Source organism: Hemicordylus capensis, chromosome 11 (genome assembly GCF_027244095.1).
Source record: "Hemicordylus capensis ecotype Gifberg chromosome 11, rHemCap1.1.pri, whole genome shotgun sequence".
Lineage (NCBI taxonomy): Eukaryota > Metazoa > Chordata > Lepidosauria > Squamata > Cordylidae > Hemicordylus > Hemicordylus capensis.
The window spans coordinates 15,439,416-15,501,488 of NC_069667.1; the positions used below are offsets into that span (position 1 = coordinate 15,439,416).

At 49.8% G+C, this 62,073-nt stretch overlaps 2 protein-coding genes across 2 annotated transcripts; both read right to left on the bottom strand.

The window, feature by feature from the left end:
- Positions 1-36,466: 36,466 nt before the first annotated feature.
- Positions 36,467-52,739, bottom strand: LOC128335560 (uncharacterized; the record flags this gene model as incomplete). Its single annotated transcript, XM_053274069.1, has 10 exons — positions 36,467-38,216; positions 39,389-39,511; positions 40,437-40,526; positions 41,653-41,765; positions 41,883-42,031; positions 42,839-42,938; positions 44,182-45,870; positions 46,508-46,621; positions 47,680-47,719; positions 52,731-52,739. Coding segments are annotated over 10 exons (2,631 nt in total), but the record flags the coding sequence as incomplete, so codon positions are not given.
- A 2,822-nt stretch (positions 52,740-55,561) lies between these two features.
- Positions 55,562-61,688, bottom strand: LOC128335291 (uncharacterized). Its single transcript, XM_053273300.1, has 5 exons — positions 61,531-61,688; positions 59,502-59,660; positions 57,201-57,329; positions 56,799-56,936; positions 55,562-55,894 (listed from the first exon to the last, which is right to left on the bottom strand). The coding sequence occupies exons 1-5, from the start codon at positions 61,531-61,533 to the stop codon at positions 55,811-55,813; spliced, it is 513 nt and encodes a 170-aa protein (XP_053129275.1). The 5' UTR covers positions 61,534-61,688; the 3' UTR covers positions 55,562-55,810.
- Positions 61,689-62,073: the final 385 nt, after the last annotated feature.

Consider the following 62,073-nt stretch of genomic DNA (forward strand, 5'->3'; position numbering starts at 1 on the left):
CTTCACTCACATGGCTTGTGCTTTGCTTGCTCCTTGACTTTTATCTCTTGATCGTTCTGCAGCTTAATCCCCACCATCTCATGAGGAGGAACCAAATCTAGTTTGTAGTCCGCTGTGGACAAGGTGTCTTAAAATGTGGAGCTTTTTGGCAACGTCTCACCAATATTGTCAAGGCATTTATTCTGCATGTTGTCTTTAGAAGTAACTGATGATTATGGTATTGAATGATATAGGTAGGGGTGTGTGTCTGTGTGTCTCTGTCTGTGTAATTGTGTTAATTCAGATCAGCACCCACTCTTGCTCAAAAGGGTTGTGTGTAACCTTTGGGAAGAGAAGCATCTGGGCACAACATTGTTAGCCACTGCCGAAGAGCAGTTGGTCCATCAAATTCCTAGCTCACTGCTACTGGTATTGGATTGCTAATATATATTTTTATATATATACAAATGCAGATGCAGTTCAGAGTGTTTAAATCTTTTGGAGCCAGTCATTGATACAATGGTAAATATGGACTTTTCCAGATGGTGATTTATAGCTGCTTCATTATGGTTATGGTTGTGGGGTATTCAGCCAGCAAACAGCCCTTGCAGTGGGGGGAAAGTTTCCCCTAATTCGATGAGTGAAATAACAAAAGAGTTGTACTTTTAAACTGTCCTGAAAATGGCAGTGTGGAATATTGTAGGAGTTAGAAGCCATTGTGTGGGAAACTAAGTGTGTGTTAGAGGTGTGGCTGTGTACTGGGGTTGCCTTTCAGTAGGTCGGCCCCTCACTTCTGTATCTGGGAGTACCTCTGCAGTCCTCTTTCCTCTGACATGCAGTCCGCTTCTGGTCACTAACTAGCTTGCTGCTGTTTGTTGGTGTTGCCCCTTAGATTTGCCTTTTTTTCACTCTTTCACTTTTTAAAAATAATTTTTACGTTGTATGCATGCTGACCTGAATTTGCACAAGCCTGCAGACCCATCTGCCATAACATCTGTGATGTGGATTTTTTGCTGGGGTGGACTGAGGGTTGTTGTATTTGTGGCAAACACAGTTCAGTTGCTGGGCATTTCTTCTACAGCTGTAAGATCTCTGGGTTGTTTTCTTGGGGTACAGATCTGGGGGACTGACTGTGCTTCCTGGGTGGCAGGTGGGATCCAAGGCACTTTGCTGGGTTTCACACTTGCTTCTAATCTTTTTAAACTATTATTTTTTAGGCGTGTTTGTGCCCATTCACCATTCTGCCTGCCCAGGAAAGCACATGGAGGCAGTAAAAACTCAGTTTTGGAGGGTTTGAGAGCAGCAGTTCTCCAAGGCCTCAGGCAGGGAAGGGACCCAGGAAGTAAGCCTGGGTCCTTCGGTATGCCAAGCGGATGCTGAGCTACAGGTCCCTAGGAAGTCCCTTTGAATGAGAGACACACCTGAGTTTTGGGAAGTCTCCTCCCCTGACCTGCTTGGTCAATGACTGAGCCTTGCTGTCTCCTGAAATGACCTGGTTTCTCCAGCCACTGCCATGTTCTTTCTTGCCCAGAGAAGGCATGACAGGCTGCTGTGTTTTCTCGCTCCCTCTCCAAGAAGCCTCTGTGGGTGCTCATGGGGATGTTTTGCATGCTTCCCTTTTGTCCAGTAGCCAGTCCTAAAGAAGGTTCAGCAGTTGTCGATTTGGTTAATAACTGAGTCTCGCTCCGCCTTGCTCAGTGGTTTTCCCAGCCAGCCTGACCTTTCCTGCCCAGAGAAGTCTTGACATCTCTTAATTTTAGCCTTTTGTGGTCTAAGGAAAAGTCTGGCACCAAAGAAAAGCCCCCTGTGTGCACCGGACGGTGAGGCTGGTGGCCCATGGGTGGAAACTTGGGGTTTTACAACTTTGTCCCTGTGATCCAAAGCCCAGAACTGGAGACTGGAAAATCCCAGCTGGACAAAAGAGGAAGGGCAACAATGTGTAAAGAGCACATGATGAGCCCACGCAAAGGAAGGAAGGACCATTTTGGAAACTGACCAGAGCCAAATGCTGAGGATGACCAATTTGAGGGGCAAATTGCTAATGTCCCAAACAGAGGCCCCCTTTGCTTTTCCTATGAATGTAGCTTGCATCCTTTTAGAGTCGTTAGTCCAGGCTCACGGGAGATTTGCTTAATTTTCGTTCATGAACAGATTTCTACCTAATAAACATCATCAGACCACCTCAAAAGACAGCTAACAATGAAAAAATTTAACCCATTTTAAAACAGTATTAAAACAGCCACAAGAAACTAATTTGAAACAGCTCGAAGGAAATGTACAGGAGCGGCCCATAAACTTGATCCAAGCCAAAGGCCCCCACTGAAGAGCCAGCTGGGGGCCTTGCAGGCATGCCTGCAGGGGGCAGCCTACTCTCCGTGCTGCCGTCAATGCCCGTATCTTCTGTCCCCATCTGCCAAACTCCAGGCAGCAGTTGTTGAACTGAGTGCCTGCCCGAGCCGGCTGTAAAGGAGAGAGCAAGCCCGTCAGTATTCTGCTTGTGGGCCATGGAGGGCCTTACATTAAGACCAGCACTTTGAAGTGAAATTAACCCAGATTGTCTGTTTAACTGAAGAGTGTGTTTTCTAAGCATTTTGGCTGGATCGTCCAGCTGAGGAATTCTGATGTGCTCAAGTTCATAGGAACGCTGGAACACAGGAAGCTGCCACATACTGAGACAGACCATTGGTCTATCTAGCTCAGTATTGTCTTCACAGACTGGCAGTGGCTTCTCCAAGGTTGCAGGCAGGAGCAGAGGCGTAACTAGGGAAAACGGTGCCCGGGGCAAGCATTGAAATGGCGCCCCCCGCGCCCCCAACATACTACATTATACTTAGGTTTTTCCTCACAAGCGCCCGCCGCCGCCGCCAAGCCAGGCCACTGACTGGCTGCCAGGTGCCAGCAAAGCAATGGGGGGGGGGCGGGCGGCGCGGAAGGGACCGCTCGTGGGGGAGGGGGCGCCGACGCGCTCCCTTGACTGCTGCAGCACTGCTGCACTGAGCAGGAAACATTTGTATTAACAAAAAATTAAAAAAAATTGTCATGGCCGCGCCCCCCATGTGACCAAAAAAGATGGTGCCCGGGGCACGTGCCCCCCCTGCCCCCCCTATAGTTACGCCTCTGGGCAGGAGTCTCTCTCAGCCCTATCTTGGAGATGCTGCCAGGGAGGGAACTTGGAACCTAGATGCTCTTCTCAGAACAGCTCCATCCCGAGGGGAATATCTTACAGTGCCCACATGTGGTCTCCCATTCAAATGCAACCAGGGTGGACCCTGCTTAGCTAAGGGGCCAAGTCATGCTTGCTGCCACAAGACCAGCTCTCCTCTCTATATGAAGCTGCCTTCTGCTGAGTCAGGCCTTCCGCCCTTCTCACTCAGGACTGTTTACACTGACTGGCAGCAGCTCTCCAGCGTTTCAGATGGGTCTTTCCCGGCCCTCCCTGGAGATGCTCCCAGAGACTGAGCTTGGCACCTTCTGCATGCAAAGCTGAGGCTGGAGGCCCATCTCAGGGAACTCCCTTGTCCTTCTTACACAGCTGATCGAAGTTAAACTTCCAGCCACAGAAACTCCCAGTTATGAATAATCAAACTGGAGTTCAAGTGCTCTGTTTCTTCTCTGTGAAGAGCACATTTCTTTAAAAAAAATGAAATTCTCCCCCTTATCTTCTTATTTCTAGACTTACTTTGTCAATTCTCCCTTTAGATCAGGAATTTTTAAAGGGGAACTCAAGGTTCTATAATAGTATGCAAGTGTAACTTGTGTACATAGCATGTGCCACTACAACACACACCTGCACATTTCCCTTGTCTATGCACACCTGCGTTTTCGCCTGGAGTCACGTGCCATGACATTTAGAAGCCTACATAAAGGAGGGGGGGGAATCTGCAGAATTGGAAATTGGACAGCACTATTGCAGAAAGTGGTTCAATTCATTGGGGAGGACTGCAGGCTGACCATTTGTCAGGTAGAGCTGTGAGGATAAATGGCCAGCCTGCAGGCAGTGCGGCTCTGAAGTGGAGGAGTCTGAGCTGCCTCCTTTGCCGCCCCCCCACCCGCTGGGCTTGTTAGGGTGAGCCGCTATTGCTGGACTTCTCACTTTACTTTCCTCCTTATCCGCAGGGGTGTATCTAGGGTGGGGCAGGCAGGGCACGTGCCCCGGGCGCCACCTGAAGGGGGGCGCCATTCTTAAAAATTATGTTTTTAAAAAAAAATGGCTGCCAAAAATAAAATGGCCACCGTGCATGCTCACATGGCCTCTGTGAGGCCCTAGGTCATGCCAGGCCTTGCAGAGGCCATTTGAGCATGTGCGGTGGCCATTTTGTTTTCAGAGGCCATTTTTTAAAAAAAAAATATTTTTAAAAACAGCCACCACACATGCTCAAATGGTCCCTGCGAGACATTAGAGGCCAGCGGGGGGAGGGGGAACCTTTGCAGACCCCCTACACATGGCCTTTAGGAAGCCCCCACCAGGGGCTACAGGTAATTCATTCATATATATATATATATGAACTGCACCCTTTGTGTCTGGCTGCACATTTTAACAAAGCTTTGCTTTTGATCCACCCATTCCAGCCCCTCTTTGAGCCCCACAGCCATCGCCCCCCACCCTGACGTCTGCCCTCCTCTGCTCTCTTGCAGCCGGAACAACTGCAGACCATGGCAGGCAGTGACGGATTCCCAGCTGTCTTCTACAGCGAGCCTTCCGTCCTGGGGCTCCTGGCAAATGTCGTCAGCGCCTTCCTTGTGTGCTTGCAGAACTTCTTCTCCTCTCACAACAACGTCCAGCCTGTGGGGGTGGAAAACATCCTTGCCGGTGAGTACAGGTTCAGCCTCCCCTCTCCCCAGCACTGGTTAAGCTGGCCACCAGTCTGCAGTGCTATGGGCTTTCCCATTACACCATGGAAAGGTGCTAGAACTTGCAGGCCGGCTCAGCCTTGCCACCCCCAGCTGATTTTGGACTACAAGTCCCATAATCCCCAGCCACAGTGGCCAATAGCCAGGGGTTATGGGAGTTGTAGGCCAACATCTGCAAGAGGGCCAAAATTGAGCAGCTTTATGCTAAAGCAACAGGAAAAAAACGATTCCTATGTAGTATACATACTATTCACAAGTCCTTGCCCTTGCACTTCTCAGACCTCTCCAGGGTGTACTGGTGCTACCAGGTCATTTAATGGCACGGACAGTGAAGGGGTGCCACTCCAAGCCCTGGAAATGAGGGGAGGCCACCCGGGGGGCTTGGAAGCATGATCTGGAAGCATAAGATGCAGAAGCAAAGCAAGCCTGATCAGTGCTTGGACCTGTGTGCACCATCTTGAGAGGAAGGGGACAGACAAGCTGGTGGCAACTGCAGACGAACCTGTTGTTGGACTACAACTCCCATCATCCCCCAAAGGCCACTGTGACTGGGGATGATGGGCGCTGTAGTCCAACAACATCTGGGGACCCAAGTCTGAACCCACTGCACCAAGAGCATAGCTTTCTAACTCCCGCCAAGATTGCTATGGCTGTTTTTGCCTGATCTCAGGCCAGGGGAGATGGGAGCCCAAAAAGGCAGGGAGTGCATTTCCAAAGGAAATCCATCACTCAGTTCCTGCCCATCTGATGCAGCCGCCTCAGCATCCCAGAGCAGTACCTCCTAGTCTCACCTTCTAGGTACTCGAATTCTTTTTTGCACAGAGCTTGCTTGTTTGCCTGTTTGAACCGGGAGGGGTTCATTCTGTCCGGTGTTCATTGCTCCTCTCTGCTTGGCCTGTAGGAGTCCACATCATCCTGATCGGAGGCTTGTCCCAGTTCTTGGCCGGGGTGCTCACCTTCCGGAAGTACGACCACTTAGGCGGCACAGCCTTCCTGGCTTTTGCAGGGCTATGGAGCAGTTTCGGGGCCACACGCATCATTTCAGGGGCCTATCTCCCCACAGGAAATGCAACCCTCTGCCCCAGGAATGCCTCTTCCCTCTTGCCCTGGGAGCCTGCCTGCCCCTCCATCAGTGAGGGAGCCGTGGCAGGCTTGGTGGCCTACATTTCCATTTCCTTCCTCCTGTCTTTCTGTTCCGCCACCGTGAACTACATCATGCCTTTCGTCTTCGGCACCATCACACTGGCGTTGGTGTTTGAGGCAGTGGGGTTTTTTGCCTTGACTTTGGTGGCGGCGGGGGTCTTTGAGTTGCTCATTGTCATTTCTGGGCTCTACGGTGCCATGGCGCTGCTTCTCAAGGGCATCACCCAAAGGTACATCCTTCCTGGCTTTGGGAACCCTCTCTTCAACGTCCTCCTGCTGGGCTCAGCCAGCTCCAGTTCTCCCAAAGACACTGGGGAAGAGAAGAAGAAGAACACCAAGTATGCTGAGCCCATGGCCCTCAGCCACCTGTGCGACTCGGTTTCTGCCTTCATCTTCGCTTTCTACTGTTTTGGTTACCCGGGGAACTTCTACATAGGAGCCGTCTGGGTGAGCATCAACTCCATCAGCCAAATGTTGTCGAGCTATTACGGCTACCTGCGAGGTGACGCCTACCACACCACCAGAACAGGCGTCCACTGTCTTTACTGGCTGGTGATGTCTTGGGAAGAATTCACCCTGACAGTGTTCATCCGCTCGGAGGATGTGCAGCCAAGCCGGGCAGGGATGGTCGGGAGCTGGTTCTTCGTGGCTACCGCTTGTGTCCTGCTCTTGATATCCCTCAATAGGGATGTTCTGGAAGTGGTGCACAATGCTCTCTTCATCCTTCTGACCGTCTCCACCATCCAGCAGATTCCAGCTAGAGGGGCCGACATCTTCTTTGGGGTCACCTGCAGCCTCTACACCATCACCTCTCTCTATGCCACCTTCACCAGCCTGGTTAACTCGGTCGCTGAAAAGGCTTTGATTCCTGTAGGGGTTCAAGTCATGTCCAGCCCAAAGCTCCAGAAAGCACTGGCGAGGCTCCAAAGGTGCCTGCCAAAGTCCAAGGAACCCCGGGAACTGCCCGACTCAGAGGTCCCCAGTGCCTTGTTTTATATCTGCAATGGCCTGGCTGCATTCTCTGCGCTCCAGGGGACTCCAAGTGACCCTGTCAGGAAGCACCTCTACATCCCCATGGTCTTGATCCCAGGAGCCATATTCCAGCTGTACGTGAGCAGGATCCAGGTACAAGGAGGGAGGAGGTTTGGCTCAGTCCTGCCCTTCTGCTATGCAGCTGTGTGGGCAACATGGACGTGGCTCCGTTTTGCAGGTAATAAAAACCTTTCCTCTCTCTAAGCCTTGTTCACCTTTATTGTGCCGGATATTATGGGGAATTGCTGGGTGGGACAGTCCTGTGTCAATAGGCGACCTTGAATGGGGCAGACCCCCACGTGCCTCACCACCTGCCCACTTGAAGCACAGATGACAGCCGAGGAGGGTCTGCATGTGAACTCTGTGACATATTCCCCCTTTGGGGATGGGGGTCTGCTCTGGGAATAGCATCTGCAGCATGTAGAAGATCCCAGGTTCCCTCCCTGGCAGCATCTCCAAGATAGGGCTGAGAGAGATTCCTGCAGGCAACCTTGAAGAAGCTGCTGCCAGTCTGTGTAGACAATCCTGAGCCAGATGGGCCAATGGTCTGACTCAGTATGAGGCAGCTTCCTCTCTTCCTAGGTTCTGTGCAGGTCCCCCCAAAGCAAAACCAGACTTCAAATTCAAACCCTGCTACTATTATTGCACAAGGCAGGCTGGCTGTGGCTGGCCCATTTATTTATTTATTTATTTATTTAGTTTACATGTTATGTAAACTCTTCCTCCAAAGAGCCCAGAGCGGTGTACTACATACTTGAGTTTCTCTTTCACAACAACCCTGTGAAGTAGGTTAGGCTGAGAGAGAAGTGACTGGCCCAGAGTCACCCAGCAAGTATCATGGCTGAGTGGGGATTTGAACTTGGGTCTCCCCGCTCCTAGTCCAGCACTCTAACCACTACACCATGCTGGCTCTTCTGATATCCGGATGGGTCATTCCTTGTTCCAAGGGTTTGGGACACGAGTTTAGGAAAACAAACGCTTGCCTAGGTCAGCACTGAAAACTAGCTTCCACTTTCCTCCTAGGAGAGGTTTGGAGCTTGGATCCGGTTGGCAGAGCTTCAAGGAGGTTTCTGGCTGAGAGGCAGTTTGGGAGTTGTGAGAGGGCTCTGGCGATGCTTCTGGGCTAGCACTGCCTGCCAGTGTGCTTGCTTCTGCACCACCGTCATGACCTGCCCAATCTGTATTATTAGGAATGAATTATTTCCAAGAGAGCATAAGTGGTCCAGGGTTCTCTTCTCCAGAGCAAACCCACCCTGGGTTAAGCAGGAGCTCTTAACCTGGGGCCCATGGAAAAGGAAATATATAAAAGGTCGTTCCTCATAAACATTATTTATAAGCAAATATGGTAGGTCCTTTTTCCTGAATTGCAGTTATAAAATTCTAAATTGGGGTGTGGGGGGGGTAATAAAACATTGTGTGTAATACTTGAGAATCTGGTTGGTTTGTACGTGCAAAGGATTTAGGCAAAGGCTGCTCTGGATTCCAGGAGTGGCATTACAATTGAAAGGGGGGGCACAAATGTCCCTAGGCCCCTGAGGGAGGGGATCTGCAGGCAGGGGCTTCCCTCTTGGTCCTACTCCAGTGTAGCAGGAGTTCCACCTCCTCTGCTCCCCTCTTCATGACCTGCTCTCTTAATGAAGACCAGCTTCCAACGCTTGCCTCTGCTGCTGCTTGTTTCAGGGAACATCCTCAACATTGACCCCAGGAGCGACGGTGGTTTCACGGCAGGAGCTGTAGCCTTTTTGGTCATCAATGCATTTCTGATGGTGTTAGGTAAGCCCCCACCGTGTGACGTGTGAAATTGCCATCACAGCTCTTCATTCATTCATTCATTCGATTTCTACAGTATACCACCCTTCCAAAAATGGCTCAGGGCAGTTTACACAGAGAAATAACAAAGCAATAAGATGGATCCCTGTCCCCAAAGGGCTCACAATCTAAAAGGTTCTGTGCTGGGGGTGGATAGAGCCAGTTACTCTCCCCCTGCTAAATAAAGAGAATCACCACATTAAAAGGTGCCTCTTTGCCAAGTTAGCAGTCTGTGTTTTCAAGAGGAGAGGTCTGGGCCAACAAAGCAGGTCACCAGCTCATGCACAGAGGGCAGGAGATGGGTTAACACCATTGCCATCCTAGGGCAAGATGAAGGTGAACTCATGAGGCTGCCTCACACTGAGTGATCCACCTGAGCAGTCTCATAATACTCACTCAATGAAACCGATGAGCAGTAGATTCAGGGCAGACAAGGGTTTCTTCACCCAGCACCAAATTAATCTGTGGAACTCACTGCCACAAGGTGATCAGGCACATTTGTGGAGGAGGATCAGTCTATCAGTGGGTATTAGTCCTGATAGCTAGATGGGAAACTCCATGTTCAATGGGCTGTCTGTCTCTGGACACCAGTTGGTAGAAAGCAAGCCACAGTGTGGGAGGGCTCCTGCCTTCATGCTCAGCTTGTGGGCTTTCCATCTGGTTGGCCACTGTGGGATGAAGAAGCAGATGAGCCTCCTTTGCTTTGATCCAGCAAGGTTACTCTTGTGTGTAATCTAACCCAGAGACATCGACTCCAATAGGCTTCTGCTCTCCATAGGCTTAGGCAGAGAGCTCTTTCTGAACCTTGGTACTGGAGAGCTTTGGGGGGGGGCGATCTGGGCCTCCATGCGTGCAGATCCATGTGCTGCACCTGTGAACTACAAGCCCTCCCCCAAACCTCCCCAGTAGCTGTGCAACATCACAGGTCAAGGAAATTGCCTGGTCTCTCCCCCAAGCACCTTTTCACGACACCAAGGAGACCCTGCCCCAAGAAATGCCCATTTTTGTGGATCGAGATTACAGGATATCTTGATGAGTGAATCTGTCTAGAGTGGAAACTTCCAGCTAGGTTATGGGGTGGAGGATTATGGGGATCTGGGGCACCACCAGAACGTCTTCCTAGGCCCTTCCGCAGGAAGTGCAGGATTTAGGCACAAGCTAAGCAAGCTACAGCTTAGGCCCTCACATTAGGAGGGGCCCATTAAGACAAAAAATTGACTGAATGTCAAGTTCTGCCTAATTCCATTTAAAGGTATTTCTAATGCAAATAGACTTCTTTCAAGATACCTGTTTTTCTTAGCTCATCAGATTTCCCTTGCATCTCTGCCAAATACAAATAAAGTGATGATATCTATTATTATTATTATTATTACCTATTTCTGTGGTCCTTTTTGTTAGAAGAATAATTTTTGTGTGTGTGATATTCTGCGGACGCTTAGGATTGCTTCAGTCATGGCCTGCCCTTCTCCGGCAGCAACTTCAAGAGCCCTCTTTCTCTCCCCTTCTTCACAGCTGCCTCCTTGAACGTGGTGCTTCTCTGCTTGACTCTGGTGATGGAGGTGCTGCTGGTCTGCTTTCTCCTCTTCACAACCGAAAGCCTTCCGGTGCCTCTTGAAAGTAAGTCCTGGAGGAATCAACTAATGAGCAAAGACACAAAACAGCCGCTCCCAAGCAAGGGCGTTGCTGATAAGGAGGGCAAATGTCCTTGCTGGGCCCCAGAGGGAGGGCTGCCCCACTGGCTGGGCAATAGCCTACTTTCCCCCTTCCTGACTGCCCCAGAGGGCCGGGGTCTATCTTTGCTACTTGTCCCAGGGCCCAGCCAGTGGGTCCTACTTTGCTGTGTCCTCCTTGCTGCTCTTGAGACCTCACTTCTCCAATGTGGCGACTGTCTCTTCCTCTTTATAGTTGTGATGCTGACCATCTTCAGTCTCATTTGCCTCTATGGAGCAACAGCCTCCCTTGCAAATTCGATATTTGGCAAAGAGCTCATCCTGATAGGACCCCCTCTCTTCAGGGTAAGAGCGACGCACCCCAACCTGCTTCTCCTTGGTGTGATTCCTTTCAGTCTTAAGCAAGGACTCACCATCTATCAAATCCAAATGACCCCAGAGGTTTGGGCTTGGGGTACCTAGAGAGAGAATTCCCTGAGTTGTGGCAATTCTGCTTTCCTGAAGTTATTGGGTGCCTGGTGTCTCAGTACACCCCAGTTCTGCAATAACCTCTTTCCTGTTGATGTTCAGGTAGAGACAGCTGGCAATAAATCCACCCCACCTCCACCTTGCATCTGCCCTGATTCCCATCAGACCAGCGGCCTGCGCTCCATTGCGGACAAGCTGGATGCTGGTAGGGTGTGTGGCGTTCCCACAGACACGGTTTATGCTCTGGCTGCCTCCTGCAAACACCCAGAAGCCATTGAGAAGATCTACAGCATCAAGGTAGGGATGAAGAACAGTAGCAACACCCACTTTAAAGGCACTGGATGTCCAGCTAATGAGAACTTGTATGCATGTGTTAAATATTACAATTAATTGCGGGGGGGGGTGTTAATTGCAGGGTTCTCTTTCCCCCAAATGCTCTAGCATTTGTTGCTGTTACAGTCCCAGATATCCCTGTTGCCATGATGGCTAGAAGCTTGTATTTTTAAGTGGAGGAGAGCATTATTGGGTATCTAACAGCTGTATGTGGGGCTGCTGTGATATGTGCTGTGACGGTGGTGTTAAATGTGGCGTTTTCCCCACTGTCCCCAAAGCCCCATGGCTCCAAGTTCTGTGGGGCTACTCTGCATTCACAAAACCTATTCCAGAGGAGGACCTCTGCCGTTGAAGGAGACATTTATGGTCAAATGAAATGAGCCTGAAAAATCAAACAAGGATCTGAAAGGGCTGGAACATGGTGTAGCTGGGAACATTTGGCACTTTCATATGTGAATTGCTGAGCCAGGATCCAAGAACTTGTCCAGACTTCAGGAAGAATTCAAAACAGGATCCGTCATGGTCCAGTTTCAGCACTTTGGGTGCTTTCAGACCTTCTGTTTATTTGCCCTTGACCACCCTCCATTAAACACTTTCCTGACTGGGGGAAAAATAAGTTGGAGGCTTCCTGAGCAGGCATCCTAAACCAGGGAGGCAACAAAGGCTCCCTCTCTCTCACTTCCTCCCCAGTGCCAAGTCCAAGAGGTCACAATCAATGGGAAGGGATGAGTGGAGAGGTGCATTCCTTGACGGCGGGGTGGGGGGGTCATCACTCAGCAGTTCTTCAAGCACCACCCAAGACCTGAGCTGACCCAGGAATGATTCTGACCCTAAGAAGAGCCCAGCTGGATCGGGCCAAGGTCCATCCAGTCCAGCATCCTGCCTCACATAGTGGCCAACCAGGTGCACCTGGGCAGTCTGCAAGTGGGGAAAGCAGGGAGGAGGCAACTGCCCGCCTCCCTCGGTGCTCTCTAGCACCTGGTGTTCCAAGACATGCCTCCCCCCTTCTGATTCTGATGGAAGTATACTGGTACCAAGGCTATTCGCTGTTGATAGCCCTGTCTTCCATGAATGCATCCAGAGGTGCACCTAAGTAATTTTGGAGCCTGGACCTAAAGGCCTTTGGAGGTCCCCCCTCCCCTGCAAATTAAGCATCATCATGCTTGGCCAGGCAACCATGCCACCCCGTGACAAACTAAAGCAGATTTGGGGTTGCCCAGGAGCTGTGGAGGGCTTGGACTTCGGCCCCACAGTCCAGGGGTAAGAGCACCTCTGAATGTATCTAATCCCCGGTCGGGAATCCCTGGTTCAGCGTATATGTGAAGTTTGGGTTTTTATCCCCAGTGTGCACCACTTTACACCTACGTTGAATTGCATTTGCCATTTTAAAGTCCAGCACTCAGGTAGACCCATTTAGAGCTCTTCATTTTTTGTTTTTTACCACCCTGAATAATTTGGTGTCATCAGCAAACTTGGCCACCTCACTGCTCACCCCTAGCTCCAGGCCATTTCTGAACAAGTTAGAAAGCACAGCTCCCAACACAGCTCCTTGGCTGGGGGAGCCCACTTGGGCGTCTCCTTCTCTGCCATTGCTTGATGAGGACTAACTTGGCGACCAGGGGCCCTGCAAGGCCATCGGGCCCCTTCATCCATGCTAATGTACTTCCCCTTGCTTGTCCCTTCCCAGAATGACGAGTGTCACCTCTTGGTCCCCACAGGACAGACCTCAGGAGAAGCCCATCTGCATCTTCATCTCTAACGTTGACCAGCTCCGGGCTGCCGCACCGCCCTTCAGCCCTTTGCTCTGGGAGTTTATGGAGAACGTTTACCCCGGAGGCATTGGCTGCATTGTCAAGAAAGGAGAGTGGCTGAAGCAGTTAGGTTGGTAGGCTGGGCACTGGGCATTGTGCCTTCTGCCCTCTGTTTTGCAACCTGTGTGCTGCCTTTGAGGGCTCATTCAGGCCCTCAAAGCAACCGATCAACTTTAAGAAAATAAGAACAAAAGAACAGTCCTGCTGGATCAGGCCCAAGGCCCATCTAGTCAGCATCCTATTTCCCACAGTGACCCACCAGATGCCCCTGAAAAGCCCACAGGCAAGAGGTGAAGGCATTCCCTCTCTCCTACTGCTACTCCCCTGCAACTGGTATTCAGAGGCAACTTGCCTCTGAGGCTAGAAGTGGCCTATAGCCCTCAGACTAGTAGCCATTGATAGATCTGTCATAGGAACATAGGAAGCTGCCATATACCGAGTCAGACCATTGGTCTATCTAACTCAGTATTGTCTACACAGACTGGCAGCGGCTTCTCCAAGGTTGCAGGCAGGAATCTCTCTCAGCCCTGTCTTGGAGAGGCTGCCAGGGAGGGAACTTAGGACCTTTAGAGGCATGCACAACGTCTTTGATTCATTCCTCAGCATCTCCAGTTAAAAGGATTCCATATATCACAGCTAGGAATGTCCTCTGCCTGAGACACTGGAGAGTCTCAATGGGCCAGAGTAAACAATCATGGGCTAGCCCAGGAGTTCCCAAGCTTGGGTGTGTCCCCCGCACCACCAGATGCTATTAGACTATGACTCCCACGATCCTCACAGCATCAATCTCCAAGAAAGCAATGAAGCCCCTGGTACAAAATTTTCTTTCCATCTTTGAAGTGAAGCAGGTCAGACACTGGAGCAGGCAAGCATCTGGCTGGATGGTAGCCCACAGGCTGTCCTCCTTGAAGAAAGTGCATAGCACAGATATGACAGCAGCACGTCTGTGACCACAGCAATGATGCATAAAATGATATCCATCCAGTTGATAGGAACATAGGAAGCTGCCTTATACTGAGTCAGACCATTGGTCCATCTAGCTCAGTATCGTCTACACAGATTGGCAGAGGCTTCTCTAAGGTTGCAGGCAGGAGTCTCTTCCAGCCCTGTCTTGGAGAAGCTGCCAGGGAAGGAGCTTGGGACCTTCTGATGCTCTTCCCAGAGCAGCCCCATCCCCTAAGGGGAATATCTTACAGTGCTCACATGTTGCCTCCCATTCAAATGCAAACCAGGGCAGATCCTGCTTAGCAAATGGGACAAAGCATGCTTGCTGCCCCAAGACCAGTTCTCCATGTGGAATGGTTGTCATTCATATCTTTTCCAGGGATTGGAGCTGGATACGACCGAGTGGGGACAAAAGACAGCATCATGATCCGAGTCCCAGACCACACTGTCACTGTCCATCTTATAGACATGACCGGTCCCTTGGCCATCACGTCTGCTAATCCCAGCGGAGAAACAGACAGTACCCACCACGACATGGTTGTCTCGTGAGTTTCTCCCAAAGAATGCTATATATGCACATTTGTGCCGGTGGGGGAGGGGTTGCTTAGTTGTGCTTTTGCACAAAAGTAGGGGTCGGTAGGCACTTACTCTCCTGTTGACACTCAGGCGCCTTGGCCACAAGCTGGAGGGAGTTCTCTGCGATGGGGAGTCTAATGAGGTGGTCGCATCCACGGTGGTCAACTGCACAAAGATAGATGAAGGTGAGCCCTGTATTCAAATTTTACCATGCAGGTGCTGCATTAGCAGAGCAGCATTTCTAGAGGTGCTTGACACTTGCCTCTTGGGATTGCCTGAAGTGTCTGGTCTTGTAAGCCCACTGACTTGTTCTGCACCAGCCTCTCACCTGTTTCCCCCACAAAGCCTCTGAATTGCTCTGTGGATTGTGGGACCGCTCTGTCTTGACCACTGAAATGAGGCTACATGGTGAAGTTGGAAGGCACAGAAACAAAAGCAGAGGAGAACTCAAAAGTGCAGCAAAGACCAGTGGTGCCCTGTGGACTGGACTTCTGGGCGGAGGTCCAGTCCCCTGTACGCCTGGGGAGGGAGGCCTCCAGTGCTAAGTGTCCTGCTAATTTAAGCGTCAGGATTTCCCATGCAAAATGTGGTATCTCTCTGCAAGTCAGTGGGAAGTATCTTATTCAGAATCTCTTCTAAAAATACACACACACACACAAAGAGTTTCCAAGTTTCCCTGAGCATGTTTTGGTGTAAACAATAGTGCATTGCAGCTTATCTGGTTTCAGTGGGGGCGGGGGGGGCGGGGATGGGTCCAAAAGGCCTTTAGGTCCAGGATCCAAAATTACCTAGGTGCACTTCTAGTGAAGACCCCTCATTGTGACTGTGATCCAGTTCTTTCCAAGAAAAACCAACATCATATTGTGTTCCACCTCAACTCCAATGCACCTTTTGAGGTCTATCCCTTTGTTCCTCTATGATGAAGATACAAAATGAATTTGGTAAATTGGCAGGTTTGCGTTGTTGCCCCCTAGAAGACCTGAAATAGATCTCACAAGTCTTTGGGGCGGGAGAAGCTAATGAGTTGCTGTTACTTTGGTCTCTTGAAAGACCTTGGAAAGGGAAAGACCTTGGAAAGGAAACCCTCACTTGTGTTTCCAGCCTCTTTGGCTATCATGACCCCTTTTCCATCCTCTCCACTCCAACCTGGGGATCCAGCGTTCACCCCCTTTCTCTTGCTTTCTCTCCTAGGTGGCATCACCATCCTGAGAGAAGGGTGTGTCCCTGCAGCCAAGGTGATGCAGATATTTGAGAAGGTGAAGAACCAAAGCAGGGCATGAGCCCAAGAAGGACAGTTCTAGTCCAAGAAGTCCTCCCCACTCCAATTCATGATCTCAGGGGCCAAGTCTGATTCTGAAGGTGGCTCCACATCTGACATCTTCTGGCTCTTTGGCTGAAGTGTGCATTCCCAGGATTTTCCTTCCTGGGTGACTTTGGGTCGGTTTGGGTGTCTATTGCTGATCAGGCCATCTTCAACAGCTATGTTTATTCACCCATGGGTGCAGCAAAAGAGATCCCAAGCCCTTGGTAAAATAAACTATCTCCTTGGCCAAGGCTTTAAAAGAGGAGAGATCGGTCACTGGCTATTAGCCATAATGACTAGGTAGAACCTCCAAGTTCAAAGGCAGTGTCCCTCTGAATGCCAGTTACTAAGGGGGAACAAACAGCAGGGGGAGGCTGTTCCTTTCATGCCATCATAAAACTCGTGGGAGGAGTCCACCCCCACTTACTCAGGAGCAGAGAAAAGAAAAGTAACAGAGCATGCCATGTGCTCAGGAAATGCTACTGAACCCTAGAAACAAGAATGAACTCTGGTGCCCAGAGTTCTTCCTTTCTCTGCCCTGTTCTCATTGGTTCAGCCTCCCCTGGGTCTTTATAAATAAAAGCAGGCAGATGCTGCTAGCATCAGCAGACTGATTTGTGGAACTCCTGAATGCAGAGGTGCACCTAGGTAATTTTGGAGCCTGGATCTAAAGGTGTTTGGAGGCCCCCCTCCCCTGCAAATTAAACATCATCGTGCTCATCTGGATGACCACACCACCTGGGACAGACTAAAGAGGATTTGTGGGGCCCCAGGGGTTGTGGAGATCCTGGACTTTGGCCTGGAAGTCCAGGGGGAAGAGCGCCTCTGCCTGAATGTGGCTCCTGGGAAGAGTTTTCTCTCTGAGCCTGCTAGCATTTCCCTCTGACCTGAATCTGCCCCTCTATCCTTTCCTTGTTCCTAGAAATCTCGAATGGAAATCCATCTTCTTCCCCATGTTTTCTTCCTATATATATGTTTGTAATATATGTTACTTTGGAGTGCTTGCCAAAACACAGGCACATTCTGCCTGCAGGATCAGGCCATAAAGCTGTATAATACAATGTTTCATACAATAAATGTGTGCTTTCCATCATGCCCCAGGATGTCTTGGTCGCTTTCTTGGTGTGTATATTAGACCTTAGTTTCTGTACATAGTTGTTACAGTCTGTACAAAGCAACTGCAGTCTTCTATTAAGATGGTGATAAACACAATAAAGGAGGCTTATGTATCATTATCTGAACAATGATACAATTAACCATTTCCCCTGCAAGTTAATTAGACAAATATGATGATGATGATGATGATGATGATGATGACGACATTTATATCCTGCTCTTCCTCCACGGAGCCCAGAGTACTACATACTTGAGTTTCTCCTCGCAACAACCCTGTGAAGTAAGTTAGGCTGAGAAAGAAGTGACTGGCCCAGAGTCACCCAGCAAGTCTCATGGCTGAATGGGGATTTGAACTCGGGTCTCCCCGATCCTAGTCCAGCACTACACTATTATTTCATGTACTCCTGTAGTGGCAAATGCCCAATGCTCAGCAGGGAATAGTGAATATTCTAATTTCTTAAAACAGCTAATGGGGCCATCGTGCAGCAGCTTGCATACAGAAGGTCCCAGGTTCAATTCCTGGCAGCATCTCCAGGTAGGGCTGGGAGAGACTCCTGCCTGAAACCTTGGAGAAGTTGCTGCCAGCCAGTGTAGGCAATACTGAGCTAGAAGGATGAATCGTTCGACCTGTTTAGAAACATTGGCAGTTTCCTATGTTTCTAAACAAGGCTTGAAACAAGTTTCAATTTGTCATGCAAATATCTTCCAAGTGCAGCTCATGCCAGAATCATGATCTCCCTTCCCCGACCCATTCTCTTTTTTGTTTTCCATCCCAACTCCAAGATCCACTTGAACTTTCACCGCTCTTCCTGAGTGGCAAAGGTTCCAGACAGTAAACGCAAAAGGGCAGGAGCTCAGGCTGTGTGTCTGCTGATTTGTAGAGAGGAATTGCTCCATGCCTGGCTAATGTGCCAGCTTCCTTGGGCAAACAGGGCTGCCGGGAAACAGAAAGGCTCAATGCAGTTCTGTGGCACTGCCTGCAGCTCAGGTGGGGTGGTCTCCTCCACTCCCAGCACCTGCTCAGGCTTACGCAGCTCTGAGGAATAGTCCTGTGTTGTTGAAGAGCTCTTGCTTTCCTCTGGCGCTTGGTCCAGCTTCAGTCCTGTGTTCTTGAGCCAAAACATGGACGTCTGTCTCCGGAGTCTGGGAGGAGAGCCGGTCTTATGGTAGCAAGCACGAATTGCCCTCTTAGCGACACAGGGTTCGCCCTGGTTTGCGTTTGAATGGAGAGACTACATGTGTGAGCATTGTCTGGGATGGGACAACTCTGGGAAGAGCAAGAAGGTTCCAAGTTCCCTCCCTGGCAGCATCTCCAAGATAGGGGTGGAAGAGACTTCTGCTGGCAACCTTGGAGAAGCCACTGCCGGTCTGTGTAAACTAGAGGGACCACTAGTCTGACTCCGTAGAAGGCAGCTATCTGTGTTGTTCCTGCGTAACCAGGCATTTTCCTATACCCATTCCAATAAGCAGCATTACTGCTTTCTCTACAGCATTAGAAGGTTGGCAGTTCGACACCTGCCATGTCTGACCTTCACCTGGAGGTTTTACAGACAGGGCTTTCTGCCTGAATCCACTCCTGATTAGAGTGTGCCAGTCCGCATATTCGCTGGATTTAACCCAAACTCCCTGCAGGCTGTCAGGGACCAGGACAGACAGGGCTCTGCTTTTCCCCCGAAAGCAGACTGCGAGTTCTGGCTTAGCCCGAGGTATGTCCGACTTAAAATAATCTTCTATTTCCAGCAGCATTTGGAAAAAAACCCTCGATGTTTCTGCTAAGCTCCGATGCTTGTCTTTGATGTGCGTAGGGGGGCAGCCGAGGAGGGCTAAGTGAATGCTCCACCTAATCCCCTGGATTAAACTGTCTCGAATCTGCTGCGGAGTAGATCCGCCCCTCGGATAACACACAGCATAAAGCCCTGTCTGTAAAACCTCGGGGGAAACATTTTAAGCCCACGTTTCTACCTAGCAATGTAGATATAGAAGCAGTAGTGACCCATCCTGAGCCGGTGGGTTGCTCCTCTCTCACCCTCCACCTGAGAGCCAGCCTGCTGCCTCATCAGGCACAAATGGCCAGCCTTCAGGCAATGCAGTTCTTGAGCAGAGCAGGGGAAAGAGAAGAGCAACGCTGGTGGAGCCAGTGTGGTGTAGTGGTTAGAGTGCTGGGCTAGGACTGGGGAGACCCGAGTTCAAATCCCCATTCAGCCATGATACTAGCTGGGTGACTCTGGGCCAGTCACTTCTCTCTCAGCCTAACCTACTTCACAGGGTTGTTGTGAGAAGAAACTCAAGTATGTAGTACACCGCTCTGGAACATAGGAACATAAGAAACTGCCATATACTGAGTCAGACCATTGGTCTACCTAGCTCAGTATTGTCTTCACAGACTGACAGCAGCTTCTCCAAGGTTGCAGGCAGGAATCTCTCTCAGCCCTATCTTGGAGATGCTGCCAGGGAGGGAACTTGGAACCTTCTTCTCTTCCAAGATGGCTCCATTCCCTAAACGGAATATCTTTCAGTGCTCACATATGTAGTCTCCCATTCATTTGCAACCAGGGCAGACCCTGCTTAGCTAAGGGGACAAGTCATGCTGGCTACCACAAGACCAGCTCTCCTCTCCTCTCCTCTGGGCTCTTTGGAGAAAGAGTGGGATATGAAATGTAAATAATAATAATAATAATAACCCCAATTGCCAAGAAGTGGAGGCAGCTATATCTTCTTTGGCAATGCCTCCCCCGGCCCCAGCTCACTAAGACAAGTTGCTACTGGCTAGATGGCCAGAAGCAGTCTGCATGCCACAGGAAAGGGAACTGCAGAGGTGTGTCCAGCTGTGGGACATGCCCTGAAGAGTTGTTACGAAAACAACTCAGAGATGTGGCGGCTATTTAGAAACATATGAACATAGGAAGCTGCCATATACTGAGTCAGATCATACTGTAGGTCCATCTTGCTCAGTATTGCCTACACAGACTGGCAGGGAAGAAACTTGGAACCTAGATTCTCTTCCCAGGGTGGCTCCATCCCCTGAGGGGAATATCTTATAGTGCTCACACATCAAGTCTCCCATTCATATGCAACCAGGGTGGACCCTACTTAGCTAAGGGGCCAAGTCATGCTTGCTACCACAAGACCAGCTCTCTTCCCATTTGTTCAACTGAAGTGGGTTTGCTGGCTTGTGCAAAGGTCTATTTGTTCAAATATGCCATATATATATGGAAACCAAGCTGGCATGCCTGGGAAACCCCCAGTGTGAAGGCTGGGGCGCCCCATGAAAACAGCTCCCGCTTCCTTCAAAATGTGCTGAGTATTTTCTAGTTTGCCAGCACACCAGAAGCCACATGGAGCTGGAGGTACTACTGCAAGAGTACAGATATTCTAAATAATTGCAAATAAATTAAATACAATTATTATTGTTACTGGCATTAAATCATATGTTTGAGTGATTCAGAGCTGGCTCACATATGCATACAAAGTGTTATTGGGTGGTGGGGATGAAGGAGTGATGTGTAGGCAATTCAGGCTTGGGCCTATTTATTTATTTGGGGTGAGGGAAGAGGAAGGCAGGGAAATGAACCTCGCAGTTTGACAATAAGAAAGCCGCCTGTGTGGATGGCACAAAGTTGTAGGGGCGGGGAGTAGAAAGAGAGGCAGTCCATCCATGTGGACAGCCCCTAGTGAGCCCAGCTTGTGTTTATCCTACTTTCTCCCACAATCAACTTTCCCATCAGCGTGGTGTAGTGGTTAGAGTGCTGGACTAGGACTCTCGAGACCCGAGTTCAAATCCCCATTCAGCCATGAGACTTGCTGGGTGACTCTGGGCCAGTCGCTGCTCTCTCAGCCTATCCTACTTCACAGGGTTGTTGTGAGGAGAAACCTAAGTATGTAGTACACCGCCCTGGGCTCCTTGGAGGAAGAGCAGAATGTAAAATGTAATAATAATAATAATCTAGAAAATCTCAAAAGAGCCCAAATTTTTAAAAAATGCATCCTCATAAAGATTCATAATTTTATTTATGTATTTAAATACATCTGTAAGTGGCCTACTGCAAACGTCTCAAGGCAGTTAACGAGCACATGAAACGAGCCAATTTTTTAAAACCAAGACGAAAAACATATACAGAATTCATGTTTTTTTTTAAAAAAAACAGGCAAAGCAAAAGCCTGGCTGAACAAGTGAGTCTTGTTTCCTAAAAGCCATCAGGGATGGAGCAGCTCTAATTGCAACAGGAAGTGTGTTCCACAGCCTTGGGGCAAGGATTAACACAAAGCATGAAAACAGACGCATGCCAGGGAGCTTTGTGTGGACACTTCCTCAAGGGCTTTAATGTAATACCTGTGTGTGTGTTCTGTTAACCCAGTACAAAAACAGGTTCTCCCCACACACATATCCATCAGAGCAGATCCCCCTCTTATGAACTCCTGCTGCAACAAAAGGCTCTTCTTGTTTTGCAAGAATTCTGGTGTAGAAAAGCAATTTGATACCATTCACTGCCATCTTGCCTAAATGGTGGTGGTGACCTTGGGATTAAGGTCGCCATCTCCCCCAGATTGCCAGGTATTTAGCGGATTTTAAGCATGTTGCCCAGTGCCCAGTTAGCCCATTCGCTTGACTCCTGATTCACAGGTTGCTCTTTCTTTCTTTCTTTCTTTCTTTCTTTCTTTCTTTCTTTCTTTCTTTCTTTCTTTCTTTCTTTCTAAAGCTAAGCTCTAGCCCTTGTAGAAGCAGCAGTAAGGAGAAGAACATGCAGTCACTATTCTGTTAAACCACGGAACTCAGAGAAGCTGTTCTCACATGCAGGCAAAACCGGGCTGAGGAAGCCAAGCCCAGTTATGCCTGCATGTGAGAACTGCCAGGAGCAGCGCAGCTCCCACTAACGCTGCGGTGGCAATGCATGTTAGCAAGCATGCCCTCAGCCCGAGCTAAATGATCGTGTGTCAGTGCCACACAGCTTTGCATGGCACTGACACAGCATCCTCCTCCTGACCAGTGCCAGGGGAATCCTCATCACGCACCACATTCTTGCATTATAGGAGTTCCAGGGGCCAGGGCAACACATCTCGGGCCCCCGACATTCAGCCCCCCCCCCCTAAATTTTTATCGGTTATACCTCAACTGCCCTGGTGTTTGATGAAGATAGTTAACAAACTTCTTCTCCTTGTCTTAGCTCCAGATTCCTTACTGGAAATGGGCCTTGTGAGTGGGGGGTGGGGAATAGTCCACCAGCGATTGGAAGATATTGAGATATATATTAGAAAAGTCTATAAAGTCTGGGTGCTCAGGTAAATAGTCAGGTAAAGAGATCCTCCCCAACTATTATTGGTAGATATCCAGAACAAATAAAAGTCATCCGGACAGGGCATCAGTTAATTTGCATAACAATATAATGGCAATGAAATGCGCATGGCAACACATAATATGCACATTATTTACAAGCTAATTTGAATAACATGCAAATAGGGTGCCTGGATTTGGAGAGCTTGAATATGGCAACCCTACAGCCAACAGGGAAATAAAGGCAGGTATTGCTCCACCATCTACTACAGCTTTTGTCTGCTCTGATGTGCCAGAAGCAATGTTGGTTAGTGCCCAAGCAGATTCAAATTGAATAGGGCCACAGTCAACTCTTCCCAAGAAGGACACAAGCTTGGAGATCAAGCCAGCTTGGATTATTTGGTCTATAGGGGGCTGCTTTTCTCTGGAGAGCAGTTTCACTGGCAGTCTGTGTGTAGCCTGCAGCTGGAGCTCCATATTATTACTACTGATGCCTTTAACAATTTCTTCAACAGACCAGTTGACTGTGACAATCAGCTGAGGAGTCACTCACTGCGGAGTCCTTCCCCTTGTACTTGAATCTGTTTAGACGGACAGCTGTTCCTCCAGCATTTTCATTGGTAGACATTTTACTCTGATGTAAGAGGTTTTCAAGCCTTCAAACACAAGCCTCACTTCTTCTCGTCTCTCCAGCACCAGCCACAGCACGGAACTGACCGAGCCCCTCAAGCAGCCAGCGTGGTGTAGTAATAATAATAATAATAATAATAATACTTGGGATGGTTCCTATACAGACATTCCCCTGTGAGTCACGTTTTCTTCAAGCTGATCTTTCCCCCCGTTTTGCTCCTCGGAGCTAACATCATCTGTTTGCTTTGGGAAACCACCCATTACCAAGGCAGATGGGCATCTGGAATTACTGGGTGAGTCTTCTTCTGTTTGCACTGATTTATTTCAGTCCCCAAGGTAAGGCGTTGCAGATGTCTTGGCAACCAACACCAGAAGTAAAAACAAAAAATACAAAAATAGAACATGGGAGGGGAACTCAAGGGGATTTCAGGGGTCCAGGACGGAGGCTGACTTTTGCTCCACAGCCAAAGAGCTCTTGATGCACACAAGCATCTCTGACTCTCTCCACGCCCAAGTGGTGTCAGGGACAAAGCAAGCTGCCTTTTACTGAATCAGACCATTGGTCCCTCTAGCTCAGAATTGTCTACACCAGGGCTGCACAACTCAAATGCCCTAATGGGCCAGGAACCATCCACAGCTTGGCATGCAGGCCGAGGTCATTCTTTAGCACATTATTACATTAAAATTAAAAATATGATTAGCTACTTGTGGATCTATTCCCCCTGTCCATGGACCCATAGTTTTAACCAAGGATAATGGCCAGAGAATTGGTCTTGTTCCTGCTCAATCATTGGGGCCCCCAGAGTACATGCCAGCCCCAAACAAATGCCAAGTTCTCTCCTCTCCCTAAAGTGTTGTTGCTTTCAGGCTGCAATGCTAGGCATGCTTCCATGGGAGTAAGGCTCACTGGCTACACCATGGAGCATATTTCTGAGAAAGAATGCAGAGGATAGCCTTACAAGGCAGTTTCCAGCTCCTGAGTTGCTACAGGACACCTGGGGGCCAGTAAAATAGTCCCTGCGGGCCAAATCCAGCCCCCAGGCCTTATGTTGTGCAGGCCTGGTCTACACAGACTGGTAGTGGCTTATATCCAAGGTTGCAGGCAGGAGTCTCTCCCACCCCTATCTTGGAGATGCCAGGGAGGGAACTGGGAACTTTCTTACTCTTCCCAGAGCAGCCCCATCTCCTAAAGGGAATGTCTTACAGTGCTCACACATGTAGTCTCCCTTTCAAATGCAAACCAGAGTGAACCCTGCTTAGCAAAGGGGACCAATTTACATTTGCTACCACAAGACCCACTTTAAGTGGCGCAGTGGGGAAAGGCTTGACTAACAAGCAGAAGGTTGCCGGTTCGAATCCTCGCTGGTACTATATCAGGCAGCAGCGATAGAGGAAGATGCTGAAAGGCATCCTCTCATACTGCACAGGAGGAGGCAATGGTCAACCCCTCCTGTATTCTACCAAAAGAAAACTGCCAGGAGTCAGAATCAACTTGACAGCACACTTTACCTTTACCTTTACCACAAGACCAGCGCTGCTCCTGTTCCTCTTAAACAAGAGCAGCTTCCACTCCGGTTTAATTTGAGCACTGGAAGATGGAAGGAAACAGTTCTCTTTGTACTGCAGAAGCTGAGTGTCAGGACATCATTAGCAAGACCTGTTTATAGCTGTCTCGCCCACAGGCCCAAACAGAGCTCCATCCTGGCCAGTGCACAAGCTGGCCTTGCCCATGGAAATGGGCCCTGCTTCTGCTTCTGCCCACAGCTCCCCGTCCACCTCTTAATGGGAAAACCTGTGCCCAGTCATCCCATTTTAAACACTGATGGCACCAGCATCTGCAGCCAAAATAGCCTTGCTCTAAACCGATGAGACAACCAGCTCTGAAAAGGCTTTGTCTGAGGACGGAGGACTCAGCCCTCGGCCAGCCAGACCGAAGCAAACCAAGTGCCTGCCCTGACCAAGAAAGCAGCCCTTGTTCCCCTTGGCAGCCCACACCAATTTCCAAAAAGCCCAAATAAAGCTCTGTGCTTGTAGAACGCAGAGGAAAGAGTTGTGATATGCAAAGACAAGGCAGTGGAGTAGAATCGGGAATAGTAAGTACTGAAACGGATATTATTGAGAGGCAAGTGAAGTCTGCTTTTAGTGCTCTTGCTGCTGGCTGTTTTGTTAGCCCCACCTCTACTCTCAGACGGGAAAAATGCAAGCAGCTAAAGCACCATTCAAAAGCTGGCCTGGATCAAGGAATGGGTTGACAAAAAACACCACAGTGCTAACTATCCATGTTAGCCTCGGGAGGGTATTGCTGCTGAGTATATTATTATTATTTTAACATTTTATATCCCGCTCTTCCTCCAAGGAGCCCAGAGCGGTGTACTACGTAATTGAGTTTCTCCTCACAACAACCCTGTGAAGTAGGTTAGGCTGAGAGAGAAGTGACTGGCCCAGAGTCACCCAGCTAGTCTCATGGCTGAATGGGGATTTGAACCCGGGTCTCCCCGGTCCTAGTCCAGCACTCTAACCACTACACCATGCTAGCGCCCTATTTCCAGCAAACACAGATTCCTGCAAATTGCCATAGTGGAGGAGGGCGCGATCTGTATGAATGATGAGCACGCTCATGACCATGAGGCTAAACAAGTTGTAAAAGCAGGAGGGAGACCTGCTGTGGGAGCCACGCCTTGGAACCCACTGTTGGAGCTACGCCTTGTTGACTCTGGAGTCTTGTCCTGGTGAGTGGCCTGCAGTTGGGCTCCTTAGTAGCTGCGAAGGCAACAAGGCCCTCTTCATCAGAATCCACACCCAGTCAGCACAGCAGTGAGAGGAGAATCATGCCCGGGCTAAGGGAGCTCCCTTAAGTTAACCCCATTTAGGAGGGTGGCCGGCTTCTTGGGTTTGCCGCCAAGGCACCACCGGTATCGGGCATGAGCATGCTCCTGTTGTTCATGTTGCTGCATGTTGTTGTGGTTATTGTTGCTCAAGGAGTTGCCTGCCACCAGTTACTGAATGAAGGACTCACATACTTTTTCACACAAGGATGTTTGTTGTTGCCTCCGTTGAGTCAATATTCAAAATATATCCTTTTTGTCTGAGTTACGTATTCATTGGGGTTGCCTTTCTCTCTTCTCAGGGTTTAGCTTAGGATCTAATCATCTTTTGAATAATAATTGTGGTAACATGCAGACCATCCTAGGGGGTTCACAAACCTCTCAGCCCTGTAGCTCAGTGGAAGAGCATCTGCATTCTTGCACACAGGAGGTGCCAGCTTCATTCCCTGGCAGCATCTCCAGAGAAGGCTGGGAAAGACTCCTGCCTGCAACCTTGGAGAAGCCACTGCAAGTCAACAATACTGAGCTAGATGGACCAATGTTTTGACTTGGTATAAGGAAGCTTCCTATGTGCCTATGGTGCTGTGGGGCACATATAAAACCTTACAGAATTTCTGGTCTTCAAAAATCACTCTTTGCTGATGCCACTTTCACCACGAATGGAACCCCCAGTCAGACGACCCATCCTTCAGGCTACAAAACCTTAACCCAGAAAGGAAGCCAGACGCATGGGGAAAGAGCTGGTCTTGCGGTAAAAGAGCATGAATTGTCCTCTTTGCTTAGCAGAGTCTGCCCTGGTTTGCATTTGAATGGGTGACTACATGTGAGCACTGTCTGCTGTAAGATAGTCCCCTTAGGGCAGGGGTGTCAAACTCAATTGTGTGGTGGGCCGGATTTTATTCCAATGGACTTGGAATAAGCCCACGTGCTGCCACCACCACCACCGCCGCCACTACCGCCATCACCACGGTGGCCTGCTCCCCCCCAGCAGTGAAGATCATGGGCAGTATGAGCAGTGGGGCTGTGGCGGGAGAGCAGTGGGCACGGAGGGCAGCGGGGTAGTGGTGGGCACTGGCAGGGGCCCTTGTGGGCCCCCCCGACCAGTCTAGGCCCAGGGACATTTGCACCGCCTTGTCCAATGGACTCTACGCCCCTGACTTGAACCTTGTTCAAGTGCAGAAAGGAAGGAGGAAATGCAGAAAAGAAAAGCAGCCTCATCACTACAGCCCTCCATCTTTTTGTTCGCGTGTGTCCCATCTGCACGCTAAAATGAATAATTAACCACAGTTTCCCATTAACCAGGGCAATCTGAAAGAGAAAATACCACCCAACTCCAGGTATCTTGGCTGTCATTAAATAGGACAAACAAGCCTAAAATTAGCCACAAAAAGAATCTGAATTAGTACCCACAGGAGGAAGTTTGTTAACAGGTGCTTTCCTAGAGGCTGGGCATAGCCTGAGGCTGCCCCATCACCATGCAGTTTTATAAACATGACCAAGTCCTGGCAGGTTGCACTACAGGACTCATGTGTTTTGTGCTCTATTGAGTTTGATGTTCATCACTACCTGGCAGCAGCGGGTGACAGTCAGACATCTATTGGGGATCACTGCTGACCACTCATGCCGGTATAAGGCATAGTTATACCACCACTACCAGTATAAGGCATAGGAAGCTGCAAGACCATTGGTCCATCTAGCTCACTATTGTCTACACTGACTAGCAGTGGCTCTCCAAGGTTTCGGACAAGAGTCTTTCCCAGCCCTACCTGGAGATCCTGCCAGGGAGTGAACTGGGACCTTCTAAATGAAAGCAGATGCTCTACCACTGAGTGCGCTACAGCCCCATCCCCAAAGGCAGGCCTGCTCAGCGTAGCCGCCCCCGCCAGCTGTTTTTGGACTACAACTCCCAGAATTCCCAGCCACAGTGGCCAATAGCCAGGGATTATGAGAGTTGTGGCCAACATCTGCAGAAGGGCCAAAGTTGAGTAGTCCTGCCCTAAGGTCTACAGCTGAAGCCCTGGCCCTCGGGCTGGATTCGGCCCACAGGAATCCTTCCTCTGACCCTCTCCCTGGCATGCTGTGCTGTCCTGTTCCTTCCTCTCCCCCTACAGTACCGATAGCATGCCAGGTGGTATGTGAACTGAACCTTTCCCCCTCGCAAGTTGCTTCTTCCTCCCCGCCCCCTGGTGTAGAGCTCTGCCCTTCCTTCCTTCCTCTCCCCCCCCCCCACTGCCACGCTGTGCTGTTCTGCTCCTTTCTTTCCCATTTCTTTCCTGGTGCAGCCGATTGCATGGCGGGTGGGTGGGGTGGGAGGAAGGTGAGCTGAACTTTCCCCTGCCACGAGCCGCTCATTCCTCCCCTGCCCCTGCATGAGGAAGCATATTCTTCAAAAACCCACGGATACCATGTGGTAAGCACAGGGTGATGTTCTGAGCACGACCTCCTATGCCTCAGACTTCACGTTTGTCCCTCTGGAGCACCTATATCTCTTGCTGGCCCACTGGTTCCAAATACTGGCTCTAAACTGGATTCAGACATCATACCAAACCAAGGTTAAATCTCAGTTCTGTGCAATGTCTCCCGGCCTCAAGAGCGCATGGTCCCTCCAAGGGCACAGCTAGAATGGTGGTGGCAGGTGGTGCAGTTGCCCAAAAGCCGTTGAGCGTTGAGCGTAAAAAGTGGTGCATTCCGCTATTTTAAGTGGCAGGATTGTTCATGCAAAATGTGTTCTCTGTAGGTCACTGGGAAGTATGATATTCAGAATTTCTTCAAAATTGGTTATGTTTTCACCAAGCATGTTCCAGTATAAAAAGTAGTGTATTCAGCCAATTTAAATGGCAGGCCAAGGAAGGGAGGAAGGAAGGGAGAGAGTGAAAGGAGGCAGCGGAGGAAGACAGAAGGTGGCACGAGGCAGGTGTGAGGAAGGTGCGAGGCGACAAGCAGTGGAGTGCTTGCTACACGCCTGGTTCAAGTGCAGAATCCCCCATGCCAATTCCAGGCAATGCAGTGCCCAAGCACAACTTCCCACTCCCAGGGACAGCTCCGTCAACGATGATGTGCCATGCTAGCTCCATGAAAGCTCAATGTTCAGGACTGGTACACCTTTGAATTTGAAAAATACATACCAGCTCTTGCCACCACCAGCACAGGTGGTGGCAAAAAAGAAGTAGAAAGGAACAGGGACACCTTTTAAAGTACTGCAGAATGAATGGGGATTCCAAAACGGATCAGGGCCCTCCAAAGAGAATCTTTAAAAGACCAGTGCGGGATTAAGAAGGTCCTGAAATGGATGCAACTGTACATAACAAATTGGGTTCTTAAATGGTTTGTTGTTGTTGTTGTTTAATCTGCACACCTCTGCAGTGTAACAGTTTGCTCCAATTCTAGGGCAATCTTTTGATCTGAGTGAACATAGGAAGCTGCCTTGCCCCAAGCCAGAACCCTTGGTCCATCTACACTGACTGGCAGCAGTTCTCAGGGGTTTCAGACAGGAGTCTTTCTTTCCTAGCCCTCCCTAGAGACATCAGGGGTTGAATCTGTCTGCCAAACAGATGATCTGCATCTGAGCGAGGATCCCAGCCTCCCTGCTCTGCCCCTGATCCTTTTGGCAGATTTAGCTGAATTGCAGGTAAGGCAGAAACGGGCCCAAACTTACTAGGAGGTGACAGGCAAACAGACGAGGACAGGAACAGGAATGGCGAACAAGTAGCAAGCTGGAATGAAAGGATACGGGGCGGAGAGATATTGCAGAGACATCTATCAGGTACTATTACATCTAAAACAGGTACCAAGGTCATTCACACAACCGAAAACTGGATAGGACAAGTGTCCTACCTAGGTTTGGCAGCCATGTGTGCTCCCAGTCTTTGGTTGTGTGGGAGCATACCAGTGTCGGCCGGTGAGGGCATGGCGAGAGACACCTTTAGAAGTCTTAATGGGCGATACCACTGAGAGCATTGGGAGCAGCGGCGCCCTATCCAACATCCCGGGGGGGGGCACCCCAGCTCCAGGACTCACCTGGCCACTGTGCATACGTGGCTGCCATTTGAGTGGTCAGCAACACAATTAACCAATTTGTTATCCGGAAAAGTGAATGAGAAAATGCTGCTCCAGATATCTTGGCTGGCACTGCCAAGAAGTACGCTTTATTAGATAGGACAACGCCTCCCGCCCCACCCCCTGAAATTAATCACAAAAGGAATTTGAACAAGTGCACACAGGAGGAAGTTTTTGGTTGTGTGAATGACCTCAGGGTTTCTTTAAGCAACACCCACCCTAAGACTGTTTTTGGGAAATCTTGCAAAACAAGACCATCTACCCTTCATGCATTCCATTTTGCAAGGGACACCCCACTGATCTGGAGTTTCAGTCTGCTCACCTCTTGGCCAAGGGTTGCAGGAAATCCGCTCACAACACCTAATTTGGGCATTTCTTGGTTTCTAGTTCAGGCTTCCTAGAACTCTGTCTTTGAGTTAAGAATACCAAAAATGCACAAGCTGATCGTAACACTGAGTACTGAGTGATTCATTTCCCATCACAACTGTCAAGCCCTTTTCTGTTTCTACAGCTAATCAGAGCATAAATGTGTTAGATATACAAATCTTTAGGAATCTGAAACAAAGTTTGTAAATATTTGCAAGTTAACCATTTGCTGGTTGGAATAACTTCAGTATCAAAAAAGCTCAGTTATAGAAATCTCTACTTCCTTATAATCTTCCTGACACTTTAAAAAGGAAAAAACCTTTGTTATGTCTTACTCTTTTCCTGTTTGGGGGCAAAATGCCAAACCAATTTCAGGAGCAAATGTATAATTTTTGAAATTTTAAATCCTGACTTTTTTTAAGTCCAGCTTTGTGAAAGGTTTGTCCTTTTGCCTTGATTTGTCCTTTTGCATTGTCAGTTTTATCAGAATATTTGTCAAGAATTTATTGTTCCTATTCTGATTAAGTATTCAGATAGATCTAATGATTTTTATGTTGTTCTCCTTTCAGATGAGAAATCTGAAATTTCTCTGTGGCTGCCCCAGAGCTCTGGAATGCACTCCCTGTCAAGATCAGAGCCTCTCCATCTCTGGCTAGGTGGCCAGATTTGGCTTTTTAAAAGCCAAATTCTGGCTTACGGCCCATTTGACCCACGAGTATACCCCTTAGGTTCTGGCAACCTAATTCCTCTGGCTCTTTCTAAAAAGACCCTTAAGATACACCTGTTTTCTCAGGCTTTTAGTTAATTAATTAATTAACTAGCTGGGCCAGATGCTGAGCATCTGTGTCTCCAATCAGCCCACCCACTGCTGCTGTTCCCCACTCCCCCATGCCGGCATGCCTGGCTTTTTGGCTGGCCAGCCAGCCACTCCCTCTCCCGCCCGTTGCCCACTTCTCCTCCCCCCGCGCACTTTCTGGCGGGCTGGCTGGCCGGCCCGCTTCCTCTCCCCACCCCACGCTTTCTGGCTTGCAGGCCCACCAGAAACCTGGCATGCTACCTCTTCCCATCCCCTCCTCCCGATGGGTGGGCCAGGCCAGCCCACCGCCACCTCTGGCCGACCAGCAACCGGGGCAGGGCCAGGCCAGCCTGCCACCACTTCCTCCTGCCTCCTCTTCCCGGCAGGCGGCCGGGCCGGGCCAGCCCGTCACCACCAACTCCAGATGACCGGCGGCTGGCCAGGGCCAGGCCGACCCACCACTACCGTTTCCTCCTGTCTCCTCCTTCTGGTGGCCGAACCAGGGTAACTTGCTGCCGCCACCATTGTCTCCTGTCCCCATCGCTATCCCCCAGGCAGCTGCTCTTGCGAGAGCTGCCACACATGGGATTAGAGACAGGTACGTTTAGGAAAATTAAATTTATAGATTTTAAATTGCTTGTTTTATATCATAAAATTGTTTTGATCATTTTATCCTTCTTTATCCTGTATTTTAAATCATGTACACTGCCTAGGGATACACATATCAGGCAGAATATAAACATGATCGATAAAGAAATAAAACAACATTGATCTGACTGGCAAATTCATGCCAAACTACGTTGGGTCAACGTAGTCAAAGAAAATGTGTGTCCCTTGCATGGTGTCCCATCCAGTACAACTGCCAAAACACCTCAAGACGTTGTTGACCTCATATGCTGGTACCTCTTGGCTGGATTCCTACAATGCGCTCTATGTGGGGCTGCCTTTGTATGTAGTCTGGAAACTGCAGTTGGTCCAGAATGTGGTGGCCAAGTTGGTCTCTGGGTCATCTAGGAGAGACCATATTACTCCTGTGTTGAAAGAACTACACTGGCTGCCAATATGTTTCCGGGCAAAATACAAGGTACTAGTTATTATCTATAAAGCCCTAAACAAATTAGGCCCTAGGTATTTAAGAGAACATCTTCTTCGCCATGAGCCCCACTGCCTGTTAAGATCATCTGGAGAGGTTCGTCTGTCATTGCCACCAACTCCACTGGTGGCTACTGGGGAACGGGCCTTCTCCGTTGTTGCCCCTGGGTGTGCTTCCTGCTGAAATAAGAGCCTCCCCATCTCTGGCAACTTTTAAAAAGGCACTGACACATTTATTCACCCAGATTTTAAATTAGATTTATTGATTTAATATTTTTATTGGGTTTTAAATGTTTTTAATTTTTAAATGATTTTGTTAATTGATTTAATGTTTTAAATGATTTTAATTGTTAACCGCCCAGAGATGCAAGTTTTGTGCAGTACAGAAATGTTTTAAATAAATATAAATAAATAAACAGAAGCCCTCTCTATGAATACAAATATGATGAATATTTATATACCACTACAACAAAAGTTCCCAAAGTGGCTTACAAAGATATAAATAAAATGGCTCCCTGACCCCAAAGGGCTCACTAACTTAATTTTTTTTTTAACCATATGATAGACCCCCAGCAACAGCCACTGGAAGGATGCTGTCTGTTGGGGGTGGATAGGGCCAGTTGCTCTCCCCCTGCGAAATAAAGAGAATCACCACTTTTAAAAGGTGCCTCTTTGCTCAGTTAGCAGGGGGGATATGGAGCCCATCCATACCTAGTATGGAGCCGGGCTTGTTCTGAATATGGCCTCCAAATCCATGAGTTCCAACTCTTCTTCTTAAAGGGACCTGAGAACTGGGTTGGTTACCCTACTCAACCACCTGCGGTAATCCTTTATTCAAATTACAGCACCCCCTTTTCACTCCTCATCCATGACACCTAGGCCTGGCCACCCAGGAATCTCCCCACAAGATTCCTTTGACCCACCAGAGGACTTGACCTCCAGCATTTTGGGAATCACTGCCTGCACCTGTTTGCTGATGACTCAGCTCATTCACACAGCACTCTGCACCTGTGACAGCCATAATTTTGAGTCCAGCCTAGACCATCTGTGTGAAAGCCGCCTGCTGGGGCCACCCAACGTGCACCAAGCAGAGCTTGGACTGGCATTTGGGATCCAATCTGGTGGCCAAGCATAAAAGCCAACAGCCACTCCACTAAGCATGTAGCAGGCAGCAGACACTTGACTGGCCTGTGGCAGCATCAGGGCAAGATGACTTAAAAAAACACCACCCAAAACCATGACTGTTCTGAGCTGAACCCAAGCCCTAGCCAAGAAATATGGAAGTCAACACCGCCCTTCTTGGAAATTCTGCCTTGCGGGATCGATAGATAAACGAAACGTCGAACACTTTTAAAAGATAAAATTATTATAGGGGACTTTGATTATTTTGCACAAACTTCCTCATAGTTTGCTTTCAAATACCCAGAGATGACATCATAACTGGATCCAGGAAGTTCCTTCCAGAAAATCATGCTGCACCACCATCCTCACCAGCTGATCCTACCTGGATCAGGCTGGCATCTTGAAACCTGAAGTGGTGTTTCCATTTAGAACTTGGCCGCCTTCTTTCCCCCTTTTCCCCACTGACCCTGTGGGATGGATGGTCTTATCTTATGGCAGACCTTTAACCAGTTGGCCTTCTAGTTCCTTTTAACACTATTATCTCATGGGCTCATTTACAGAGTTCAGTCTCTTGTTTCCTGGTGCTACCATAAACCCTAGGCCAGGGAAATTCCAAGCTGATCTCTCAAGATCAGCTTGGTATGTTAAAGATCAATATGATACTCTAAGAAAATCTCAGCAAAAGCATAAATAAATACATAAGTCAATACTTTTTCTATCTTGCTTCTTCAAAGTCCCAATTTCATATCCAGAGTGTGTCACAGGAAAAAGCATTGTCCAAACGATTCTATTTGTAGATATAGACACGTCACGGCATCTACATATCTTTTCCAAGGCCTTCATTGCAACCCTACCAAGTGCTAGTCTGTGGCGTATTTCTTGACTGCTGGATCCTTTAATGTTGATGATGGTTGATCCTAAAAGGCAGATTATGTTTCATTCAAAGTGAGGGAAATTAGCTTCAAATGGGTGCAGATCAGCCAACAGCTATATTAACTTTAAAGTGCTTTGGGAAAGTTGATCATGGTGTGAACGTTAAAGAGAGTAAACATGCCTTGAAAACAAAGAGTTGCTTTATTGAGGGGTAACAGGGGTACAGAAAGGGGGAAAGAGGGTGGTTCACTTCTAAAACACATAGTGCTGGGGAGGAGAAGTTTGAAGGTTAAAGAAAAAGAAAGAGAAATGCTGTTTTTCATAGCTACCTAATCTAGTTGGGACCTTTCTCTCTGGTTACCTCAAGTACGAGGCGAGCTTTAGGACACAGGCAGTGTGAGGTACAGTCTCCAATAGTAGGGTGCAAATGCAAGGTGAAAACCCCCTTTGAGGGTGGATTTATAGGCAAAAACATACTCTGGGGCATGACTGAAGCATTTGCATGGGTATAGAGAGGTAGACCTCCCTGGAGAGTTGCTCCTTAGTGGTAGATGTTGGAGAATGATTTCTTCATATGAATATTAGGTATTGATTAGCTTATGTTTGAGGTGCCCCCCACCACCTGTGCGCTCCTTACTAGGGATGTTCACAAAACCAGAAAGGCCAGTTCGGTTCCATGCAATGTTGAACCGGACCCGGTTTGAGTTCGAACGAGCTCAGAGGTCTACTGGTAAAGAGGAATCCAGTAAGGATTCCCCTTTAGCGGTAAAGGGCAAGGGGGGGACAGGGGGGCTTCCCTAAAAAGTAGAGCAGTCAGGCGGGGAGTAAAAGGGTGCCTTAGAAGTGGTACCTTAGAATTTCAGCTGTAGCTCATGGCTGAAGAGAGAGAGAGAGAGACCAAAACAAACAGCCATGTCTGGAGAGACAAAATGGAGACTAACACTGGAAGAACAAAGAGGAGTTCCAGCACTTTTATCCATGATTCTAAAAAAAACACCCAGTGGTCACTATGAGGCATTGCAGCTGTGAGCTGATGCTGCCAGGGTCCTAGCTCCAACAGAGGGCTCTGGTGCTGGAGTTCTCAGCTGCAAGCACCAATCCTCCTCTGAAGGCCCTCCTAGGGCCCATATGGCTGTATATAATTCTTTTCCCCTTGGAGGTAGAGAGCAATGGAGGGGGGTGGGATTCTTCAGATCATGCAAACAGAATGGGGGAAGGGATCAACTGCCCTTTCCCCAGTAGTCGCCTTGATCCTGTTGGTGACCCCCCGCCCGCCCGCCCGCCCGCAGCTGCCTTAGAGAACAAAACAGCAGCACTGGACGATCCAACCGAAGATCACTTGAATCTGGTCCCCTCCTGCCTTTGGTCCCTGCTCTAAGCCAGAGATCATTTCCTTTAGGAACATAGGAAGCTGCCTTCTTCTACTGAGTCAGACCGAGTGAAAAGAATTTTCACTTGAGGCACACATGACCAGGCTCAAACCATCATACTTCGGGCACATTATGCAAAACTCCCTTGAGAAATCAATAATGCTGGAAAAGGTTGAAGGAAAGAGAAGAGAAAGACCAGCAGCAAGGTGGATGGATTCCATTATGACAGCAATGAATGCGCCACTGAAAGACCTCAAAGGCCAGGTTGAAGACAGATCATCCTGGGGAGAATCTATGTGGTCAGTAAGAGTCGACACCGACTTGACGGCACTTAATCATCAATCAAATTTGTCTAGCACTCTTTAATGAGTTACTTTAAAAACTCATCCACTGAGAAAGAAATCCCATTCACACTCTTTTAGAACTTGCCTCAAAATTAATCCGAGGGCGAGTGGCGGAGAGTGAGAAGTGTTTGGCCTCTAATGGTCAACTTGATGTTTTGCTGATTTGGATGGTTGTCCTTTGGGGTTCCCAGCTACAGCTGCTTGGCATAGCCTCAGATACAGAGGTTAATTGTTTCTGGGATGCAAAAGATTCTGGTCTTCCTCAAAAGGCCTGTGCATAAGGGCTCCCCTGAGGCTTACAAAATATAGGAAGCTGCTATGTGCAGAATCAGGCCATTAGTCCATCTAGCTCAGTATTTTCAACACTGACTGGCAGCAGTTCTCCCAGGTTTCAGACAGGAGTCTCTCCCAGCCCTACCTGGAGGTGCTGCTAGGGAGTGAACCTGACACCTTCTGCATAGAAAGCAGATGCTCTACCACTGAGTTATAGACCCAGCACCATTTTGTTTTTTTTAAAAATAAATCACAGGAGCCCAGTATGAAGAATCCAAAAACCAGCATTCACAGTAAATTGTTTTATTTTATTTTATTTATTTATTTATTTTAAAAATCAAAGTGATTTAGAATTTTTATTCTAAAAACAAACAAAACATGAGTGTTAGAAACAAACATCATTTGGAACCCAGCCAAATAAGTGCACAGCACTGATTCCTATTTATGTAGCCCTGTGAACAATCCAGACCGTTCATTCGGTGCCACAATTGCCCTGTGAGGTAAGAATAGTGGCCTCCGGGTGCCAATTTACAGAGGAGAACCAAGGCTGACAAAGTGCGACTCAAAGGAAGGCACCTAGCAAGGTGGCCGTCGGCCTCTGATCAGAAAGGAGCTTCGCCAAATCCCAACTTGTGCTTCTGCCTTGGCCCACAGATGCCTGGCTCCTGCCCTCCACAAGGGCAGGTGCCAGTTCCCGAATAGCAGCTGTCCCGTGAGCCATGGAGAATCCTTGCCTCCCCAGGAGAATTCTGCATGAAGACAGAGATGGTCTTACAGACATATGGAGGATGCTGGACGGGTGATGCCTATTCCCCATCTTCTGTTTGTGCATAATAGCTGGAGGCTTTTCAGACGGTGCTTCTATTTCAAATCCATTCCTGATTGGAGTGTGCCAGTCCACATATTAGCTGGATTGACCCTGCAGGCGATCAGAGACCAGGACAGACAGGACTTTGTTTTTCCCCCCAAATGGAAGCTGCAAATTCTGGCTTAGCCTAAAGTATGTCCAGTTTAAAACAACAACAACAACAAAAACCCTCTTGTTTTGTTTCAGCGGCTTGTGGGAGGGACCCAGGGCTTCTGTTTTGCCCCACAGTTTTCTCTGTAAATTGGCATTTTCCAAAACTCAATGAAGGGGAGTTTGACAGCAGTTTGGGGTATGGTCTGCTCTAAGTAATTTGCAATTGTAAGCACTGCAGGGGAGGGGGGGCGTTTGTTGTTGCCGATTGGCTGATACTCTGTTGAGGGAGGGGGAGGGAGAAATTCCTGAGTTAAACACAAGCACAGGCTGCAAAATGTGTCCCTTGCTATGTTTTACATAGGCTTTAGATATGCAGAATGGATGCAACCTGAACTCTTTGTTGTCTAAGCTGATTCGATTAGGTGTACATGTGGCGGGGAGTGGGGGTGAATGAAGGCAGTCACTCACAAAGGCAAGGGTGAAGCATCCTGCTGTTTGATCCAGCTGTTTGGCAACTCGTTCTGCTGGTCCGGCACTCTTAGCTGTCAAACTATTCTTAAAAAGCTCTCTCGCCTCTTCCTCTGTGGTATGATTTCTGACTGGTTGGAGGGAAAACCTGGACCAGGGAGGTGCGAACGCACAAGGAAGAGATCTGCCAGGGAGTGTGGGGAGGAGCCGACAGCTATGTGAACGGCCAATTTAATCCCCTGAAGTAAAAACATCTTGCAAATCTGCTGCGAAGCAGATTCGCTCTTCAGGTCCCCCGAGCCATAAAGCCATGTGTGTGTGCATAACCTCCTGGTGCATTCCAATGCTATAGAAACCGGACAAACAAACAAACAAATAAATAAATATAGCAAAGCCTTGCTCAGGTACAGGGGAGAATGCAACATCCAGGGTTCTCGAGCAGGTAGTGTTCAGAGGTCAACCACAGTGAAGCCCGCTCTCTCCGGGGTGGGAGCAACCCCCCCCCCCGTCTTCCCTCTGGGCTGGTTTTGCTCATGGAGATGCCGTTGCTTCTTCAGCATGGAATGCTTCGTTCCTATAGGATGTCAGCAAGTTCCGTTGGGCGTGGCCAGCATGAGTGCCATTGGGGACCGCTCGGGACAGATTCTGGGGCCCATCCTGGCTCTCCACAGCCATGGTGCTGTTGCCATGGCCCGGCTGGTGTCTTCTCTGGACCTGCTCCAGGATCTGGAGCACCTGGCAATGGAAATAAAGAGGGAACGATTTTATGGATTGATTTTTTACATTGATCTAGGGCTGGGAAAGACTCCTGGCTGAAACCTTGGAGAGATGCTGCCAGTCAGTGTAGACAATACTGAGCTAGATGGACCAATGGCCTGACTCGGGATAAGGCAGCTTCCTAGGTTTTGCAAACCTGAAACTGTAAAGCAGCATTGCCATGAGGGTTAGCCCTGAGCACAGGCCTTTTGAGGAAGACCAGAGTTTCGCCACCTAATGGCGTAGCCGGGCAATGACTTGACTAACAAGCCAGAGGTTGCCGGTTCGAATCCCCGCTGGTATGTTTCCCAGACTATGGGAAACACCTATTTCGGGCAGCAGCGATAGAGGAAGGTGCTGAAAGGCATCATCTCATACTGCACGGGAGATGGCAATGGGAAACCCCTCCTGTATTCTAACAAAGACAACCACAGGGCTCTGTGGTCGCCAGGAGTCAACAACTCGATGGCACAATTTACCTTTAGAGTTTTGCATCCCAGTAATAACTAACAACAACAACAAATATTTATATACCACTTTTTAACAAAAGTGTTCAAAGAGGTTTACATAGAGAAATAATAAATAAGTAAGATGGATCCGTCCCCAAAGGGCTCAAAATCTAAAAAAGAAATATAAGATAGACACCAGCAAAAACCACTGGAAGGATGCTGTGCTGGGGATGGACAGGGCCAGTTACTCTCCCCCTGCTAAATAAAGAGAATCACCACGTTTCATGGGTGCCTCTTTGCTTAGTTAGCCTCTTTGGTTAGTTAATTAACCTCTCTGTCTGAGGCTATGCCAAGCAGCTGTAGCTGGGAACCATGAAGTTAACCATTAGAAGCCAAACATTCTCCCCCACCCTTCTCCGGAAGAGCCCAGAACAGTATTCATGGTTGTTTATCCTCACGACATCCCTGTGAGGTAGGTTAGGCTGGGAGAGACGTGACTGGCCCAGAATCACCCAGTGAGTTTCATGGCTGAACAAGGATTTGAATTCGGGTCTACCCAGTCCGAGTTCAATACTCCCACCACTACACACTTGCTGGAGATTCCTTGAACCCAGGTCCCTCCCTTCTCAGGGTTGCCACCTCTGAACAAACAAAAAAGAGTGCAGGAGAGAAGGGGAAAGAAACAGCAGGGAAAAGGCTGACCTGGGATTTGGGGATGAGTCCAACTCTGAAGAACCCCACGTCTCCGTTCTCAAGCTTGGTGCAGTCCACCACGGTGGAGGCAATGTTCTCTGGAGAAGGGCCATCACAAAGGACTGCGTCCACCTGGGAGGGGAACACCACAGAGTCAGAGTCCTCCCCAGCAGGGGTGTCGTTTGCATTGAGTGGATGGGTTCAAAGGACCCGGGGCCCCCACCAGCTCCTGAGGGCCCCCCAGTTCCACCCCTCCCTATTTTCTCCCTCATTCCGAGGGGCCGAACATGGGCCCCCTCTCTCCTAGCTACACCCCTGCTCCCCAGACATTGGGGGGAAGAGGGGAAGTTCTCCCCACATGTGTTTTGATGAGCTGCCAGAGATTTACACCCTGCCTTTGAGGCAGTGGTCCTGCATCCAGCCTGCCTCTCAGTTTCTAGAGATATTCTGGCATTCCTCGTTCAAACTGGTGGCATCTTCAACTGAAAGAGATGCCGTTCGAGAAGTACCAGTGAGGCCCACCCAAGTCCCCACTATCTAGTTGTCATCCATGTGCTTATCGGTCCACTATGCTGGGGGTGGGGGCGGGAATCAAGGGCCCCCCTAGCCCCCTTCCCATCTTTCTCCATGTGGCAAATAGGAAAACAGGCCATGGGGGTTTCTTATCTACAGCAACTCCTCTCTCTCAAGGGTGGGAGACTGAGATGGTTGTCCTCCCCCCTTTTTTTTTTTTTAAACAACTTCTTCAGTGGGAGCAGTTGACTGAAACCACACACACCCCACACACGAAAGGGCAGGGAAAGACTCCTGCCTGCAACCTTGGAAAAGCCGCTGCCAGTCTGGGTAGACAATACTGAGCTAGATGGACCAGTGGTCTGACTCCATATAAGGCAGCTTCCTCCTACCATCATAATCCACGGGCTTTTCTCAGAAGTCCGAGTCAAGGAACAGAAAAGGGCCCCGGAGTGCTAACGCACTTGGAGACCATAGACTTTTGAGAACAAAACCCAAGAGAGGCGAGATTCCCATGAGAGAAAGCACATGGCGTCGCATTTACCTTGTCTCCTAGCTTGGCATACACCTGGTTGTGGTGGGTTGTGTCTGCTTCTCCCGTCGGATTGGCAGATGTGACAGTAATTGGGCCAACCTGGAAACCACGTAAGCGGGGGGGGAGGCATGAGCAGACCTACAGAGGAAGATTTGCACAAGTACCCGAGTCGGGTGGAAAATATGAAAGGGGTGACTGTTCATCCCACAGTGTCTCTGGAAGCAAACTTTAGAAGGAGACAGAGCTCTATACTGGCAGAGAACTTAAATTAAACTAGGACCCTCCCTGTTCTTCCTCTGAAGCTTCCAGTCCTCATGGATATGAAAACAGCAAATATTTATGGACTGCTTTTCAACAAGAGTTCCCCAACTGGGTTACGTAGATATAAATAAAATGGCTCCCTTGGTAAGGGTGTGCACAAACAGCCCTGGTCAGCGTCAAACTGGAAGTGGCCGGTGTGCCAGCACATGCATGCCATGTGCCCGTGCGTCAGCCACTTCTGGTATGATGCTGACCAGGGCTGCAGGGAGGTACGCTGAAGCCCCGCACCAGCGGTTTTGGGAACAGCACCAGCAGGGGGAAAGCAGTGGGGAAGGTAAGGACACCCTCTGTGCCCCTTAAAGCACCCCCCCACACACCTCTGAACTGGCTCAAATGCTGGACATCCAAACTAGTTCATGGTTAGTGCCCTATCCCTTGGGTGCTGTCGATAAGCAAACCCAACAAATGTGACACAAATTTTGCTTTGGGGCCGTCATTTAATATTTGGGTGCCTATACAGAATATGACCCAGTCCAAAAACAGCTGGGAGGGGAGGGCAATGCTCAGTAGGCCTGCCTTGGGCAATGGGGCTGCTTTGCATGGAGAAGGTTCCCGGTTCAATCCCTGGCAGCATCTCCAGGTAGGGCTGGGAGAGACTCCTGCCTGAAGCCTTGGACAGGTGCTGCCAGTCAGTGTAGACCAGGGATTCTCAACGTTTTGGGAGTCATGGACTGGTACAGTATTCGCTCATTATTATACTCATCATTATACTCATCATTATACATTATTCGTGCGCAGTTTCCTGGACCAGCAGGTAATAAGGGGTCAGTACTGGGCTAGATGGACCAAGGGTCTGACTTGGTAGGAGGCAGCTTCCTATGTTCCTCTGACTGCTTGCCCACCTCTCCCTGCGGTTTCACAGTCATAAAGACAGATGCAAGTGAAAGGCTGAGATTTCGCTCACCAGGTCAATGAGATGGGTGGTGACTGAACAATCCGGGATGCGGACAGCAATACTCTGAGCAGTGCCCACGTATCTGGCCGAGGCCTTCAAGCCCAGGCAGTCCACCCATTCCCCTAAGATGAGGAAAATAAAACCCAGTTGACCCCATTTCAAAGCAGTAGAGAGTTGGCAGTCATGAAGTAGGGATGCAGGGAGTGGAGGGGGGGAGGGCAAACAAGGCGTCTTCTCACCCCGCGGGACCACCAAGCTGATGGGCGATGGCCAGGCAGCAGCCATGAAGTCCCAGAGGATGGGGCTGAGCAGGTGCTTGGCTGGTTCCAGCTGCTTCAGACTTGAAATCCAGAGCGACATGGGCCGGTCCTGAGCATGGCGCTTTGTGCTAGAGGGGAGCAGAGAGCCCAAGAGTTCAAAAATGCTGCGCCCATAGCAAGGGCGTATCATCCAGAACTGGTTGGAGGACATGAGCCATGCCCTGGCGGTCCTAGTAGCCAACACTGGGAAGGATCCATATGAAAGGGCCTTTCATTTGGCTGAGATTAAATGAGCAAAAAGACATAAGGCTCATTCACACGGCTGAGAATTGGGTAGAACAAGCATCCTACCTGGTTTTGGAAGCTATGTGCACTTCTGTTTTGTGATGGTGTGCAAGTAAAAAGCAAGATAGGAGGCCCTAGCAGCAGCAGCAGCAGCAGCAGCCTGCTCAACTAGGAGGGCTCCGTCCTACCCAGCTGCTGAATGAGATGAGAGGAAAAGCCCTCCGGCTCAGCAGCTGGAAGCTAGCTGACCATCACTGCCCGTGCCTCCAGCCTTGCTTTTTCCTCCTGCACAATCAAGAAGCTTATCTCAGTGGCTCCAAGGTTCCATTGTTTGCTGCCTCTCTTAACAAGCAAGCTTGCAAGGCACAGAAGAGCACTGGGGGGAGTTTCACTTTTTGCAGCAGAAGCCTGTGTGAGTAGTTGGGCCTGAACAGTCCTAGGCCCGGATGGATCAGAAACGAGAGGCAAGTCAGACGTGTGGTGCTTCGTTTCTATTCCCTAGCCTAGGTTTTTCTGCTCTGGTCTTCTCCAGTAATGTGTGTGGTGCATCAGTAGTGGCTGGTGCTCTCACGTATGCAGCAGTGATCACGGCCACCCTTTGACATTGGATCACAGAGGGAACTCTGGCTGGGAACTGCAACCCTCCTTACTTGTAAGCCTTCTCCACAGCACTGGGCCGATTGCAGGCTGCTGCAAGCACATACACCGTGTCGGTGGGGATCCCACACACCCCTCCGTTCTTCATGATCTCTGTAAGGAAAGAGGAGGGATCCGGGGAAAACAGCAGTAGGGCAAAGGTCTAAGGAAGAGACCGTGGAGAGCAATACGGCTTTGTTGCTGTTTTTACTCTAGTCATACATTCTAATCTAAGCATCCCCTGCTTACCTTGTTGGGAAATCAATTGCAAGGTAGGAAAACCTAAAGGTGTGGAGTTCTTCTGGGGAGCTTAGTTTTAGCACTTCAGATACCACAATGTCCCGGAGCTGTCTTCCAAAGTTTATTTGCTTTGATCCACCAGCTAAAAAGCTGCATCTCTCTTTTTTTTTAAAGGCCTCTGAGGACTTACACTAAGTGATGAACTCAGAAGCGCAGGTGCTCCCCATGACAGCCCCCAATGGCCACACCCCTTAGATAAATGCAATAATCTGGGGGGAGGGGTTCTGGTACAAGAAGTCAAGAATCATGTCAGTTCCAGGGAATGTACTAGAACGAATGACAGGGAATGCCTTCTGAAATGCATTAGTTCTTCCCAAATGGCGATAGGAAAGCATGGGATTTCTGAACGGCCACTGGAAAATTTAATGCATTCCATGGCCATTTAGAAGCATACTAGGGCATTTCACTGGGCATTCCCTATCATTCATTTTAAGATGCCCTGCCTGACACTAAGATTTGCATGCTGATGATTCCAAATCCAGCCCCTGGCAGCATCTCCAGGAAGGGCTGAGAAAGACTCCTCCTTGGAACCGTGGAGAGCCACTATCAGTCAGTGTTTAGACAACTGAGCTAGATGGACCAAGGGTCTGACTAGGGATAAGGCAGCTTCCTATGTTCCTAAGTCAGGAAGAATGGGAATAAATGCCTGGAATAGCAAGAGGAGCATGTTATTTCCACGTAGAAAGCCAAAGGCTTTGTATCCCTGCTGAGACCCTGGAGGTGGGAAAGTACCAGGAGTGTGTCCCTGCCCATCCCTGCAGCACTACAACACTGGTTCAGAGTTTGCTGTCTCTTTTAAACAGAGGAGGAGGAAGACAAAATGAAAAGGGGACACACCCATCTTTGTGAAATAGGAAAATAGACCTGGATATCCAAAAATCAACACAAAAACAATCACTGCTGTCTGCTGGTCTCTGTGAAAGCTGATGAAAAAGGCAGCTCTACACATCCTGTTTAAAAAACAAACTGAGAACCCTCAATTAGAGCAGGCAACCTCATTGAAAAATAAGGCCTTAGCACACACACCCTGAGACCCCTCACGGCGGGATTTCCTCACCTGCCACTTGCTTGACTGAGGAGGCCTTCCTGGCCGGCAGGTGGAGGCATGGAGTGCTTCCTCCCCCAAAGCCACCGAGCCTCACGATGGGGCGTCCCATAGGCAGCTGGGGCCTTTGGAAAGTGCTGTTGACCAGGCTGGAGAGGAAGCAGTAGAAGCTGACCAGGCCAAAGATGGCGGCGGCGGCAATGTCGTAGCCGGCTGGGATGGCCCCCACCGCGTCCAGCAGGAAACTGGTGAGTATGAGCACAAAGGTGAGGGAGTAGACGAACCAGGAGATGCTCAGGAAGAGGGTGCCAAGGACAACGAAGGCGTTGAAGAGCAGGAGGGAGATGATGCCCACAGCCACATGGAACCCTCGGGGAGTGCCGTCCAGCCCCCCATATCTGGCCAAGCCCCAGATGATCCACATGAACCCATAGAGGATGAAGGCGCTGCTCTCCAGGGTCTTGCCTCGGGAGAAGGCCACAGAGCCACACAGGAGCTTCAAGAGCCCACCAGCTACCACCACCCACGGGAGGACGGTTGCATCAAAGGAGGACTGTGGCTCAACGGCTGCAGTGATGGCAAAAGCAGCAAGCGCACTGCACGCGAAGCCCAGCACCTGGGCATCAGCATACTTGGAGTAGCCCAGGAGGGGAGCGTGGAGGTCTTTCCCCTCCCAGAGCTTGCAGACTCTGAGGTGCAACAGGATGGGCCTCAGCCCTCTCTGCCCCTTCAGATATTTAATACTCACATTCCGGTCATAAAGGTGAAAGAGGGCCAGGAGAGCAGAGGCCACGAAAATGGCTACTGCTACCCCTTGGGGGCCACCTCCGAAAAAGCCACGCGGGGAGCAGGCCAGCGCAATGCAAAAGGCTACGTAGAAGAGTAAATAGAGGCCATCAGCCAGGCTGTCGATTGCCGTGAAAAATGCCAGGATGGCAAAGAGGAGAGCAAAAACCACCAAGAAGGGAAGAGGAGAAAGTGGCTCTCCGGGTACCCAGAGCAAGGCCAGGAGGGAATAGCCCCCTCCCAGCTTCAGGATGGAGGTGAAGCCAAAGGCTGTGGCAGTCAGAGCATCCAGGAGGCGGTAGGAGAAGATGGAGATGCCCAGCTGGTAGAGCCCTCCTGCCCAGAGCCAGGGGACCTGCCCCACAAAGAGATCGCCAGTCACCCCCAGGAGCCGGCAGCCCAAGACGCTGGCTGAGAGCATGTTCAGGATCAGCCCCACCACAGTCAGGTCGTGTGTGCCCGGACGGCGGGATGGGCTGTGCATGGGCTTGGCTTTTCCCTTGGCCAGGTCTGTGCCAGGCAAGGTGATGGCCTCTTTGCTGAGAAAAAAGAGAGCCCTTCCCAGCCCCACATAGCCCCCTATGAAGCAGACCACCAGGTAGTTGCAGGCCGCTGCAGAAGAGCCAAAGGCAGCATCGTAACAGGCAGCGATGCTGTGGGCACAGGCAAGGGAAATGGCAGAAGCCACCAGGGCCAGAGGGGCCTCTCTCTGGAGGAAGCCCACCAGGCCGATGAGGAGCAGCCCCAGGCAGAAGGCTGCGAGTCCCGGCACCGCTGCATTACGCAGGTCAGCAGCATCATGGAGGAACCCTTGTCCGGCCATGATCTGGATCACTCCGTAGCCACACCAGAGCACTGAGATGGTCAAGCAAAGTGACACAAACAAGGAGGCATTTTGGAGGCTCTTCCGCACTCCTGTTGGGAAGGAAAAAGCAACTGTTCAGTGACCTGAAGAGTCTCCAGAAAACTTTAGTGAGTACATGTGAAGCTGCCCCCTACCGAGTCTGACCCTTGGCCCAGCCCCATCCAGGCCACCATTGCCCCCTCTGACGGGCAGCAGCTCTCCAAGGTCTCTCCTAGGCCTGCTTTAACTGGGGATACCAGGGAACCATGTCTGAAAGCAAAAAGATGCATGCTCAGGGTAGCTTGTTGTGAGTCGCCCTGAGGAGTATCGCACTGGAGGGACAGGATATAGATATTTTAGAAGAAGAAGTGCATCACTCTCTGAGCTGTGGCTTGTCCCATAAGCTTCAGTCATGGATTAAAGTTTCCTTCCTGTCCTGACAGGGCCAACCCAAGCTCTCAGCCTATAAAAACAACACGCCACCTTCCACATTTGTAAGCCAAGTTTGTTTTGCACCCATGAGAACTAGTCACTTGGCATATGAATGTGATGGGGTTTTCAGCAATTTCCCAGACCAGGCCCTGCAATTCGGAACAAGACTCACAGGCCCAGCATACGTGATTATGGGATCTCAATATGTATTCAAAGCAGAGTTTGCCTTCCCCAAAGTGCCACCACTGTCAAGGGAAGCGGCTACCATGTCCTTACCTGCATATGCCAGGAGAGCGGATAAGAGGAGCAGGAGGATGCCCAGGGCCATGCTGGGGAGCAGTGGAGTCAGCCTTGTGGCGCTGTAGAAATGGGCAGCCAGCAAGAGAGAGCCTGCAAGGGGGAAAGAAACCACCACCAAACAACAAAGACTCATATACGGCTTTTCCACAAAAGTTCCCAAAGCGGTTTACACAGAGGAGACAATAATAAAGTAGTAAGATGGCCCTCTCTCCCCAAAGGGCTCACAATCTTTAAAAAAGGAAACATAAGGCAGACACTAGCAACAGCCACTGGAGGGATGCTGTGCTGGGGTTGGAGACGGCCAGTTGCTCTCCCCCAGCTAAATAGAAGAGAATCACCACTTTGAAAGGTGCCTCTTTGCTCAGTTAGCAGGGGAAAGAAAGACAGATTTCACAGCATCATCCTAGAGCTGGAGGGTCCTAAAGGCCATCTAGTCCAGCTGGATGCAGGAACATCCGGACGGCTGTCTAGCCTCTGCTGGACTTCCCCAGACTCTTCGAGTCCCCACAAAAGGGAGGGGAGGCCCCCCGCCACAAAGGGGCAGACTAGGCTATTCTTTGGTGCAGGGGTGGAGCTATAATTGAGTGGAGGGATTCAGGCCCCCCAGCTCCACCCCTCCCTATTTTCTTCATTATCTCCTTCACTCCGAGGGGCCTCCAGGGAGAGAGGCGAACACGCCCCTCCCTCCCCCCTAGCCACGACCCTGCTTTGGTGGTTTTGCTCCAGAAAACTGGAGAGAGATCGCTCCAGTGGGATCTTCCTTCAAACAAAGCAGCAGCCAACCAGAAACCCCCGCCCAGCCCCAAGAGCACTGAAGAGCCCTGCGGGGTGGGGGGGGGGCGAAGCGAAACTTGGGCTGCCCTTTCGGGCCAGCCTCCTTGTCTGGAATCCGAATGGAGCGCAGCATCCTGGAGACAGAGCCCGACCAGGGCGGGCTCCCTCTCCTGGTCCCCAGTGGGGAGATGCTCCGCGCCGGGTTCGAGGCGGCTCCCGTCCCCAGCCATCGAGGGCTTTCCCGGCAATTTAAGAGTGCGACACCCCGCGCCCCACAAGCAAGCGGGGAGCCCCAGCCGCGCTAAGCCTCATAACAGCCTGGCTCCTCTGTTCCCCAACATCTATTCCTCCTCCTCCTCCTCCATTCCCGTTACCAGCTGCGATGCTCAGGAGCCCGACGGACTGGTGCAGCGACTCGGCCATCTCGCTCGCCCGCCCGCCCCGTCTGGGCACTTCTGCCGCGCCGGCAGCCTTTTATAGCTCAGCCGGGGCGCGCCCTTCCCTGGCCAGCGGCAGCTGGAGGGGGCAGAAAAGGGCCAGGCTGGCCTCCCACGACACTCTGGGTCCCGTCTTCGCCCCCGCCCCCTCCCAAAAGAACGCTTCCCCCTCTCTGCTCTGCGGGGGCAGTTTTCCCTTCAAAACATAAAGGAGCCAAAGGGCGGGGGAGGGGCAGGAGGAGGAGCCCCCCCCCCGCGAGTCGTTCTCTCCCTTCGCCCCCACCCCCCTGCTGACTTATGGGTGCCACGACAAGACTCTGTGGGGTTTGTGCTGTTTAAAACAGGCAGGCAGAGAGACCCCTCTGGAAACCCCCAAGGGGAGCGTGACGTCCTCTGACCACTTACTACCATGAAAGCTTAAGTAAAGTTGTGCCTTCGAGTCGGGGTCGACTCCTGCTGGCGGCCACAGAGCCCCGTGGTTGTCTTTGGTAGAATACAGGAGGGGTTGACCATTGCCATCTCCCGCGCAGGATGACATGATGCCTTTCAGCATCTTCCTATATCGCTGCTGCTCACTAGGCAAGTCATTTCCCCACCACACCATTAGGTGGCCCCCCCCCATGAAAGTTAACGCCATCAAAACCCAGAGGACAGACTTCAAACTACCAAAGCATACAGTCCGTTGCCAAAGCGCAATTATATACAAAGTGGTTGTCTGTGCATGATATATCTACAAAGATTTACACACAAGGATTTGGAAACCCACAAGAGAGTCCTGCCTGCAACCTTGGAGAAGCCGCTGCCAGTCTGGGTAGACAATACTGAGCTAGATGGTCTGACTCGGCAGAAGGCAGCTTCCTATGTTCCTGTCCAGGGAGTGTCTGGGCATTTGGAAGCTGGAGGCACGCACAGCTTGCAGGGGGCGTACAACAGGCAGGCCAAACTTCAGGCTGTGCCCCTCGCCACACACATCAGTGCACAGCAGATGGCCCGTTAATGCTTTGCTGAAACAGAAGCAGCCAAGAGCAGCCCAAGAGCAGATAAGCAACAGCTTATCTGTTATATTGTTTTTATGCCTGTTTTTATATGTTTTTAGCTTGATGTTTTTACTGCTTTTCTATTGTATGTTTTAATTTTTGTAAACCGCCTTGGGGTTGTTTTTAACGAAAGGCGGTATAGAAATGTAAAAATAAATAAGTAAAATAAAATAAATAAACTCCTTAGGCACTCAAGCAATCTCTCTCTCTCTCTCTCTCTCACACACACACACACACACACACACACACACACACACACACACACACACACACCTTGCCCCCAGGACACCCCCGCCCCCCCCCCTTGGCAAACTGCACGATGCATCATCCCTGCCATCCTCTACAAGAGCTCATGGGGCGTTGAGGTGAACTTCATGGGACAGCAGCAGCAGGAGGGCAGCCAGGCAGGAAATATTTGGAGGCTGAAACTGGCAGGGGCTTCCCCCAGGCTGCAGCCCTTACTGGAGAGGAGCCTGTTGCAGAACCAGTCGTGTGATATCTGTTTGGAGGACTGGGAACTTTCCACCCTGCCAGGAAAGGCCTGCCCAGCCCAGGGTGGGGCTCCAGCCTATAAAGGCCCAAAGACAGCCGCCAGCCAGCCAGCCACAGCCCTGCACCATTCACCGGCCGGCCAGAGCCTCCTCCTTGCCTCGCAGGGCCATGAGCAAGAAAGTAGCCGTCGTCCTTGCGGGCTGCGGGGTGTATGATGGGAGCGAAGTCCACGAAGCGTCTGCTGTCATGGTGCATCTCAGCAGGGAAGGGGCACAGGTAAGGCGCCACCACTGAGCCTTCTGCTTTGAACTGCCTTGAGACTGCACACCTGCTGATGCCTGGCTGGCTGTCAGGCTCTTCTCCGTTGCTAGACTTCATGGCCAAAGGCTGTTTCCTAGATACTTTCTCTCTCGCCTGTTTCCCTTCGGAGGTTTCATGCAAACCCTGCTTGGAGCCTTTCCTGCTATTTGTTGTGTGTCCTCCTTAAATATTATCCTTTGGATTGAGAGAGAGACTCTCTCTCTCTCTCTCTCACACACACACACACACACACACACCTCTTGTTACTTCCACCAAATAGCAGGCTGCTGTTGGGACTTTGCTAACCTTATTTTTTATTCTTGAGGCCCCTCTTATGGAGAAAGCCTGAATTGCTCTTTCTAAGGCCAGCTAAACCAAACACCTCTCAGATGCCTCCTGCGATGGTTTGCTTTTTTTTTTAGTGTGGTTTTTAGTTTGTAGTGTTTTAAAGGTGTTATTTATATGCATTTTTTAAACATATGTGTTTAAAAAGGGAGTTTGATTGACAGGGAGGCTGCAACAGCAATGAGATCCCTGCAGGGAGGCGAGAGAAACTAGAGAGATGGAGAGAGATCAGTTAGTGGACATTTTGTTGGCAGTTAAGGGGGAAGAGGCAGCGTGCTGGAGGCTTGGAGGAAAAAGGTGTACTGAACAGAAAGGTCTTTGACTAGGAAGAGAGATGTGAGACCTAGGTAGTGGCAAGAGTAAGTCTGCTTTCTGCATAAAAGCCTTTGTCTGTAGGCTTTGCCTTTGCCTGAGCCATGTTGGAAGGGTGGTATATAAATGAAATCAAATAAATAAATAAATACAAAGAAAGACCTAAGAGTCCTCAGAAGGGAGGCAGGTCAAGAACAAGCTATCCAAGTAAGGTACCCTAACCCCAAAGTGGAGAAAAGAAACAAGGAAGGAGCTATAACTGTTTATAATCTTTAAAATGTTAACATCTCTGTAAGTTAACATAAAAAGCTGCCATATACTGAATCAGACCATTGGTCCATCTAACTCAGTATTGTCTACACAGACTGGCAGCGGCTTCTCCAAGGTTGCAGGCAGGAATCTCCCTCAGCCCTATCTTGGAGATGCTGCCAGGGAGGGAACTTGGAACCTTCTGCTCTTCCCAGAGCGGCTCCATCCCCTGAGGGGAATCTCTTACAGTGCTCACACTTCCTTACAGTGCTCACACCCCTGCTATAGTGCTTTTGTGCAGAATAGCATGCACACTCAGGTGTCTTTGCACCAGCACTTAGTGGTTGTGGAGCTCTGACTGCCAGAGAATCAAGACCTGATGTGCTCCTTCTTTCATCTACAGGTAGAGTTCTATGCCCCAAATATTGACCAAATGCACGTGGTGGACCATACCAAGGGGCAGCCAAGCCAGGAGAAGCGCAACGTCTTAGTGGAGAGTGCCAGGATTGCCAGAGGCAACGTCAAAGACCTGGCGACAATGAAGGTGACGGAACTGGATGCGCTCATCATCCCAGGTACTGCGACAACTACAAATATTTATGTACCACTTTTCAACAAAAGTGTTTAAAGTGGTATACATAGAAAAAATAAATAAGGAAGACGGTTCCCTATCCCCAAAGGGCTCACAGCCTAAAAAAAAACATAAGGGAGACACCAGCAGCAGCCACTGGAGGGATGCTGTGCTGGGGTTGGAGTGGGCCAGTTGCTCTCCCTCTGCTAAATGGAAGAGAATCGCTGCTTTGAAAGGTGGCTCTTTGCTCAGTTAGCAAGGTAGGCCCTTGGGTCATCAGAGCTTGGCCAGGATGCCATGATAGGCCACCAAGGCCTGAGTCACCCCTTGTATGGGCACAGTGCACCCTATCCAAGGATCGTTGGTGGGCAAGCAGAAGGCCCTCCCAGGCTCTTCACTGGAGGAACCCTAGAGCAGGGGCAGAGCTAGGGGAGAGGGGGCCCGTGTTCACCCCTCTCCCTGGTGGCCCCTCAGAGTGAAGGAGATAATGAAGATAATTGGGGGGAGTGGCGGGGGGGGCAGGTTCTTTGAACCAGTCCGCTCAGTTATAGCTGTACCCTTGCCCTAGAGCTGACTTTCAAAAAGTATTTCCACTTGTTTCCTTCCTCCAGGTGGCTTTGGAGTGGCTAAAAACCTTTGCTCTTGGGCTGTGGACGGGAAGGATTGCACCATCACCAAAGAGGCAGAAGACGCCATCAAGGCTTTCCACAAGGCCAAGAAGCCCATCGGCCTGTGCTGCATCGCCCCCGTGCTGGCTGCCAAAATCCTGCCAGGCTGTGAGCTCACAGTTGGCCACGACACAGAGTGCGAGGCGTGAGTACCACAGCAGGATCGGAGCACCAGCACGACCGTGCCGGTCCCACGCTTTGCACTGAGCAAACACCAGCATTGATGCTGGGCGTGGGGCTTGGCACTCTTGAGAACCTGTTTTCATTTTTGAAAGCAGAGTTTCTAGTCGGTTAGACTGGAGCAAAAAAATACATTTGCAAAGGGGTGGGGGTTGAAATCTTAGGTTGACCGGGGCGTGGGGAGTGCCCGTCCCCATGGCTTGCAAAGCAGAATTAATGGTGCAGATGGAGGGCGCTGGCTTGCCATTCGATTAAAGAAATCTTAGGCAAGTGAACAGATTACTTTTAATCAATTAAATATGCAAATATTTGCATATGACTAAATAATTCTGGGGGGGGAAAGCATAATTCCTTTGTTTTTAACTGGTGCACGTACATACATACAGCAGGGACCACCTTATTAGGAGAGGTGTTGTTGAGGGCATCTGCAGAACTTTTCCCGGCGGGGTGGGGGTGGGGGGCAAAGACAGCAATCCAATATTCCCCTCCCTGGGAGTATGCCCCACTGAGTCAATGGGAACTGGCTCAAATGGAGCGGGGGCAACTTCCCCCTCTTGCCCCCCACCCCTGGACACCCCTGGGTATTCCTTACTGTGAGAGAGTGAAGGAGGAATTCCCCTTCTAAGATGGCACTGCTATTTGCAGTTATCACAGGTACCTGTGTTTAAAATAATTAACTTTTAAAAAAAAGAACAGATTCATCAGGGATGCCGTTGTTTTGTCTCTTCAAAAAGGGGGCTAAAATATGGGCCTAGAAAAATTCATGGAGGTCAGTTCTAGCAGTGGCTATAGGGAGACAGCTGTAGGGCAGCAACAACAGGAGAAGGGGCATGCCTTGGTCTTGCCTGTGGGCTCCCCAGAGGCATCTGGTGGGCCACTGGGGGAAACAGGGTGCAGGACCAGATAGGCCTTGTGCCTGATTTAGCAGTTCTTATGTTGTTTTATTAATCCAGGGATTCTCAAAATTGGGTCCTGTGATGATGTTGGACTACAGCTCTCATCATCCCCAGCCCCAATCACTAAAGGCTGGGGATTATGGGAGTTGCAGTCCAACACTGTAGGACCCAGCTCTTAGAACCCCCAGATTAATCTAATGGTTCAATATTGCATATCTAAAAATAAGGATCCCTCTCTGTATCGGCCATAATGGCTAATAGCCATCAATAGAACAATCATCCATTAATGTTCTGAAAATTGTCCAAGCTAATTAAGACCCGCATGCTTCTTTTCATTTGCCCAAAGTGGCCTGGTCCTCACTCACCACATTGCACCTCAGATTCCAGCGAGAGCCAGCGTGGTGTAGTGGTTAGAGTGCTGGACTAGGACCGGGGAGACCCGAGTTCAAATCCCCATTCAGCCATGAGACTCGCTGGGTGACTCTGGGCCAGTCGCTGCTCTCTCAGCCTAACCTACTTCACAGGGTTGTTGTGAGGAGAAACTCAAGTATGTAGTACACCGCTCTGGGCTCCTTGGAGGAAGAGCGGGATATAAATGTAGTAATAATAATAATAATAATTCCATTTCCATCCCTGCAAACACCTCTCTAATTCCAAAGGATCCTCCTGAGGAAAGGGGGAAAGTTCCCCAGCTTTTCCACACACTGGAAATGTCCCAGGTGCATACTCTCCTCTGCTTCTCTCCACCACAGCTGGCCCTACGCCAAGACCGCAGAGGCGATGAAGGCCCTGGGCTGCAAACACGTGAACAAGGGCGTGGACGAGATCCACGTGGACGTGAAGAACAAGCTGGTGACCACGAGTGCTTTCATGTGCAATGCCCCTGTCCACAAAATCCACGATGGCATCGGCAAGATGGTCAGAGAGGTGCTGAAGCTGGCCTGAAGGCTGGGGGTGGGGGGAGAAAGCACAGCAGGGGCATCAGGTCGGCCATGCAAACCCCGCTGGTCTGGGCAACACCCCTGTGCAAGACCCTCCTGCAACCCCTGGGAGCATGCATGGGCCGAGCAGCTTTCCGTCAGTGGGGCTTTGTGACAGGAGACCCTTCCAGAGAGCGATGAACTGCCTGCCTAGGCTCAGTGCTTATTGCTACTAGGGAAAAGCCCGTGATAAACACCACGGCGGCGGGGGGAGGGAAGAGGTCATTTAGGGTGAAAGCATGGCGCCAACCCCAGTCCTCCCAGTTTGCTTCCCCATCCTCTCTTTCCCAGCCATCTTCTGGGTTGCAGCTCAGAGAGTGGGCAGCAGAGCAGGGCCCTCCAACTCCTGCCCCCAAAGTGGGTCCATAGATAGACGAGGCCACCATTAGCAGAGAGAGCACCCTGCTGGATGACTGTGGCAGGGTCCAGCCCCACATGAAAAATCGGTTGGTCATTGTTCCTCTCCTGCACAAAATAAAACTGGATATTCATGAGACAGGCTCGTGTGTGTGTGTGCGTGTGTGTGCGTGCGTGTGATTGTCAGTGCCAACAAGGGATTCCAATGCAGGCTGGAAGGCTTCCAGGATAGCCACATTATCCACCTATGTGTTTCAACAGAATTATTTTCTCCCACAATAAATCATGTGCAGGTGGGTACAATGAGAGATGCTTGTACAGGTGCTATGGAAGGCCCCAAAATCTCCGTTCTGCTTCTGGTATAAACTGATAGCCAATAATGGTCTCCTGCACTCCTAAAGAAGATATCAAGTAAGGGAACACAGCGAGGAAATAAAATAAATAAATAAATCACCAAGGAAAACGAGAGCGAAAGGAGAAACTAAGTTTGTTAGGGCGGGTGATTTTCTAGGGTTTGATTTCTGGCAGGCTGGAAGTGTTTGTGTCTTTGACAGAAGAGTAGTCTGAGTTGGGGGTTCATCCCTGGTGAGTGCCTCAGCTTTTGGGAGGGGTGACATTCCTGAGGAGAGGGATGTGTGCAGGGGGGAGCCACATCTAAACAAGGACATTGCAGAACTAGAAAAGGTGCAGAAAAGGGCAACCAAGATGATCGGCACCTAGAGCACCTTCCTTATAAGGCAAAGGCTACAACACCTGGGGCTTTTTAGTTTAGAAAAAAGACGACTGTGGGGAGACATGATAGAGGTCTATAAAATCATGCATGGTGTGAGAGAAAGTGGATAGAGAGAAATTCTTCTCCTTTTCCCATAACACTAGAACCAGGGGTCATCCCATGAAATTGATTTCCAGGAAATTTAGGACCAACAAACGGAAGTACTTTTTCACACAACACATAATCAACTTGTGGAATTCTTTGCCACAAGATGTGGTGACAATCAACAACCAGTATGGCTTTAAGAGGGGTTTGGGTAACTTCATGGAGGAGAGGTCTACCAATGGCTACTAGTCGGAGGACTAAAGGCCACCTCCAGCCTCAGAGGCAGGATGCCTCTGAGTACCAGTTGCAGGGGAGTAACAGCAGGAGAGAGGGCATGTCCTCAGCTCCTGCCCATGGGCTTCCAGTGGCATCTAGTGGGCCACTGTGTGAAGCAGGATGCTGGTCGAGATAGGCCTTGGGCCTGATCTAGCAAGGCTGTTCTTATTTTCTTAAGAGAATGAAGGGAGGGAAAGCCCAGTGATGTCTAAATGTCAATCTCAGAAGAAATGGCAGCCCTCGTGGCTGGGAAACACTGCCCCTTTGCTCCCAGATCCTGCCGAACAGGAAGGGTAAGAGATTACTTCGGAACATTAAGAAACAATCCCAAGTCAAGCATCTCAGAAATGGTGCAAGGTGCTTTTAATGCTTTCTGCAATGGCTGTGAAGAGTTTAAAACAGGTAACAGGTTAAAAACAGTGGCACCCCCAGCCCCTATTCTGTATCCCTGAAGGCAACAAGATCCTTGGCTGTGCCTTTGCTCCTCTGAAGATCGTGTAGGGCTGGAAGAATGCCACAAGCTTCTCTGGTATGTCTGCAGCTGTGCTCAAGAGATGGGGAGTGGTGGGGCAAAGAAGAGAGAGACACTCAGCTGTACTTCTTCATGATCCTCAAAAACTCCTGCTCATTCACTTCACCATCTCCGTCCACATCAGCTTCATCAATCATTTCCTGCAGGGCAGAAAAGAATCAGGGGCCCAGGCAGCTAGCGCAAGGCCTCTGCATTAGTTTCCAAGGGGGTGAAAAATCAAACCATTTGGTTGGTCTTTCACTCTTTCCAAGAGGAGCCAATGAATAACGAATCACGTCTGCTGTAATTACTGCTTCATTTTTGGTCATTCTTGCATAGGCACGCACAACACAAACAACCCATATGTTGTTTTAACAAACAGCACAATGCATGAGAGATGGAGGACTGAAGGGGGAGAAAGGTCTTGCACACCTGTAACTAGAAGAGGCCAATATAAAGCTAAGAAGCCAATGGCCGTCTGTCCCCAGCAGACACCAGCAAGAACAGCAGCACTTGTGGGCCACTCCCTGACCTGACCAAGCAGATGATGGGTCAAGAAGAGAGAGAGAGGCTGCAGCTCCTCAGGCCCAGGAGACAAGGGCTCCCCAGGAATAGCTGCCCGCTCAGGTGAATCCATATTTTGTTGGAGCCATGTGAGCAAACCTACGTTCCTCAGAGCATCCAGGAATTAAATCCCACAAGCTGACTCTGAGCAGGGGCCTCAAACTCCTAGGAATCTTTAAAAGCCTGATTGTATGACACAGCCAGGGACTCTCTTGCTTCTCTTCTCTAGCAACTCGCCCACCGGCAACAACAGGGGTCTCAAACTGTGGTCCTCCAGCGGCTGTTGGCCTACAGCTCCTATCAGCTCAAGTCACAAGGGCCCAGGGTGGTGGGAGCTGCAGGCCACCATCAGCAGCAGGGGTGCAGTCCGAGGCCCTTGGATGAAACAAACAAACAACAACAACAAATATTCAGGGATTGTTCCGAAAGCTAGCTCGCTCTGTATATATAAATGTATACAAGAGTGTGTTTGTTTGAAAATGTACATGCTACAAAACTGACCTGCAGTTCCTCGTCAGTCAGGCTCTCCCCAATCTCCATGGCGATGCGCTTGAGGTCACTGAAGGAGATCTTTCCACTTTTGTGGTCCTCAAACAACTTGAAGGCTTTCAGGATCTCGTCTTTGGGATCAAGTTCTGACTGAACACACAGAGGCAAACAAGGGCTCAGAGGTGCATCTCTATTCCGTGGCCACCACCAGCTCCAGAAAAGGACATTAAAAGGCTAAAGCCACACACAAGCTCCCCTGGACTCCCTTGTCCCTTCCCTCACGTTTAAATGGGAATTGTAGTCTATCATCATCTGCAGGGGAGCCAGATATGAGCTTTGCTCCCAAAACTCCTTTGTGTGTGGTGTGTTTTTTGTAAACATGCACATGCTGTTGAATAATCAGGCACCACCAACCATTTTGTGAGTCATCACAGAGTAAAAGGCGTCAAAGCCGATCTTCCCTGATCCTTCTTTATCCACGTTCAGCATGATCTTTCTCAGCTCGTCTTTACTTGGTTCAAAGCCCAGGGCACGAATTGACACCTTCAGAGAAGGATTGTTAGTTATTATTATTATTATATTATTATTATTATTATTACATTTATATCCCACTTTTCCTCCAAGGAGCCCAGAGCTGTGTACTACATACTTATGTTTCTCCTTACAACAACCCTGTGAAGTAGGTTAGGCTGAGATCCATGCCAGTAGACAAGAGGAAGGACAACCAAAGAGCAGGAGAGAAAGTAAACATTAACCCATTTTCTGGGGCACAGGCTGGGGTTCCGGAGAACCTCAGTCATCCTTTTAAGAAGAAAGAAGTGCCATGGGACATAGGAAGACCTTACATAGGAATGTAGGAAGCTGCCATATACTGAGTCTGAACATTGGTCCATCTAGCTTAGTATTGTCTACACAGTCTGGTAGCAACTTCTTCAAGGTTGCAGGCAGGAGTCTCTCTCATCCCTATCTTGGGAGATGCTGCCAGGGAGGGGACTTGGAACCAGTGTTCCCTCTAACAAGGATTCCCAGATGTTGTTGACTACAACTCCTGTAACAGCAAGAGGGAGGGCATGCCCTCAACTCCTGCCTGTAGGCTTCCAGCGGCATCTGGTGGGCCACTGTGTGAAACAGGATGCTGGACTAGATGGGCCTCCTTGGGCCTGATCCAGCAGGGCTGTTCTTATGTTCTTAATCCCCAGCCAAAGGCCATTGCAGTTGGGGATGCTGGAAGTTGTAGTGAACAACATCTGGGAATCCCTGTTAGAGGGAACACTGCTTGGAACCTCAGATGCTCTTCCCAGAATGGATCCATCCCCTAAAGGGAATATATTGGTGCTTACACACGTATTCTCCTATTCAAGTGCAAACCAGGGCAGACCCTGCTTACAAAAGGGGCAAGTCATGCTTACTACCACAAGACCAGCTCTCCTCCCCTAGCTTTCGCAGTAGCAGGGAACTGAAGATTTAGCATGGGAGGAGGGGAAGGACAGGCTTCACCTTTTTGACAAAATAAAGTGTATCAGTAAAACAGAAAAAAACTTTCCAACATTGTGTAATAAATCATGCTGACTCAGATGCAGAGAAACACACTTGCCTTTTCCAGCCCCCACAAACTGTACCAGCGGATTCATTCAGATGTTGGAGAAGGTGATCTATTTTTCAGAGAGAAACTTGGCATTTCTTTGGTTTTCTTTATACTTCCCAAGGCTGGGATCAAAGGCAGAGAAGGTTGTTTTCAAAGACTTATTTACTGAAAAATGAGTCTGTCAAAAATATATTAAGTTTATACTTGTATCTCCCTTGGCTGTTTTCACACCTAAAGCAGTCTACAAATATCACAAATACAGCAACAACATCTCCAGGCAGGGCTGGGAAAACTCCTGCCTGTAACCTTGGAGAAGCTGCTGCCATGTTATTGGACTTCAACTCCCATAACCCCCACCCAAAAAACATCAGAGCTGGGGATTGTGGGAGTTGAAGTCCAATAACATCTGGGGACCCAATGTTGAGAATCCCTGATGTAGACAATACTGAGCTAGATGGACCAATGGTCTGACTCAGTGGAAGGCAGCTTCCTACGTCCCTACATCAAATAATGACTCAAATCCAAGACAAAGGACTAAAGCAGCAGTACTAAAAAAATACATAAGTACAGGAGGTGTCAGGCATTATCCCAACCACCTGACACTAAGCCAATGCAATCAATAGTTTTTAACATCAAACAGCCGGGGGGGAATGCTGTGCTTTTCCTTTTAAAATTGAAATATACAAGAGACTCACCCTGAGTTCAAGGGACAGAAGTGGCTTCTGTTCTAGATAAATAAGAATTGGAGAGGGAGGGGGCGGGAGTGGCTTGTCCCAACAAGCCGAGGGGAGGGAACCAAAGGAGGCACAGCTGGCTCTGCTTCCCAGAGCTCCACTTGTTCTTCTCTTTACCATCCCATCCCAGCTTTAAATGAAAGCCGTGCTGCCTGCAGGCTGGCCATTTGCCCGCAGAGTTGCAGAGTTAACTGTGCAGCCCTATCTGACGAATGGCCAGCCTGCAGGCAACACACAAAGCAAGAGAGAGAGACAGAGAGAGAGAGGGGGGAGCAAATGGAGCTCTGGGAAGGAGAGGCAGCTGTGCCTCCTTTGGCACTACTCTCCTCACCCACTCCTCGTCCCTGGATCATTAGGACAGGCCGCTCCTGCAGAGTGGAAGTGGTACTTGCTTGCCTTCAGGTCTTTCACATCGATGGTCCCTGTCCCGTCTGCATCCAGCAGGTCAAAGGCATCCCGCATCTGCTGCTTTTGATCGGCACTGAGTTCCAGTTTGGGACCTGTCATCCCCTTCCTCCGGGATGGTCCTGGAATGTTTTGCTTGCCCTTATAAGCCTGGAGTGGATCAACACCCAAGAGGGAGAGGTCACCAACCCTATGAGAAGCCAAGCCTAGGCAACTGAAGTGCCCCTCCCATGACAGCATACCTCAGCCAGGGAATGCATATTTATTTATTTATTGTTCAATTTATATACTGCTATTCATTAAAATAATCTCAAAGCAATTTACAAATAATTAAAACAATGCATAATTAAAATACAAAGGTACAGATGATCTCAAAAATACATAATACAAGAGTACAGATAATAGAAATATAAAAATAATCTCTATATAAAAATTTAAAAACCCATTAACCCATGTAAAAACCCATAAAATAATAATACATAACACCAAATAGGAGCAGTAAAACACAAAGAACCATAATCTCATCCAGAAGCCTGGGTGAAGAGCCACATATGAAACATAAGAACAGACCTGCTGGATCAGGCCCAAGAATGCCCATCTAGTCCAGCATCCTGTTTTGCACAGTGGCCCACCAGATGCCACTGGAAGCCCCAGACAGGAGTTGAGGGCATGCCCTCGCACCTGCCATTACTCCCCTGCAACTGGTAGAGAGTTCCACAAGTGGATCACGCGTTGTGTGAAAAAGTACTTCCATTTGTTGGTCCTAATCCTCCTGGCAATCAATTTCATGGAGTGGGATCCATGAGAGAAAGGCACACGGCCTTCTCAGGGATGGCTGGGTACAGAGCGCCATTCCCAAGGGGATCCCTCTCCAGATGGGGCCATTTTCACATTCAGCCTGAGCCTGGGCTTTTGAAGAGTGCATGCGAGTATACCTGTTGTCCATGTCTTTTATTAGAAAATTGATTTGTATTTAAAACATTTAAACAAAGTATTTAAAAAAATAAGTGTGTAACATTGTTCTCTGCCATGGCTGTTTTGAAGAGAAGTCACAAGGTGTGCTAAGTTCACACAGGGTTCAAGCATCAGTTTCTGGTCCCTAGTGTGAATTGCATGTGAACATCCAAAGATCCAGAGTGAATACAGATGTCAAATCACCAGGCAGCATGCATGAACAGGGAGAGACAGAGAGAGGCTGGCCACAGATTTGCACTCAGCCAGAAATCTAGAGAAGCAGAGTGGGAAAATGCTCCTCCCTGTGTGGCCAGATGCTGCAGGGGCCCATATTACATGCACAGCAAAATGGAGCAATAGAGCAACCACTTCAGAGTGCAGGCTGGAGCTTCTAAATGCCACCTCCAGCACTCCCTGCAAGCAACAGAAGGCACACGCTCTCAACTTGGCTCGTTCTTTAATTGCTGGCTCTTGTGTGTGTGTTTCAACACAGGGCAGAACTCAGAAGTAGCATCCTCCTTCTCAGGAGCGTAGCAAGGTTGGAGTGGGCCCAGAGACAAGATTTTAAAATGCCCCCCCCCCTCACTGAAGTTCTATGTCTGTCTGTCTATCTATCTATCTATCTAGACCACATATTGATGTCTAGGCGAGCAGCACCCTCTGCATAGGTGGGCAGGGGCTGGGACTGAGCCAGAGAGTCCTAGCATCTCGTCGTTATTTTCTAGCAGGACTCCTACACTTTAAAAAGCTAAGTAGGCACAAAATAATTCGACAGGTGAAGCTATGCTGTGAGTTGGATTGCTGCCTGTCATCAGTAGCAGGGGCTTCTGAAGCCTGGACTGCATCCCCCGGGAGCGCCGCTCGCCCCCTGGTGGCTGGAACGCTAGAACCACCCAGCCACACACCCCTCGGATAGCCACGCCCACGGGCTCCCGACAGCCACGCCCACAAAATGGCGCCGCTGCCGCGCTTCCCCCGAGGAAAGGAGGAAGAAACCCAAGCCAGCCCGCTTCTCTTCCCCGCTGCTTGCGGTCGGTCGGTCGCGCAGCCGGTGTTGCTCCCTCACCATCTGTCGTCCAGCCCGGGCCACTAACGTCCAGGTTGCGCCGGAGTCTCGCCTGGCAAGGGGTGGGACTTCAGTTCTATGCCCTACCGTTGGCTGCGTCGCCCAGCGCCGCTTCCATGACAACCCCTCGAGACAGTGAGCTTACTGGACGATTGGCTAAACTACGAGGCGTGGGCGGGTCTCAAAGCGGGGAACGGGTCCCCATTGGCTGTGAGGGAATCCTGGGGCGGGCTCCCCATTGGCTGTGAAGGAAACCTGGGACGGGCGGGAGACTCCTCCCCACTTCGTACGGGCACAGACAGTGCACCTGCGCAAGAACGATCAAACCCACGCGGAGCACCCCAGAAAGCTGTTTTCCTGTTGCTCGGTGAGAGGCCTCCTGGAGGGCAGAGAGGAAAACTGCGAGGCGAGGCTGCACCCCAGGAGCAGCAGCACTCTTATGGTGTGCTGGGGGTGGGGGGCGCTCCTGGAGGGCTTCCCAGTTTCACCCCTTTGGGGGATATAGTAGAACCCCAGGTGGGCCTAGGGTGGAAGGAGAATGTC

What these genes read in the sequence shown, in the direction of transcription:
- LOC128335291 (XM_053273300.1), bottom strand. An exon ending in CTGTGATGACTCACAAAATG is followed by an intron (nt 56,937 to 57,200) that starts GTTGGTGGTGCC and finishes CTGTGTGTTCAG; the next exon opens with TCAGAACTTGATCCCAAAGA. An exon ending in TGACTGACGAGGAACTGCAG is followed by an intron (nt 55,895 to 56,798) that starts GTCAGTTTTGTA and finishes TCTGCCCTGCAG; the next exon opens with GAAATGATTGATGAAGCTGA.